Raw genomic sequence first — 72089 nt, forward strand, 5'->3', positions numbered from 1 at the left:
GTAAAGTGTTAATGATGGTTCACAAGAGGAGGCTTCCAGTAGCAGTTTGATCAAAAGAACCGAAATCATTTGCCATTTAAGACAAGGAATACATTATGGGGCTCTTCTTAGCTATTCCAGCTTGTGCTTCACCGTGCAAAGCAGTGTTGGCTCTAAGATATCTTTCTGCTTCACTCAGCAATTGAACTAGCCCAGGAACTAAAGAACAGCAGGATGCAAGGAACTATCAGCTATGAAAAATCTAATAATTCATAGGAATTTTTTAAAATAATAAAGAGGAGCACTAAGAAGACAAACATTTAACCTTTTTAAAATGTTTGGGTTTTTTTTTTTTTTGGTTTTTTTTTTTTTTGGTTTTTTTAAATAAGATTCTGGTTTTACTTAATTTCTACTCCAAATGAAATTTACCACAGAAAATGTAGCTGTTATTCAGTTCATTGTTAGTTGACAAAAATGTGCTGACTCACTCACAGCTTTGCCTAAGCGCTCATTTTATTTCATTGTGTATAGGGTTTAGATCTTTCATTCCCCCGCAGGAAGGATTCTGGATTTTAGCTGTGATGAGATGTTCTCATAGAAATATTCAAATATGCAATTATTGTGATGTGTCCTTACATGTTCTCAGAGCTTGCTAAGCCATAAGATACTTCATTTTCCTGTGGAAAAGACAAGCCTATAATCTTTCCCTCTCCCATTTTGTGGGAGACTCTAAGTAGTCGGTTGAGATATATGCAAAGAGTGTGGGCAATTTAGGTCAAACACAGGGACGAGGTAAGATATTTTGTAGTTTTTGCAGTGCTGGTTGAGTTTAAATTATGCTGGATGGTTATATCCTGTCAGTTTCTGGTAGTCATTTCTCAAACATAATCCTTCTATGTCATTGCAGTGTCAGAATAAAAGCAGCCACAGTTTCCCCGATCCCTTTCTTCTGTCAAGGGCTGTACATCTGCTGGTTAGGCCCTTGAAATAAAAAGGTTTTCAAACTCCTTGAAACCCTTTGGCTTTATGTCAGAATAGGAGGAAAAAGAAGGTCTTAGAGGGCAGCTTCATGTGTGAGTGTATCTCTTGTCTCTCCTATGAGGAGCAGCATCCGAGGGTTTCCCATTCCTGGAAAAAAATGGATTTAACAAATCTCTGGCACCTTCACCTGTAAAACCAGAAAATAACTGTATCTTGTGTGTTACTAACAGGAATCCCCTGCCTCGTTCTTCCCCAAATTTCAAACCTTGGAGATATTCTGCACCACAGAAGCCAAATGGAGAGGTAATTGTTGTTACCCATTGCAATATTAATGTGACTGCTTTCTGTATCTCTGTGTACTAGAAAGGTGAAAAGAGACTGCCTGAGTCATAAAGCTGTTGCTTGTCCTTCTGAATTCCTTAAGGGAAGCTAGCCTTGTAATCAGGCTGTACCAATTATATATTTTTATCTTTGTACCATTTCACTGCTTAAAAAAGTGGCAACTGTGTCTACGTTTTGGGGGGAAACAGATAATTTTAAGTCAAGAACAAGTATATTGAGGATATATAAACATTTAAGTGGCCTAACCTAAATATTCCATTCTTTGGCTATAATATGAGTTTTCTGGGTGATTTGTACAACAGATAATACACAATGGAGTTGATCACATTGATTAACACTAAACCCTTAAGTTCCAGATGATCTCTGCCACTGTACTGACAATCAGAAAATTTCTACAAGAAAACTCTTCCAGGAGAATATTATACAGAGATCTCATGAACAACTATAAAATCCAGCAGATTATTGCCGTATTGTCAATAAACTTCTGCCTAAGATTTATTAACCAGAGTGCACGGAGGAACCTTAACTAGGGAAACTCATTTCAATGTTTTTGCACCATTATCCTCTGGCAACGGCATCACAGCATGTCTCTTCATAAACGCTCTTATTTAACTGCTTCATGCAGTTTGTGAGAGTACTCCAGTATATGTTTACCTTATCTTATACCACCTGTCTTCCAAGGATTTTTAATTCTACCAAAAAACCCTTCATAAAAGTACTTTTTAAAAATGGTTTCTAATATTACTTCTTAAATGCAGTTCTAAGTTCCACAAAATACAGACTAGTATGATTAGAGGGTCAGAGGGTTTGGGTTTTTTTATTGTAAAATGTCCATGGAGAGATACATAGTGATTGTAACATGAAGGTAAAAGTACAATGGTGCTATTCTTACAAGAGAATCAACTGGAGGTGCTAAGTGGCTGTGAGGGGAAGATTCTGATTAAAAGTAATTGTAAACATCTCTTTTACACTGGGAATCTATTTTTTTTTTTTTTTAACTTTCTCCTGGAGAAGAAATAATTTATCTCTGGTAACACTTGCTGAAAAGCTGTTGCCATGAAACTATTCAGGCCAAGGAGAAAAAAATATCTGTGGCTTGGCTTGGCTTGCAGAGTGGTGTGAGGAGAAAAATGTCCAAGGCATGCTTTTACCTTCTGCGGTGCCTGTGCTCACATATGAAAGCAGCTTCTTAGAAATGTCACTGCTAGCTCTGTTCAAAAGGAGAAAGAAGCTGGTAGACCCTTGACTGCAATCAACCCCTTTTCCCTGGGCCAGGGTAAAGTAAAACAATACTATACATTGGAAGAAGACTATCTGGAGGAAAACTCTCCTTTCAGATTGCTCAGCAATACTGGGTAAGATCTTGTCTGTAAATGTGTCCATAAACTACCTTCTACTGCCAGAGATGAGAACCTCGTGAGGTTCAACAAGGCCAAGTGTAAGGTCCTACACCTGGGTTGGAGCAATCCTTTATTTCAATACAGGATGGGGGATGATGTGATTGAGAGCTGCACTGCAGAGAAGGACTTGGGGTGTTGGTCAATGAGAAGCTTGGCATGAGCTGGCAATGTGCACTCAAAGCCCAGAAGACCCATCATATCTTGGGCTGCATCAACAGAAGCGTGGCCAGCAGGGCGAGGGAGGTGATTCTACCCCTCTATTCCTCTCTTGTGAGACTTCATTTGGAATATTGTGTCCAACTCTGGAATCAACGTAAGAAGGATATGGAACTGTTGGAATGGGTCCAGAGAAGGGCTACAAAGATGATCAGAGGGCTGGAGCACCTTCCATAAAAGGACAGGCTGAGAGAGTTGGACTTGTTCAGCCTGGAGAAGACTCCGTGGAGACCTTATAGCGACCTTCCAGTACCTGAAGGGGCTAAAAGAAAGTTGGGGAGGGACATCAAAAGTTCACAGAGGCTTGTAGTGATGGGACTAGGGATAATGAGTATAAACTGGAGAGGGACAAATTCAGGCTAGACATAAGGAAGAACTTCACTATGACAATGGTGATACACTGGCACAAGTTGCCCAGGGAAGTTGCCCAGGGAAGTTGTGGATGCCCCATCTCTGGAGGTGTTCAAGGCCAGGTTGGATGGGGCCTTGGGCAGCCTGATCTAGTGGGACATGTCCCTGCCTATGGCAGGGGGGTTGGAACTAGATGATCTTTAAGGCCCCTTCCAACCCAAACCATTCTATGACTCTATGATTCTAGTGTATTCAGGAGTAACAGATCTGGAGAGAAAGGTCAGTGTTAACGTGGTATTATGGTGTGAAAGGGGCTGTGTGAGCTATAGAGAAGGGGCCTGGTATTAGAGGAGTGGCTCAACAGGAAAGGATGAAGATGGGTCTGTGAAGAGAGGCTGGAAAGTGAATGTATTCCAAGGTGGAGTTTCTTAGTCTACATTTGGTGCCCTTGCTTTATCGTGTTGGAAAACCTGCCAACTTCCTGTGGATTAGACATAGCCTACAGGTTGGTTTACTGCTCCAACCCAGGTGTAGGACCTTACACTTGGCCTTGTTGAACCTCACGAGGTTCTCATCTCTGGCAGTAGAAGGTAGTTTATGGACACATTTACAGACAAGATCTTACCCAGTAAGTAAACTTTCTATCCATTAAAAACAAGTTTTCAGTAGTGTGGGTCTGGCTGTGCCATCAGATAGAGTGGGAGAGTTCATCTGGTTTAGACGGTATGCCTTGAGGTTGTTCACACAGTGGGGAAGTGATGAGGGCAGATAGCCAACATGTGAACACACCTCCTCCATAACTTCTTGATGAACTGTGTCTGGATTCGAAGCATTCCTCAATGAAACTGATAATCTAAGTGCATTTTTTTGAAAACTGCATTTATTTGTTCTTTTTCTGAAAAAAATACTGACTTTTGGTTTTGTTTTGGAAAATTTATTGGTTGTCCTAAACATATGGACTTCACCCAGGGATAGTGGTCCCCTTCTCCCATATCACACTGTGAACTTTCTTTAACCCCAGCCTTTCTCTTCACAAAAATCACTAGTTGACCTGAGCTATAAATCAGTTGACCTTTCTACCCACATCACTCATTTGTATGCAGTTCTTCCAAGATATCTACAAAACGTAGGCCATCTTTATGGCTGAATTCAAAGAGCAGTTACACTTTACTGCCTAATAACAATGCCTATGTTTTAAAAGCCCTCAACGTCTGAAATGTGCTTTAGTGTGTATAAAATACGACATTGCTGGGCACCTCTGCCTCTCAAAATTACTAGACATACAGGGAACCAGGACTGCAGGCAGCCATCCTCACCTCTGGCTAAACTGGATTGAAGACAGGTTCAGGATTGTGACTAATATTCCTCTTAAAAATAGCAAGCTTAAAAAAATAAAGCTGGCAAAGTATCCCACTCCCTCTGTACTTGTATACTGTAAACTTTGTCCCTTGGTACAACTAAGAATCCCAAGAGACTGTAATTACGTTTAGTTTCTCTTCAGTCTCCCCAGGCAGAGAGCTATGGATACGAAGCAATCCTGTCTTCAGAGCAAGAGATACATCTTGCAGTTTTACGTAGTGTGAAGCTTAATAGATTTCTAGCGCTTTCTGCTGCTCTTGGAAAGGCTTTTGGAAAGGGCTTTTTTTCCTTCACTGCCATAGTGCTTAGATAAATATTTACTTCTAAAACAGGCATCTCAAAATGGCTGTGTTTTGTGAGTACAATACACTTGCTTTGCACAGACATAAATAATAGTAAAGAGACAGGAGAAAGGAAGAAGCTACTCAAATACATTTTATTTTGAGTAATATCAAATTTGCTGCTACCAGCTGCCATACAGTATGCAGGTTTACTATGATACATCCCAAAGGTAGCTTACACGGAAAAAAATATGACATGAAATAGGCCAGCAAATAACATGAGTTCATCTAATATCACCTTTTTTTCCCCAGTGATGTTTGTGTAGAAGATGAGAGTTTTTAGTGCAGTGGCCGCTTGCATTTTTTCTGCCAGGTTGTGTTTGCTGCAATGGCATCATTATACACCTCATTAAATGGCCAGGATCAAACCAACAACTAAGATCTCCTGTATGTGGTTCTCTGTGGGTGGCTAAATAAATGAAGATTTCAATAAATATTTGATGTCTTCTGAGAGACGAGATGTAGCTTTCTTTGTTCTTACAGAAGGTCTTATACTAGCACCGATTTTTAAGGAAACATCCAGCCCACAAATTATGTTGAAAGGCAGTTGTCTTAAATCCTAATGCTACAACACCAGCAGGATTTCATTTAATGGCATTGGTTTTGTTCGTATGATTTGTAGTTCCCAATTTATGAAGTAATCTTACCGTGATAGGAGCATTCCTCTTTTTCCCCCGTTTTCTGCATATGCTCTTGTATGGCTGAGCATCATCTCCTGTTAGTGCTCATATCATTAATAAGTAATACTTGCAAAGAGAGGCAGACCTTTCTTCAATAAAAAATATCTGCAAAGACGTGTCCGTGGTTATGGCATTCCCTTTCTGTTCTCAGGGGCCTCTAGAAGAGTAATCAATTACATAGGAAATCCCTTGCCTTGAGGAAATTCTTGCCTACCAGAATTCTACCTGTCTATTCTCCTCACCATCTAGTCACAAGTTTTTTCTCTGAGCAGGAACCACTGTGGCCATACCTGAGAAGTGAGTGTGGTTGGAGTCTTGCCATATATTAAGGTCTCTAGTCATTATGTTTCTGAGAGGTATTAATTGGATGAAACAAATCTGGAGCCATTTGGGACTGTCTGGATATAGGTGTTGAATCAAACATGTCAAGTGAGTGAAATGGCAATATACAGTCATCTGGGTTTCCCTCATCTTCCCAGAATGCTTTGTCCAGTCTCATAGATCAGATCTCATAGGTCAATCAGTTTTGACAATCTCAAAATTTAGACCTGGTCCAAGATTCAGACTAGATATTAGTTTAGTTTATATTGATGATCAGTTGTGAAATAGAGCTCTCCAAAACCTGCTTCTGTTCTGCCTGCTATTCAATGGCAAGGGATGGCCCATAATGTGTGTATAAGAAGCTCAGATAGAACCGGACTCCATAAAGCATACCTTTCAACCTTCTTTACCCACAAAGATAATGGTTAGGCTGTCCACTGGCGGATTACTTAAGAACAGATGAGATAAGCACTCGAAGTTTCAAAACAGGGTAAAAGATGTTAATTTGACTAAACATGAGGCTGACCTGTTGTAGAGAGACTGCCTAAAGTAAATAATAGGCTTTCAGAGGTCGCTAAGAAGAATAATTAAAATTCCAGGCTGGGATTATAGGGACTCCAAAAGTGTAACTGATGTAATACATATCATAGGATCATGGAATGATTAGAATGGTTTGGGTTAGAAGCGATATTAAAGTTTATCTAGTTTCAATCCCCCTGCCATGGACAGGGAAATCTTCCACTAGAAGGTGACATAAAACAAGATTACAAAATACCTGAAGCACATTTATATGAATGCCCTATCTATAGGAATGTAAAAACAAATGTAATGAGTGACAATAGGAAAACTTGCAGTTAGTTAATGCCTTTTCTGTTTGTTCAAGCTGAAATCTGTAGTGTTGTTCCTCCCATTCCATGATTATTCCATTTCTAGAATTAGATATTTTTTGTGCTGATTTATGTAAGACTTAGAATTATATCATGAGCTACTGTAGACAGGATAGGCACATATATCTCATGTGCTAAGTCATAGAAGAAAAGTTACATTGACAGCGTCACAAGACATAGATATCCAGTGATTATCAGTTTTGGTAAATGAATATAATGCTATGAGTGTTATTCTATGAAAATTGCAATAATAGTTCTGTTTCATTGTGAACATGAGTACAATCCCTGTCATTAAAACACTGCAGTTCTCCGTCACGTCTGCACGTGGCAGAAGTTTTCTGTTCTAATGAACCAAGGAGTTAGTATCTCAGCCCCCCTTCTGCCATATCCTATATTGGCTTTAGAAAGTATTGCACACCTGAAACTCCACCTGGAAAAACCAAAATGAAATATTAGCATAATCAAACTGATAAGCATTTCCAGAACACTGTCATGGATCCCACTAAGTTCACTGCAAGTCATTGAGTGATAATTTTGTTTGTAACAGAACCCAAATGGCTCCAAATGTTTTATATTCATTCCTTTCATCCATAATGAGAAAATTTACTCTGTTTGAAGCACCCAGTGAATATCCCTTTTATCCTTCTCTGAAAACAGGTGGAAGTATTACGATCATTATAGAGCTGTTCGCCTGGACTGATAAAAATCCCCATACATTTAGGCCTATGTAATGGTTCATGTTCTGGAGTTTTACCTGCAAAAAAAATGACAGAGAAAAAACTCTATAAAGTGAGTTTACTGTACTACTATATTTGCTATTGTGAGTAAAGTTGCTATACCTTGAGATACTGTTAGTCGGGGCTCAGCCTGACAACTGTGGTTTCTAGAGCTACTAGTTCTAACAATCATTCTCACTATTGCTGCATATGGAAGACAAACAGATAGAAATGCAGGCAAATACTGGCTGATTAACCCTGCATTACTTGAGAGTTTTATGGATTTTTTTTGGTTTTTTTTTTCTCCTGTAGCAAATTAGGCAAATCCTTGCCAACATTCCTGAGGGTTTTTTAATGATTTCTGCATTGATACACTTCTGAAAATTGCCTTTCAGCTTCAGGTCTTGGAAACAGTGAACTGAAGTTGTTTCACAGCCTCCCTGGTGTGTAGGTTGCAAAAAAAACTGTCTCTGCAAAAAGGAGAATGAATCACAAGCAACACCAGGCAGTCTGGAACAGACCTTTAGAAATGAGAGACATCTTGTACCACTTGCCAAGCAGTGGGGAAAGTGTGAAGATGACTAAGATGATTCAAAGCCCTTTTAAAAGCCCTTGCATGCCTCATCGTGTTCAATTTTACAAAGAGTAATTTACTCCCACCACAACATTTTGCTACATTGAAATTAAAATCTAGAAACTGATGTTAAGTTAGTGTAGTACTAGTGGAAGGTATGAGACCTAATCTCAGAAAGCTTCACTCATCACGAATTCTGAATGAGATTCCAGGGAGAATGGGTATTATAAGAAACTGATTTTACGTTCACCTCAAGAAAGCAGGAGCTAAACCTCTGTCCATTTGCAAAGCAGTAAGATGGGAAAAAATGTTTCAATTTCTTATTTGGGCGGCAAAACTTAATTTTTCCTCATCTTACTGTTTTTCTGTTTGGATTGGATTGAAGGTAGTAACTTTCAGCAGGGGCTACAAGACTGCATTGCTCATGACCAAACTCTAGTACAGCAGTTACTCCAGGCCAGCGTTTTCTAAAAGATAAGGACAAGAAGTATGTAAAAAAATTAGTTACTTTCAATGATAAATCACCTGTTTTTTTATCAGCTCAACACACTGGGCAATGTAGCACTATCTGGTTTTAGAACAGATTTCCTCCTGGAGTCATTGGCAACCTCTTAAAAAATGATAGTTTATTAAGGTCCTTTGTACTTTTATTCTCAATTTCTGGGATGAACACCATCAAGTACTGAGGAACTGTTGAAAGCTATTGTCCTGGGTTTTTCAGAACACTCCTAATTTTTCATTTTTATGGCCGAAAAGTATAATCTCAGGGTGGAAAATTTCCTGTCAGTTACCTCAACAAAGTTATGCAGTTACTGCTATCACTTTTTTCTTTGTTTGGTTCCTCTGTGCTTGTTTTGCTATATCCAAGAGCTTTTATTTTATAATTGACATATTAAAAAAAACTCTGATATTTGTTTCTTTCTAATGTAAGTTATTCTTTCACTGCTTTCAGTGTCACAACAAAACCACGGCTTAGCCAAGGTGTGGAACATTAAACTGGAAAAAAAGAGGTAAAATGCATAATAGCCCTTTAAAGTTTATTAACTCCGAGCTTTCTTCACTGAATACACCCAAAGTATTTCAGAATAAAGAAGTATTAGTATTGGTGCTGTCATAAAGTCCCAATCAGAACAATCCATTCACTTCGAGCAGCTGAAATATTAATGACTGAGTTTTCATTGGACTTTATGAATGAAAAAAGCATCAGTTTTAACAGAGAAAAAGGGATACCGAACATGACTTGTGGCACTTCATCTTCTCTGAAAGGAAACAAACAGCACATAAATGATGGCAGAAAACTCACTGATGCATAGTTACGCGTGCAGGTGTCCATAGTGTATAGCACTTATCAGAGACAGTGCTGCTTCAGTTCCAAGGTCTCTCTTTACATGCTATATAACCACGAAGACTATCATCTTCTTCCACTGTATCTGATTATGTGCCATACAACAAATCAAATGTTTCTTGTGCTTACACCATCCAGGTTACATTTGTCTCATAGTTATTTTACCATCAGTGAACTTAGCAGAGATTTTCTTTGTCCAGAACAACTAAAACCAAAACCACAGCTAAATCTACTTCTGCAACCCAATCCCAGTCTCTGTGAATCTGAGAATGGCTTTTTTTGTGATCCCCTTGGGAAACAGTTTTGGATTGGCTGCAGAGTATCTTTTTAAAAAAACACTGAAAAAGCTGTCGACACAAATCATTGACAGTGCATCTCCTACCAGCAGAAGTTGGAGCAGACAGAGCCACAATCATAAAACGGACCTTAAGGTGTTTGCATTTCCTTCACCAAGTTTTAAAGCTTTAATTCATGGAGTAACAGGAATTCTATAGCACTGGTATAGGATATGATCATGAGAAAAGCCCAGAATTTGTGTGAAAAAAAAAAAACCTCTAGAACTCGTAACTGGGAAGGACCTAAATAAAGAATTTTTGATTGAGACATGAAAACAGAGGTAGACAGGCTCTAATTTGGTCATAGTGGTTTTATTTAGTGAAATTCCATTGCTCAAATCCCTATTGTATGCCAGTTTTTGCTGCTGAATCTATTTTTATTAACATGGAAAGTGAAATAATCTCAAGGCCCTGGGGTAATCTTCCCGGTGTTTCACACACACATGCAATATTTTCAATATTGCTGTAAGAAAAATATATGCACTTGTCTGGAACACTGTCTCACCTAGCTCCATTGTCGTAGTGATTAATTACAGTTGAATTTCAGTCCCTAGGAACTAAGGATTTATAATAGAAATACTGCACAATGTACCACTTTTCTCAGTTCTGCATATCCAGACTTGGCTTGTTGCAGCAGGTTTTGCTTAAATCTTAAAATGCCTTGCAAGAGCTGAAGCTGTTGAGGATATTTTCAACCTTATAAGTCTGCAGAGAACTTGAGTCATAGTCCTCACAAGTCTGGTGGTATGTACAACAGCATCCAGGAGAAAAACTCTGCGGTGCAAAGCTGACTGTTTAAGCAGAGGCTGCATGGGTAGCTGTGCTCCTGTCTGGGTCTAGCCCAGATTCCCTGGACTGCTTCAAAGGGCCAAGAGCCTTCATTCTTTCAATCACGTCTCTATTGCTCTTGCGATCAGTAGCTCATTTCTGACTGCTGAGAAATAAGAATAGTCTCATAGTTAATGTATGAGCCTTGGGTTTTATTTCTGATTGTACAGAATATGGCTTTGGAGATCACTTTCAATTCTGTGTTTTCTTTTATTTCCTCCATTGTAAAATGAAGGTAATAGCTAGCTATTCCAAATGCTTTGATTTTATTCACAATGCTGTCCAGAACACTAAAGAAACTCCGTTAGGCTGCAAAACAGAAAAATACCCAACAAAATAGAGTGGAATAATAATCTGCTAACTGTGACAGGAAGTTGCTGTCCCTCAGCTTCTCTGCCATATGTTGCCTCTGTATTGCTTTGGCAGTAGCTCTTTCACAGAGTGCAACTGCTGTTTCGCAGTGCCCCAGTTATACCAGGATCTATATTTTAAAGATAGGAAACATGATATGGGGAATCTGTACTGACAGAATGTACTAGGTCTAGATCAATGGACTGGGGTCCAGCCTGAGAATGGAGAGAAAGTGAAGGTTGTTTTTTGAGACCTGAAGTAAGGTGCAGGGAGGAAAGAGTCAGTGGCACCTGCTGAATGAATTCTGCACCTGAATTTCAGTGACGGAGGGACAAAAGACTGAAAAGTGTGGGTGACAACTACTTGTCTCTTGAACATTTTTCTTCCCTGTAGGAATCTCGAAATATAATCAGCTTCAAATATGACTCAGCAATTTCTTCCTGCTAAACTGAAAGGACAGTGCTGGAGGGTTTTTCAGACTCCAAGGACTGATACTTTGATGGTGCCACTGCATGTTGGGCATGTCAATACAGTTTTCCCTTCATGACATATTGCAGTGCTGCAAAGATACACAAAGTCTTTCTAGCTGAAAAATAATGCATCTAAGACCAGCTTCTTAGAAGGAAATTGTTATATTTCTCTATCTTCAGAGAAAATACTGTTGAGATTTAAAAGAACGAAAATGTGCTAATCTTCTCTTTATATCTGATTCTGATTAATCTTCTTTCTTTGGATTTACTTGTATATCTTTAGCACTCTTTACTTGGCTTATTCAGGCCAATGTAGGTCAAAATACACTTATTGATTAGCAGACATGGCTTGTGAATACACAGGGGCTCCATGGAGGCATAAATAACTCTCTGCCTACACAGCACTGCAGAAATAACAGGTTTAGTCAGTTTTCCTTTTTCCTTGTTGTTTTCTAGCCTCTGCTTGCATGGTAGCATAAGTTTTAACAAAAATCTAGATTTCCTGTCTGGCAGAATAAGCAGAGAACAGATTAAGAAACTGGGTGGAAGTGTAATAACTTTTCCAGATATCCATAATTAGCTAGGTGACGAGATGTGCATAGAGCATGCACCTATCTTTGTCAACACCTTGCTACCTTAAAGCTAGACTCTTCAACTTATACCTGAATCATTCATCAAATGCAGATCAGACTTGCTGTCTTACCTAATCGAGTTTGCAGGCTGTGAATTTCCTAAGAGTCCAGTGTCATTAGCTCTTCGGTCACTGGGAGTGTAATGACTACGAGTGATGGCTGCCTCTGTCAGGCCTGCTTTTTACTTGGCTCCCTGTCTCTCTTGGGCAATTACCTTAATTTGAGTCCTTGAAACATCTTTTAATAAAGTTTTTTGTCAATGCTAGTGCAAATCTCCAGTTCATGTAAGCAACCATAAGCAAATGTATGATGTCTGAAACGCACAGTATTTTTTGCTGGAGCAGACGTATGACCCAATTTTTGCCTATTCTTAGTAATGAACACTTCAAAAGGCATGGTTTTGATCATAGAGCAAAGGCTTGAGGACAAAGCAACTGTCAACTAAATATAAAATCTTTTGTTTGGCTTGATGTGGATTATTTGTTTTGGGTGGTAATTAGTATACTGGTTTTCTATTTCATATTCTCTCTAAGACAAATAGTCTCTGAATGACAAAACCCACTTTTTCAAAGGTTTATATTACTAGAGGCATAATATGCTGAAGGAAGAAAGGGTTTTCCTTCTCTTGAGTCGGGGTTGACATTTATCATGCAGACAGATATATTGCAGTAGTTAGATATGAGGCCCAGGGTCTAATAAAATATCAATCATATATTTTATTCTTATCATATAACTTTATTAAACAAAGTGTGGTGGTTGCATAACAAATCACGTCATTATTGTACTGACATAATTATTCATTAGAATGAAAATTATCTCAATATTCCACAAGCTTGGACTTTTTTCCTTTTCACTCTTTTTCTGTCTGAAAGGCAAAGATATCATAGTCCTCTTCCTTCTGTTAACCTACATAGCTGCTCAGTGCTTGCAAAATCCTCTGAGAATGGATTTTCACATGGGAATTATCTGATATTTCCATTTACCTTGAGACTTTATGAGGATTAGATAACTAGATGGAACTGCTGAACAGGAACTAACAGGGAGATCCTGCAAATCACTTAAGGACATGGTCAGATTTCTTCCCATGAACAGTCCCATCAGCTCCACTCACTCTATTCAGACAGAAACCACCTTTGGAGTGACAAATGGAAAAAGAGATTTCACCAAGGCTACATAAACCCCATCACCTGCCAGACTGTGAACCTGTAAGAAAGCCAAAGTTCCTAATATGGAGGCTGAGGCCATGCAGGGAACATCTGTTACACAGAGCTGCGTTGGTGACCTCTCTATTGACTCTACAGGGATATCTGTCAGCCTGGAAAAGGAGGGGCTTGCATTTTTCCCAGTTTTCTTGTCCTTTAGGCACTACAGTGGTCGTAAACATAACGCTGCTACTGGAATATGAGGCCTGAAAATAGTACTCCGTGCATGTGCTGTGTAATGGGAGTGGTGCAGTTCAAGTCTTTGGGGAACCTCTGTGAAACTGGAGGAAAAATGAAGAGTATTTTTTCTAGCCACCTTTACTACAGGTGATTCCTCCATCTTATTGCCTTCCTGCTGCTCCTCAGGATAAATATCTAAACTGAAATCCAAAGGAACAGCATAGTTGACCTTCTAGGTATTCAGTCTCTTAAATCCACTCCTCACAGAAGAAGGGCCTTTCATGTGCAACCAGTGTGGCAAGACAATTGAACTTCAATTAATGGATGGGATTACTCATGTCAGTGATTAGTCATATCAGAATTTTCATGATCAGATCTTATTTTTTTTATATTACTTCTCCCACACCCTTGACGACGTGACAACTTCTGCTACAGAGAAACAAATGCAGTGTAGAACATGATATTTAAGAAGTCACAGCAGGGGCATTTTACTCATCCTGGCATTACTGCATTTTCTATCTGTTGGCTCTATCATTCATTAAGTGCTTGTTTATGTCGCTGAAATCATTTAAAATACTTAGATTTCTAGACACTGTCTGGATATCATTTTCACTTTGAACAAAAAAGCACGTAAGAAAAGTCTGATGCCCTTCTGGGGAGAGTAGGAGGAAACAATGTTTACCACCCTCTTATAAGCTGATCTGTAAAGTGCTGTCCTTTCAAAGTCTCCAAGGAACACATAATTGAGTAAGGATGGTATTTTTTTCAAGCCTTGTTTTTATTTGCTGCTCTCATTTTCTTTAATATTTCTATCTTTCTTCTGAGGGCATTGCTATTAATGACAAAAAAAATGAAAATATATGGTCCGTGCAAGCATCTAGTGGTCTTTCAGTTTTGATTTTGATTCAAAGAATGTATTATTTAAAACTGTCATTTGAGAATAATGTAATTAGACTATTTATAGTGACTTTTGGAAGAAATAAAACTGATAAAGTGGTAAAGGGGTGCATCATCCAAATTACAATATCCTGCATCACCTGATATGAATATCATTCTACTAAATCCAGTCTCATGTTCCTCTTCTTGTATCAGAGTTGAAGAGGAATTTAGGCAGAGGAAAGAGGAAGTTGTCTCTTGACTAAAAAAGTATTCTGTTGTTACACAGTTTTGCAAACCATGATCATTGGCTATCCTTTTTTTTTTTTTTTTTTTTTTTTTTAATTGGAAAAACCACTCAGCTTCCACTGTCCTTCACTGTTTAGGTGCACTGGAGGAGGCTCAGCTGTGGAGCAGCATGGGAGGGAAGGTCCCGTGAGTCCTTACACAAGCCTGCTTTTCCCTCTGTGTATGACGTGGTACAGGATGAGCAAAGAGGATCCTTCAGTGGTCACAGGTTCCACTTTTTACACTGTTGACTTCTGCAGGTGTAGTCCTGTGTACTTTACCGGAGTGAGCTGAACCCTTGGACCTAGGCTTTGGGCTAGTAGATCAGTGTTCAGAAGAGAGATCCTACCTCTGCTTTCTGTGAAACCTGTCAACCTTGGCATGTCTGTTGTTCCTCTCAGAGACACCCTTTGCGTAGCACTGCAGACGGAGAAAGATTTCTGCCTGTGTTATCCATGATTCAAGGCATACAAGTTTCACAAAAATTCTTTGTCTGTTTGATCTTGGGGTTTCCAAGACAGAGGCCACAAAGCTGGTGAAAGGGCTTGAAGGAATGTCCTGTGAAGATTGGCTAAGAACTTTGGGTTTGTCTGCTTTGGAGAAAAGGAGGTTAAGGTGCAACACCATTGCTGTCTACAGCTTCCTGGGATTATAAAACCAGGGCTTATATATTGCCTTTTTCAAAATGTCCAGAGGATATCTTTTTATTATTTAGTATGCCGTGTTGGCATCCTCAGTGTACAAAACTGACTCTATTCTGAGATTAGGAGCACAGCTACACCATGTTAGCACTAAGCCCTCATGAGAGTCTGGGTCCATCAGCTCAGATATCATAACTACATTGCTTTGAGCTGAGAACTAAAGAGAGCATCCTGAAGAGTTTGATGTTGGGTGAACATGAGACCTTAGGGCAACACTACACTGTAATCCACACTGCGATGGGGATGTGTCTTAAGTAGCTTTGGTTTGTAACTTGGACAAAAAAACCCCAGAGAGTTGTGGTCTAAAATTAGCCAGGGATTCCAGAAATGTTTTTCATGATTGTACCTCTCACTGTTTGATATAGAGCCATTATAACTTTGAACATGCACCGGCTGCACTCATGCCTTTATGAAGTTGGTGGATCAGGAATCTTATGGCCTGAGTGAACCATCGATAGCATTGAGGCAGCACAGCCTTTTACCTTCATACTGAAAGAGGAAAGGGGAGCATCCAGCTACCAAATAGACTTGAAATATATCAAACACACTGTAAGCAACTGTCACCAGGTGCTACGTGACTGTATGAGATGCTGTGGTTTGGAAGAGGAAGCGGCTAATGTTAGTGGGTCTATGGGAATTTTTCAATAAAGCCACTGCTTGCACTTTCATCACTGCTTATTTCTACTGTATTAGATTTAACACAGTTGTTGCCTGCAGGGCTTTTCTTTGAAGAGTTAGGGAATCCTAAAGCTGTCATTCAGTGAGTGATACTCTTCTATAAACTATCTGGACTTCTATAAATATTGCTGACTACCCAGTCTACCCGCCCATGTCAATCTAGGACACATCCAATCCTTAGAAATAGCAGTGGAGAAATCATAAAATGTTCTAACACATGGAGTTGGCAGACAAGTGTGAGACAAGATCATAAACTGTGCAAAATGAACAGTTTGCAAATGAACGCGCTTCTCTTTCCCCCATAAAAGTGCTGGCTGAATATCTTACGATGACTTCAAATCAACACACTAGCCTTTTTCTTTTTTTTTTTCTTCCTTCTAAATAAATTTCCATTTAATCAGAGCTGCCTACTTGAGAGTAACACAACTACTGGCAGTGGTTCATCTTCTGTTCCATGACCAAATTGGTCTCTTTTTTTTTTTTAATTATGAACTCATAAACAGTTTTCCAGTTGAAACATGTCTGACTGTGATGTTAGAGTGGGTGTTGTTTTAAATCTGCTGTGGAACAATTGAAAGACCTAATTATAACTTCTTCATATGAGCAAATAGTGAAGGAGAACAGAGGTCAAGTAGAAGAATTGGATGGTTCTATTTACCTTTATCTTAAATGAACTCTCCATTCAGAAAATGGATCACGAATACCAGGGAAATTGTTTTCTTCATTTCTGGGTCGGCCTTAATAAATAGGTCTTCCTTGAAAAGCCTATCCATTGCACAAAAGTCTAACTGCAAAGTGTGAATTTGTGATAAGGCCATGTACCATTTTATGCTAGAGAGCGGGTTTTGTGAGGATTTTGGGGAGTAGCTCTCTTTAAGTTTGTTTACTTAAAAAGAAAGGGAAAACAAGACAATTTAAGAATAGTCTTCCCTGGTAGACCACACAAGTGAGACATACAGCAGGCTCTTCCTGTACACCATGTATATGACTTATGAACACCAGCTTGCATTGTCTGGCTGAATACAAAAGTACTTCATATTCAGCAAAGGCAAACATATGTCGCTGGCAACATTCCAGGCAAACAGGCTTGTGCAAACAAGATGATAAATATATGGCTGATGTTGGTTGTCTTAGCTGTTACTTATTATTTGTGAAGCAGCCTGGAAGTGTAATGGAATATGAGAAACAATTTTTTTTTGTTGCAGCAATGGTTAGAACTTTGTAGGTGTTTCCAAGTTTTTACCCAAGCCATTAGGCTCAAGTTCACATCCTCTGTTACACACCAGCCTGAATAATATTTAAGCTGTACATGTACCAATGAAATTAACACTTCTCAGAAAGTCTTATTACCTGGTAGTCGTGCATGATAGGTGTCAAGACATGGTTTTAAAATTTGAAAATCTGGGTCTTTCATAATTAATTTTTTTTAATTTTAGGAGTACTATAATGCATAATCATTGTGCACAAAGTAGACTTGCTGCCTTTAAGAGAAAGTTCTGGCATACATAGACAATTCCAGGAAAAAGTTTAGTGTTTGTGACTGCTAGCAAGCACATTGGTTCAGCTTCAGCAAAAGGATGCTACCTGCTGAAATAAGTGGGTCATGAGCCCCGCAAGTCTCCATCCTTGGAAGTATTCAAATGCCATCTGAGCATGGTCCTGGGCAACCTGCTCTAGGTGGACCTGCTTGAGCAGAAGCGTTGGACCAGATGACCAGAGATCCCTTCCAACTTCAGCCATCCTGTGATTCTCTGAAGTCTTTCTTCTTAGTTTGCCTCAGAACCTAGCCTGCCCAACTGATACTTTATAAATTAGTCATCCCTGATGTACTAGGAAGCTCATAATAAACTGCCTTAAAACTAGGACCAGCATCCAATGAGATAAGAGATTTGAAGATGGCTTTTCTCAAAAGAGCCATGAGCCTGATAAGGATAGTAGTCCTTTATGGCACTGTTTGGTTCCTGTGCATTTAGAACAGATTCATATTTAGGTATCTATTGCATATGTATTCATGAAACTGCGAGAACACAAGGATTCAGCAGTTGAAGTTATTGGAAGCTGTTGTTTGCTCAGTAGTATTTCTGATAAAAAAAAATATTCTGTTGAAATAATTCATGTGATATGATACTGTAAGGCTAAAATCCAAATGCCGGCACTGGGGACAGTCTTGAGACATTTGGAGAAATAGATTGAAATGTCCTGCATGAGGATGAGGCACCTTGCTTTTAAGTTGTCCCCTCAGGGCAATGTTTAAGCAACTGCTTTGAAGAAGTCCATTCCTCAATAACATTTTCAGATGTATGCAGTTAACTTTGATGAAAATTCATAATGATTGTTCAAAACTAACACTTTCTTCTGCTATCAGAGAGCTACTTAGAGTAAGTTTCTGACCACATCTATATAGATTTGCATTCCTCTTCAGTGACACTGAAACCAGGTCCAAATATAGTATACATTTAGTAATTATTTTTACCATGCAACAATACAAAGACATTAGTAACACGTTTCCTGAATTAAAATAACACAGAAGCAAGAATATAAGTATAGATTTATTAGAGAAGTTATCTAAAATACAATATTATTTTTTTGTCTTTAAATTAGAGCATATATTATGTCAAGGAAAAGATATTTTGTATTATTTCTATGGTAATAACAGATTTTAAAGATAATACTTAATTTAGGACATTTTTAATTAAAAAAAATTCCAACACTACCATTAAGACATGATCAAGGTTGTTGATAGCATGGGTAAAAATGTAAAATGGTCTCAAAAATATTTACATGTCAGTTTCTTAAAATCTAAGAAGTCTAATTCACAATATTCATTTTGTTTTGCTTTCTCAAAATACTTTTTCCTAAATTATATTTAGATTCTGTATTCCTGTGCTTTTCAAAAAGCTTCAAGTTATCGTAAGTTATGTGTACTATCACATCTGTGGATGAGGTTTCTTAAAATGGCTTATTTTGCTATCACCATATCCTTTCCCAAGTAGCCAACATACTGTTCGCTATACCAAAGCATCAGTCACAGTAAGAGTCACCAAAATGCACACAGCCACCCCTCCCGATGCCTCCCCTAACCCCACAACCCTAAGAACCCTTTCCTAAGCCAAGAGCTTTTCACATTTCATTAGCTAGCATTTCAGATGCAGAGCAAAAGAAAGAATGGATCTGGGAGTCAAGATGTTGCCAGGGCACACATGGCAAAGGTTTGATTTGTGCTTAGCAAAAGGGGCTCCTCACAAACACAGCAATTTCTAACACACTCAGCGCTGAGGTTACTGGAAGGAAGCTCTGACTTCTCTGTTCTTCAAAGGCTGACATGGGCGCCAGTTGTCCACCATATGGCACACGGGCTCATTCTCAGCATTGAAGCAAAGGCCACGGAGTTTGCAGATCTGTGGGAAAAGGCACAAACATCCTCAAACACGTATTCTTGTTTCAGCGAAACTTTATATAACTTGAGCCTGAACTAGAAGTTCAGCTCAAAGTTTTTCCAGCATTAACAGTCTAGAGATGGCGTTACCACCCACGTGCCTCTGCATTTCATCCACACCTTTCCCTGCCCCTGTTCACAAAATATACCAGCAAAAACAACAAAGAAAGCACAGAAAATAAGGATGTAGGCATATATTTCCTGAACTTCATATACAAAAATTTGTTTGTTCTTCATCCAGATCTGAATGAAAAAAAGACCTTACTCGTAGGTCAAATTAAAGTAACCATATTCATCCAAGACATCTTGATTTTCAAATATTGTGAGAGGCAAAACTGTTCCACATCAAAAGGAGCTTACTGTAAAGTTTTATTGTTTGTTCCTAAAGTAAAATTGATATTTGCACAGTCTAATGCAATAAAAGCATTATTTCTTTCTATTTGCCCCTTTATGTCTAAGTAGGCATCTCTAAAACTAGTAAAAAGACTCTACCAATAAAATTACCCACCCCAAATGTGACCTTGCACAGACAGCTGGAACTCCTGACAGAAATATGTAGGTGGGATAAAGGATTTCACACAAGTCAGGCTGCAGGCCAGGTTTTCCATATTCATGGAGGAAGGCCCCCAGCAGTGATCAGCCCAGGAAAAGACTTTACTTTCAGGACCAACCAGAACAAAGTTCAGAGCTCCCCCTCTGCCAGGAACTACTGTGTCACTACAGCAAACGATAATGCGCTGGCTACAACCTGCTGTAATATCCAGCTTTTATCTACCTTTGGAAAACCAGTCCAACTTGAACCAAGTGTCAATACTCTGCTTTATAGTTTCTTGTTTTTATCAGTTTTGTAACAGAAAGGCAAGCTGCCACAGACAGTTTTGATCTCAAATCCATCTTTGAAATGTTGATGGTAATATGGAGGGGGGTGTAGGAGAAACAAGTGGTGTCTTTTACCACTTGTAGGTGGTTAAAGTAGGTGTAGTAGGAAAAACAACTCTATTCTGGTGAATGTGCTCCTGCCCTATAATAAAACCATATTTGCATGGATTATCAATAGCAATACCAGCAGTTTAGAACAAGTAAACAGTGCCAACTTTAATGCTCCCTTGCAGTTTATTAATGGTAATCATTGCTATAATTATTATTTCCAGAAGTTCTTCCATATCATTTATTCTACCTTTTATTACATGAAGTCCAACAACTGCACCATTACACTTTTCTCACATCAGCTGAATAAACACCCTAGAATTGTGTAAATTGTTACATCTCTGCCACTGATAAAAGGGATTTAAGAGTTTGAAGGATAAACTAAAGCCCTTCAAGGCTAGTTTATATTTATAGGCTCTAGGGTCTATTTATATCTTCCAAGCACACAGATGTGAACCCGAGGATGGAATCTTGTCTCTGCGTAATTTCATTAATGGATAGTGCAGAAAACTAGGGCCAAAAGGGGTTTAATCTGCATGAGCTCCTTCCTATTAGGAAGACTCTATCCTCCTCAAATTGCTCAACAGAATAAAGCATTTTTTTCAGCAAGCCGACTTCTGGAATCTGCAAGTTTTGCCTCTTCCAAACAATGCAGTTTTGTTAGGATTGTCACAATTCTGCATGGGATTCCCCAGTCTGTTCTGTGCTGAACAGAACTTGTAAAATGAGCTCTGTGCCCTGGAAATACTGGAAGACCAACAAATCAGCTGCATTGTGAGACTGCAGATGCAGAATGCATGCTCCTCAGATGCTTTGTAAGCCCAGTATTTTCAGGACAAGTATACCCAGATAGGTGGTGTGTGCATGCACAAGCACACCTGCTGGTGCTCACAATACATGCGAGACTAACTCTGCATGTGCAAATGATCCTTTCATGCATGCTACAGTTTTCCCAGATTTTTTACCACATGGCAGCTCTAACTATGTATCTGGAAAGCTTGATTAAATTTTATAAAACCCCACAAAATTTCCCTGGACTGTGTCCAAATGGAGGACAGCCTTACATTTTACAGTAAACTCTACTTCCACACACAGAAGCAGAGTCCTGCCAGGATAACAACTTCAGATATAAATTCCTTACATGTGATGCAAGCTAATTCCGCATAGCTCTACAGTAACATAAACTGCCACTTCAAAGATTACCAGAAAGACTGAACTGAAGCAATCAATACAACTCCAGTACACATCTACCGGCACCGTCCATTGGAGACCTACCTGCTCAGGGCTGACAGTGATGGGCTCCTTCAGAACATGCCAGATGACACACTCCAACAGCGGAGGAGTGGTCAGTGAGCCAGGGTACGTCCAATAGTCTCTGCATGCAGGAAGCAGCCCAGTAGGGTCAAAGTTTGTGAAGGAAGCTTGCTTTCCCTACAATAAAGAATGGGCTAACATCAGCGAAGAGATCACATACATACACTGGGCTTGCAGCAGTAAAGTCTCCTATGGGAAGCTTCATGTTTGGAGAAAGGCTGAAATGGAGTTTGACAGGATGTGTTGAGTACCTCACTTGGGATTAAAAACTTTCAGCAATTTATTTCTTATAAGACCTTCAAGACAATGTTTCTCATTTCAAATACTGAAGTTATGTTCCTCGCTCCAAGAGATATGATTTGACGTTGCTTGAAGGAACAATGAGATTTCAGATGTCGTATACACTAATAGCACTGGAAATACACAACATGGGAGACTTGCTGGAGAGTCCACTGCAGTAAATGGCAACATCCACTTACTTCAAAAGGAGCTTGATGACAAATGTGACAGCATAGTCTCATTCTTTACCTTTCCTGTGTATACACTGACACAGGCCTTTACCCACTATGAAGGTACCTAATTACTCAGTGAGTACTTTCAATTTCTCCTTACTCAGCTCATTAGGATCACACACATACTTCACACAATATTCAAAATATAGAAAGGATTTTTTTCCTAAGAGTTATATATCCCTATCACACTTCTCTGACTCTCTAGAAATACCCAAGAGAAGCATGCCCTCTTGGAGGAAGGAAATTTATCTCACAGATGCAGAGATGAGGGAAAGTGTCTTTTGCATTTGTCACTACTGACTAGAAAGGGCACCTAAAAGAGTAGTTAGATTTGGAAGATGAATCCTACCCTATGGGTTTAAATGCAGTTATATGACAGAGAAATGTGGTCACAGAGACAGAAAATGATTCCCATTTCCATTATTCCCTGCCCTCTACCACAACTTCATTCAAATCTCTTTTGCATTTAGGGGTGCAGGAGCATCAGTGCTGATGGCAGGAAGGTTTGTTTTACTTTTGTACATGCATTAGATTGGGAAGAAGTAAAAAATCCACTTTCTGAAGAACACAACACAGCACAGTTGTGATTGGTGTCAATCAACACAGGCAGCAAATATTACCTTGGTTTGAATGGAGTTCAGAGCATCCACAACTTTCTGTATTTCAGGCCTGGCATTTCCTACCTGTAAAACAAACCATATGAAAAGAAAATAACCATGCACTCTCACAATACCTTTAGTTTTCTGTTACAGTTCTCAAAGAAATATTTTTCCCAGCACCATTTCGTTACATAACAGGAATAGTACAGCAAAAGTGACTGGAACTGTCTCTGTAAAATCATGTCAGTTGACAGTCAGCACAAATGGGTCAGCCAAGGACACTGGACAGAATAAAGTTATTTTCGTTTAGTGTGTGGATTTATTTCTGGACTTTAGCTGTTCTTTATTCATAGAAGTCAACCTTCTAATAAAATACAGTGAGGCCAGGACAGAGTACCCACTGCTGAGGTAGAGCCACCTTCTCCAGCAAGTGGTGAAGACATTTCAACTCAGACAAGAAGTGCTGGACGTTTAACAATGACAGGAAAATAGGTGTTATTTAGACTGGTCCTACTGCAGATTCACATACGCATAACTTTGTCAGTCATTCATATCGCCTTTCACTGATAAGAGTAGTGTCGCTGAAGGCAAGTATCCTGCTATACGGCTGCCGCTGTGATGGATGGCAGTCATACTCCATGGGTAACATACAATTTTTATGTGTAGAGAAAGCCAAGAATTTGAAGCACCACCTAGTTTGCTATGGGTTTAGGTAACATAACATAATGCTGCTTTACCATGTATTTTAGGCTTTTAGGTCCCCCTGCATCACAGTGAATATATTGGACTCGCCCTGATAATAAAAAGTTTAACTAACCTTCAGGAAGACGCCTACCACAGCCAGACCATCAGGGTGCTTCACAGCTTCAGCAAATTTACCATATTTTACATTCCAGTGAACAAGATGGAGCTAGGAACAAGAAAACAACAAGCTCTATGAGGATGATATAGCATCCACAATATTTTACAAATGAAGATGCAGGGAAGTAATTTATTAAACATTAAGAGCAGATGGTGTTTTACAGCTGACATTTTAAAACTTTTGTGTACAGTTAAGAATTTGTTTAATCATTCATCTATTTTCAAGTTTCATTTCTGCAAAGAGATCTCTGTCATACATTTTATTTTGCTTCTCACTCTTATTCCCAGATGAATTTTAAATGCAAACTATGGCTGTATCATTCTGCTTCGAGTCTGGCGAAATACCTGTTGTCTTCAGCATGAGTTTTGCCTGCATGTAGCCTGCAGGACTTTGATTTGGTATTTCGATGCTATATATCCTGAATGATTTTCAGTGTCAGAAGAAGCAGAAAAGACACATTAACTATAGATCTGACTCACAATCTAGAGAGTTTTCAAAAAACAGTCCTATCAGTTTCTGGAAAGCCTTTGTAAAGAATATGAAACGAATCTCCAGGTGATGTTAGCCAGGATGCTGTTTTGTTTTCCATTTCAAAGTTATTTCTAATTTAAGTTCATCTGTCTGTTTCTCCATATCTGCAAATCAAGTTGAGCGAGTAATTATGGTATTGTGAACAGATGCAAGGCAATGGTAACTTTCTCAGATACGACAGAAGCTACTTCTGTCTCACGAAAAAGAGGCAGAACCAATGAATTTATGGAGCTATTTCTTTTATCAGTCAATGCAATTCACAGGTATGTTCAGTTAAGGGTATCTACAGAAGGGTTTAAAAAGTCTGTCACAGTATCCAGAGGTAGATTTCTAAATAGAGAACAAAGAAAGATGGGATGCAAGGCACTAAAGTCACTCCATTTCTGTAGTGAGACTGTAATACAGAGTCTTAAGTGGTCCAAGAGACGTCTGAAGTCTTAAGGATATTACAAAGTGCCTGCAAGGTATCACTTTGATACCTGCCCTCTTCACAGCTCCCCTTGCTTCTTTGCTACCAAAAGATGAAAGAGTCTGTCACAAAATTATTCTGGTGTTTATATAAATGTCTATGATGCTAAATTTAAGCCAGGAGAAGGAGCTGTATGTGTACAGAGGTACCGCAATTCTATTTCTTCATATTTTTCAAGTGTCACCAATAAAGCAGAGGAAAACCACTGATCATTAATGTGAGCTTTTCATTTTTTGCAGTCTCTTTGACATGAAGTTGCTCAAAAAGAATATACTACAAGAGTCATCCAATTCTAATCTTTGCTCTTGCACAGAGTAGGTTCTAGGTAGCATCTACGGTAACCTTCACCACCTCCTGCCCTGTAAAGAAGCTGCTACTGTGGTGGAATATTAAGAAAAAAAAAACCCACAACACACAACAAATCCCCCCAATCTCATTATACACAAAAGACTGCAAAAGTTAATGCATGTCCTACCTCTGCATCATACGTCACACCATCCACAGTGTGCTCAGACCCTTGGCCCTCACAGGATCCCCAGTGAATGTGAAACTGGACCAGTCTGTACACTCCATCCAACGCTCCTCCTTGCAGCACTGCAAAGCAAATAGTATCTATTAGCATCTCCCATAACCTTTGTTACCAAGGCTTATTTCAAACTGGAATGCCCATCTCAGGTCTTCCAAGGGATTACAGCTCATTGCTCTGCATGCTGCCATGCTACTCCAGATCATCTTCAATGGCACATTTCTGCAATACATCCAAATCAATAAGAAACACAAAATCATAAGTGACTTTACAGTGAGTGTCTCATCAGCATTTTAACAGGCATGCTAATATTACAGGTGATGAGGAGAGAGCTAAGGATGTAACTTTTCTGTCACCAAATAGATAAAAAAGACCAAGAAAAAGGATAGCTTTTGTAAGAGGCCCATATAGAGTTATTCTATGGAAGTACACTTGAAATCATCTTTCATTTACTAACATACTCTGTTCCTTCATTTTAGACACTTTATCCATTTAGGCCTTAATCCTGCAAATCCTGCGGTAGATTGGATTGAGTAAAATGGGTTTGGTTCCAAATTAAACCTAAATACCTGTTAGCCATGGGTTGTAGCAAGGTAAAGGGCTAGGCACAATGCAAGGCATTGCAGAGATATGAATTCAACTGTTGTCCCTTCCATCCTTTACTCCTCAAGAATGAGTTTAAAAACTGGTGGTGAAAACAGCAATGCCTGCAGAGGCAGATTTTTTTTTTTTCAACATATGAATTGGAAATGAGGCATTTACTTATACTCTCCACTATCTGACATTACTCCTGCTATGGGATTGCTGTAAGTGGAGTGCCCAGCCACATTTTCAATTATACAAGAGCAAGTTCCCCTGAGTTCCCTTATTCTGCTTCTTAGTTTTAACCTTGTACTTAAAGTATGACTAATCACCATTAAGATATGCAGGATCAAGCCCTATTACTGCAAAACGCTCAAGGCACAGACAATGTCTCCTCCAGTGTAGCATAAAGCACAGAACAATAACAAATAGTTCTATTAAATAGAACTATTTATCTAAGTTATTAGAGTGAAGTTTCACATTGGCTTGTGGTTTGTTGGTTTTGGTTTTTTCAAAATCTCAAATTGACAATTAAATCTTTAAGATGTTAATATCTAAAATATAAAAATATTTTCAAGTGTAATTTGAAACATTATATATATATCTTAGAGCTCAATTACTCTACATACACACAATAAAGTGACAGAAGAGTGTTGACATCAGATATTATGTGTGAGTGTTCTCTGTGTATGTGCCACAAACAAAATGGTTCTGTGGAGTGAAGATGCTTTCCTCTCAGCCTACAATTAGTTTAGACACTATCACGATGCGTGCATGTATGAAAATATACATCAAATGCAGATAGGAAAAGGTCACTGTCTGTTCAGGTTTGAATAATTCTGATTGTACACAAGCATGGACAACAACAGTTGTGGATACTTGGCAATGAGGTGATAAGGATTTGACTGAAAAACTGGAATACGTGAAAATTAAATATAAGAGAGAGAAAAAACACATTAGTTTGCACCGATGTGCCTTACACATGCAAAATTTGGGTTCAGTGGACAAATTTAGCATTTGCCTGGGGCTCCTTTGGTAAATATATTTAGAAGTCTCCCAACATGTATTTCTATTCGAAAAAATGTGAATATATGTTCCCCTTCAGTCTTTGCAATTTCTGATACTGTAGCCAACACTGAACAGTCAACAGACCAAGACTTGCCCTACCTACTGCCAGCTATGCGATGCAAAGAAGAATGGCTACTTAAAGTAATTAAATAGGAACATATCTTACTTTACTTTTATGTTTATGCATGTGCCAGCTGCCAAGAAGCCTAACTGTTTCAAGTACAGGACTACAGATCGGAATACCTTTTTTTTTCAGAATGGCCACTGTAAATGTGCATTAGTTCCTTTTGAAAATGAAGTAATTGGTTGTTATATCTTTACAGATACAATGATTATTTAATCTACACAAGGTCATGCTTCATTTAAAAATGATGCCATGGAGTTGCAATGTTTCAGTTTCAGTTCCTTCGGCTGATGGACCTGCTGCTCATTGCAGGTACAAATGGACTAAGATTCCACCATTCCTCAACCTCAGAAAGCACTAGTGCAGCACAGGTTAATCTGCCATTATTAGTCAATGGAAAGCATGCTGAAAAGCAGAACCATGCAATCTTCTTAAATCCATTTGCAGTGTTATTTCTCCACACAAAGTTTGCTATGGTCTCATAAAACTCAAAAGATGCACAAAAATCTCTTTGCAGTTTTTGCTTACTTTTCTCAGTCTGTGGTTCTCAAATCCAGCACTAGCTTATTTTGACTCACAGCAGAGCATTCAAAGAAAGTAATAATTAGATTAGTGTGAATGAATACAAATTCAGCAGGCTTAATTATAGAACAGCCCTTCTTGTTCTAGCCTACATAAAGCAATTATTTTTTAATGCTTCTCAGCCTTTCAAAGAAGTAAAATTTAAAATTAAACTTAAAAGGCAAAGTAGAAACGTTAGACCTTCATTTTTTTTTCCAGCACAAGCTTTTTAACCCATGAATAAATGTTACCAGCTTTTGCAAAGTAAAAGTTCATCAAGAATTGGAACAACATTCACACCGGGAACTTCCCTGCCCAGGAACATCAATTCAGGCCACATTTATGACAGAAGTCCAACATTTCCAATCTGTTTTTTTTTTTTTAAAGGAATGGGGAAATTCTGATCCATATCTGAGCATCTGATCATCATCTCCCTTCCTTTTGAAATTAGTGTTAGTGGAAACCACCCTAGAAATCAATGCATAGCTGTGCTCCCTTTTGTTATATAGCACAGCCTCAGATCCAGGGGAAAGACAGCACAGGACAACCTGGAAAACATATTCTTTTCTTACAGATTCAGCTTACACAACATCATCTGTCACTAACCCCATCTCCATAGATGTGTAACAGTTTTAAAGGTGATAGCTTGAAAATGCAACTTTTTTTTTTCCTATTTGACAGTTATTTGGAATGTTACAGCGAGAAAAACTTGGAAGTACTTTGTTAGTTTAAGAAATGGTAACTGTTTTCAACCTTCTACTCTTTACTGAGGAAGTTATACTAGTAACATCCACTAATTATATTGCACTGTATTTTAAATGATCTCATAACTTCTTAAATCAGGTGAAAATAAGAATTAGCAGAGCTAATTTGGAAAGTCAAATAACCACACGAACTGTTCCATTTATGTCTCAGGTTTCTTGGATAAAGAAGAGAACCTTGTTTTTTCTCCATTACCCTTTCTTAGGATATTTGGAAACGTGCAGAAATCAAAGGCCATTTTGCTGCATCTAGGACAGTTGGTTACTGAAGCCACACAGCTTCACTGTTCTTGTAAAGCCAAGTCACATTTCCTATGCAAAGCAGTATACCTCTGTGAAAAATACAATGGACCACTTCACACCTTTTTTCCCATGAAGTGACAGCATCCACATGTGAATTTTTACAGGAATACTGTGGAATTACTGTTATTCATTTATCTTCTACAGGATGGTCTCTCTATAGTGAGTACAAGACTAACAAATTTCATCCTGTCAACGATATACTCAATCTGCCTGAATTACAAGATCATTTCATGAGTTAGAAAGAACTTTCTGTCATACAATTAATGTAGTAAGAAAAATACTACTCTGTCACTCTACAAAAATGCAGAATGAGAAAGTGTTCTTCAAATGGAAATCACTGACAGCAAAGCTCCTTGCAGCAGCTGAAACAACAGGTCCACTAGGGTATGATGGACAGTTAGGAGCTCAAAACTTCAGAAATTTACTTCTAACTGAAATATCACCAAAAAACCCTAGCAGCAGGACATTTCAAGCATCTGCCTTTGAGGACAGCTGGCTTGCGCAGACATTGCTTTGGCAAAAGGAAAGCCATGACTTAGTATCAGCCTACAGTAGATGTACGCATGTATATGACATAGGTATGTGCATATATAAATATATGCACAGTAGATACATTAACATTAATGTTATGTAAGCATTTGTGTTCACACAGACATCTGTTAAGATAGAAAACAGGCCTTGAGGAAACAAAGTAAATGAAGCATTACTTGAAAACAAAAAAAGAATCTTGAACATCATGCACTATTAATGGCACAAAAAAGGCTCTTATGAGGATGCACAGGGATTAGCCTTGTGTCCTTATGCAAGGATGGGCTTCCCCATCTAACAGACTGAAGAGTTCAGTTAGGGTGAGCTGTCACTTCTGTGAAATGTGGAGTACAAAGAGTCCTACTTTGTAAGATGTTTCCTTCTTCGTGTTCTCTCTATGAGACATTCCTCCTAGGATGCTGTATCATGACAAGCAGGAGAGCAAGACAGCACACGAGTACCCAACTATAGGGATCATACCTGCAGACGACATCTGTAATGGGTTTCACCAAGAGAAAAACACTAAGTAGTCAGTATCTCATAAGAAAAAAAAAAAAAACATAAACAGCCCTACTCTGAACTTGCAAGAGGGTTAGTCTGATAAGTCAACAGGGATGTTCCACAGAGATAGGCCAAAATGAAACATCTGCCAAAATGTAGCAGGTCTGCAGACGTGTGTATCAGCAGGTCAGCGATTCTAATTCACCAAAGATGAACTACTTGATCCAGACTGGGTAATAGCTAGAGACTCTGACCTGCTTAAGGATACAATCCCACTATTTGCGATCAGTGGATTTTATCTCTCATGCATTCTCTTAATTAGAGATTCCCTGTGAGTTGTAAGGTGCTACCCCGAGTCCCTAATCAGCAGTCAATCCTCACCTTTCACCCCACGCAAGCTGGCAATTTTTGTTAAAACTGAGTTGGAAGCATTAAAATTAACTTAAAAGCAGTAATTGGCTTAATTTCTAATCGTAATAACTAAAATATTAATCTCAGTGATTGCTTACAGTACTGAAAATTGTGCATTGGACATGATGCACATACTATGTCGAGATCTAACGAAGGATGAACAAACTCAGAGTGAGTATTGCCTCTAAATACTCAGCAGTCACTCCTGCCGATAAGAAACGAATAAATATATCAACTGGGCACAGTCATGGTAGTCATGGTGACATGTGGCAAACAGCTTCATTATATCTTAAAAATAAGCTTTTCCAAGTGGCCCTAGATGATACCAGCTGGCTGATTTCTCCTGGTTCTGCACTAAAGTGTCTCTAAAGGAGGAATCTGGAAGGCAGAAAGGAAGTTGCCATGCTTGTTAAATAGATAATCCATATCAAATTTTGGCACAGAAGTTATGTGAAAAAAAAAAAATCAACAAAACCAACCAACCAACCAAACAAACAAAAAACACAAAAAAAGCATTGATGTAAGTAAATGGCATATTTGGGCTCTGTAAAGAAATGAAGATCTGAAACATGCAGGACTGATCTCAAGCCTTCTCATCTTCCTTTCCAGTTCCTGGAAGCACTAAGGCTATTCTCAAGTCACCTGCTCACACAGGCTTTGCAGCTTCTGGTGATCCCAGTTCACAGGAGAAATGACTTAATGATCACACACCCACTGGGACTTCTGACTTTCTAATTGTACCTGTGTATAAAGGTACTTGTCACACATCAAAAGGTGTTTGCATACAGTCTCCTAAAGCTATAAGCAAACAGTTCCTTGATTTATGATTCAGAAGTCAACACATTTCTTAGGCTGTACTGCATTATGGACTTTCAATCCCTGACTGTATACTGATAACATGCAATTTTATCCTGCCATAGGTAATATTACATCCTTACAGGCGGGAAGCCTAAAAATAGCCCAGTGGCAGTGACTTGAATTAAAAGTTGTACCTTAAGGACCGCAGACCTATATGTTTCTTCCTCAGTTTACCTGCTGATGCAGAAGTTTAGGAAGAGAACAACAGCGGCACAACTTTTAGGGTAACTCACTGCCGAGTATTGCACTGGCTATTGATTAACAAATATAATAAAATAAATTGGTTTGTTCACAACAAGTCATAATTCAAGACAGTTGAAGCTTCCTCATTAATATTTACAATTATAAGAAGAATTGCATAATATATTTGATTACAACTAGTGAAAGTCTCCCAAGGGGTGCTAGTTCTGAGGTCAATGTTATATTTTAATTTCCCTAGGTCTCCTCATAATTTTGAAGTTCCACTACAACTGAATATCTGCAGAAGTGTCAGATTTCCTTGGGACTCTGTCTTGGATTTCAGTATTATCTCTAGCTCACTGGCAGTGAAGGAAAAGGAAATAATTAAGAGACTCGTCTACCAGCAGAAATTAGGAGTACATTTAGTAATGTCTCTAGAGCCTTACACCATCATTGCAACTCACTTCTGTCAGATTCCACAGCTAAAATATGATATTTTAACATTCTTGTTATGGAATAAATTAACTGCTGATTGACTTCCTCCTTTTATAAACTCATCATACACGATCAGAAAACACATAATACAGTGTCTACTGCTGTGAGAATTTGCCATTTGAATTTCAGGGTTTAGGTGAATTCTGAAAAGTTTTCTGGGAAACTACACAGAGAACACATTATAAGTACGTTACAAACTCTTCTTTCAGGCTCTTCAGGCTTTCTTGAGCAAAGTCACTTCCTGTGGTTTTACAGCTCTGAGAAGCTGCTGTTTACTTCTGTTTTTTAAAGTGACTGAAGTGATATACACATCGTTGCAGCAGGCTATAATGTAAAGTGATCAATATGATAAAATAAGAACGCTTAATGAAATACTCCTTTGCTATAAAGTTCCTAAAATAAAGTGCATTATTATAATTCAACAGTTATCAGCACCATTTCTTTCACTCATGGGTGGAAGGTCAGATTCCAAGATACAAGACTGGATGAACCTTAATTTAGAGTTTTAATCCTAGTGACATTTTATCATAATGAATCTAAAGTAATTTAAACTTTTATTTTAAGCTACAGAATTTTAAATATTAATGCCTACAAATAATTTTATGCTTATTAAAAGACACTGGACATGAGAACTAAGAAAGTAGCTGCAAGAACTTTAGAAGAAGGGAAAATAAGTAACAACTGGAAGTTCCCTCTGTTCGCTTTCTGTACACAAGTCCAAGAAAACATTCAAATACCTGTGGGGAAACAAGACAGAAGACATCCTTTATCTAAGAGAAATAATGGCATTGTAGCAAACAAAAGCATTCATGAATATGGCAATGCCGACTTGTGGATTTCCTTTCCATACACCATTTCTATCAACTCGCATTCATGAAATATGAAGGGGATTCACTTTGTGAAGAGACTGAGCCTTTAGAATTGTATTCTGGAATATATCAGCTACCACATAATCCAAGATATTCAAAGGCTATACTACAAGAACTGAAATAGATTTGGGGATAATTGCTTGGGAAGAGGATTTTAACAGGCTAGTAACGTCTTAAGCATATGTATGAAAATTAACAAGAAAGTAAGAAAAACCCAGGTTCTAAAGCTACCATAAATATTTTAACATCATTTCTTTGTTAAAACATCATTGTAAAATAAAATCGTATGGGTCATAGGCATAACTACAACCTGAATGAAGAGTTATGTCTACAAAGCTCCACCTATTAGTAAAGAGGTCTAAAAGCAGAGAAGAAAACCATTTCCTTCTGTAAAGATACATTAGTCATATAAATTGCATATATTTTTGTTAAAATTTAAACTTTTATTGTATATCCTTACTATGCTAAAGACTATAGATAGGATATCGCTCTACAAAGTCCTAATCTTTTCTTTAGTTTTCACAGATATAGGCAGAAGCTTTACACTACAATCTGTATGCACACACACAACGTAATAAATATACATTCTGGGGGGAAAGTCTTTTATTTGGGTGAAAAATATTTTACATAAAATTTTCAATTATTCTGGTATCTACTTGTTGTTACATGTGATCAAAAGTATTCACATTACATATTTTATGAATCAAAGAAATAAGTAACAACTACTTTCAAACAGTTTTATCCAAACATGCATTTTAGCTTTCTTATGTATTTTTACGATACTATTGCAAGAACTCATTTTCCATACAATAAAGAGCAGGAGGCAAACAGACATTAATACCTAGAACTGCTGTTTAATTTACTTCATTGTTATTAGTCACAATTTACTTCAGTGTTATTAGAAGATTCTTAAAGAATGGATGTACTTCTTTGTGTGCAATTATGTCTTGAAGATTATTCACACACAATGATCTTATTACTTCATTTTGCACCACAGATAATTCATTATTGAACACAGGACAGCTCATAGGAGCAAGCACTATAGACTGTGGGAAGTATTTACAGGATTTTCTTCCGCTGTTTTCTGTAAAACATATCAGCACATCACAATCTCACATAGCTTCTCCTTGTGACTGTTGCGTGATGCGTAATCAAGAATTTGGTATGCACATTACAGTTAGTCTCAAATTCAGAAATAGGAGTGAATCAAGTAGAGTCAAGTCAAAGGCAGCTCTATTCTGTGTAAGGAAAGTAGGTTACCTAGTTAACTGCATACAAATGAAGTCATTAAGTGTGCTGCCAGGTAGATTCTATGCACTGTAATTTTCAATAGGAAGCATGATACTGAAGAATCCAGCCTTACTTGGTTTCAGAGATCTATTTTTTTTTTCCTAAAGGATAATCAGTTTCTGATTCACTAATAGAGCTACTGAGAATATTTCTACTTGCATCTCCTATCCTCCCACTCTGAAAGCTGTGTCACTGCATATCTGTCAGAGGATCCCTGTCACAGATGTTCTGGTTCTGCACCGACTTTTCTCAAAAAGCACTCTGCCTACAGACATTTCTTTAGATTATTATACGTTCCTGCCATTTTTTTTCCTCCCAAGTTATCAAATTCAACCCGATTTTCACAGTCTTCCCAAACTTATACACACACAAAGTCAACAGATAATAGTTTCATTATACTATGAAGACTTGAAACTGCTTCCTTTGGGCTCAGCGAGAGGAGGTTGACAGTGAGAATGGACTCAAATGTGTCTGATGAAAAATATAATCTTTCTTTGTACTCTGAATTGTTTAATCTTATTCCCCGTGACACTGTTAAAATGAACACGCATTCAGCTCCTTTAGCTCCTCAACACTTCATAAAAAAAAATACTAAGAAGTCAGAATATACTTTTAAAAAAAAAACCAAACATACAAATACTAATCTGGTTCCTCTATGTAAATTATACATGGATCTATGTGTACTTATACAAATGATTGCTGACCACTTAATAACGTCTGTTATGCCATTACATTACCTGCAAAACCCCACGTCTTTAGCAATATGGATCATTTGTTTTCAGCACCATTCCATAACTGGCATTGCTAATGAAACAGCTTAGGAAAAATAGGGCACTTAATCAAGCAAGTTAAATCAGGCAGAATCTAGACAAGGCAACAAGTTACAATAGGATTGGGTTTGCTATCTCAATAAAAAATAGAGGCAGATTCGTTGTAGCAGGATGATGATTTCTACAAATTCAACCAGCTGAAAAACTACAATAAAACACAACCTACAAACCCCCTGTTGCAACTGCGGCTTGGATTTTGTCTGTCCAACAATGCAGCCATTCCTTTCAGTAGTGATTACTGAAAAGTTCGCAGGATTTGGTACTGGTTTTCCTTACACATTAAAATGAACAGTAAGATGCTGCGGAATGACTGCCTGCTAGCAAACTTTGTGAGAATGTGTCAGATATACTGTCTTTATCTAGAAAGCCCAGAGTCAAGAAATGTCAGGGGTAATACTTCCTTAAATTACAACAGAACGAAGAAGTATTTTCTAATAATTCTTCTGTTTCTGTAATCACCTGGGAGCATATTGGCTTCAGAAATATGAAATAATATTTTGATAACCAACAAAACTATTTTCAAACTGTTTCTACTCAAAGCTGTTAACTGCAATCTTTTGTTATTCTAAGGCCAATTTCTTCCTCTGATATATTTTGCCTTTTCTTTTAACCATTCGGCCGGTAGCTTATGACGACCTATGCCTAAAATTGTTCTTGAGCCTTTATCCAAATCTTTCCAACTTAAACAAACATAGAGCAATTCACTTCTCTGGAGTTTAGTGCAGAGCATCTCAAAACTGCCTAGATGGGCTTAGTTTTCTTTTAACTGAACTCAGATTTGTTGTAGCCTGCAGGAGCCATATGGGATGCTGTATTTGGAAGGGCTGAATCTTGATTTGACTGAAGCCTAAACACTTTGGTATTTTTCTTTCTTTGAAAACACCTATGGTCTCAATAGACATTTTAGTATCCGTGGTAGCAGCTTCTACATCTCTAGTCTTGCATACGAATATGAGGTCTCACCTGACTTATCAGAAGAATCATCAAACTCCACGTTGAAGGAATGCCCATTGTTGACTATGTTTCTAGCCGTGCTGGCATCATAACTGAAGCTGAGAGGCTTCAGAGAGGAGTCGTACTTGGCAGACTTGGTGCAAATAGCAATAGGGGACTGGCGCTCTCCATTGGCGACGGGGAAGTGTTCGTGCCAGTGAGCGGGTCCTGCAAGACAGCGTAAAGCAAATCAGTGGGAAAAGACACGAAGTTCAGGGGATATAAAAGATAACCCTCATTCTAGAAACCGGAATGGTTTAACACTAGCATCAGCCTTTAACAACGCACCATCCCAACAGGCTGGCATCGTTGACAAGGGGAAGTCCCACCTGGGGAGCAAGGCAGGGACCCCCAGTTCCTCAGCCTTGGAGGCTGAAGTTTCACCGGGGAGTCCTTCTAGAGGCCACCCCATCCTGCTCGAGCAGCGCCCCGTTCTCCCTTTCGCGTCGCACCGCTACCGAAGTAAAGGAATGACAGTAGGAAACTAGAAGATGCTCCAGGCAAACCGCGCGGCGCGCCGTGCCCGGCTCGCTGCTCAGGCGCAGGCGGCATCTCAAGGTTAAAAGGAAAAAAGAGGAAAAAAAACCAAACAAAAAAAAAAAAAAAAAGAAAAAAAAAAAAAGAAAAGAAATTTAAAAGCTCCTCCGAGCTCGTTCCCGGTCCGGGCAAGGTCTCGGCGCTGCTCCCGGCAGATGCCCGCCCCGCAGCCCCACCGGCCGCTCGGGGCACTCACCGTCGTGGCTGCCGTAACCCCAGTGGTGGGACATGGTGCGCGGCTCGGCCGTGTGCGCGGAGGCAGTCGCAGCGCCGTGTCCCCGGCGCCCTCTCAGGAGCTTTTATAGGCTCCCGCAAACTCCATGCCCTTCTCCGCGGCCGGAGGAAGGGGTGGAGAGCGCGGGCGGGGGCGGAGGGAGACTCCGCCGGGGGCGGAGAGAGCGGTCCCTTATAGTCCGCGATGCGCCGCGGCCGCGGAGCCGGCAGCGCCCCCGGGAGCCGCGGGGCGGCGGCGGGCAGCGCGGAGGCGGCGCCCCTCGCCCTCCTTCCCTATCCCGCATTGCGCACCTGCGGGCGCCCGGCAGCCCCGCAGCGCCCCGCGCAGCGCCGCGACCTTGGGGGACAGCGCGCGTGTCTGTCTGTGTGTGCGCGTGTGTGTGCACGCGTACGTGCGCAGGGAAGGGCGCTGCGATCCCCTGCTGCTCCCTGCCGGGGCGGCAGGGAAAGGCGCGGCGCCCAGGGCAGCTATTTCGGGAGGGAGCGGCGGGGGTCGCGCCTGCATCCCGCCTGCATCCCGCCCCGCCGCGGGGGGCTCGGCAGGGGCTGGCGATGGGGAAGGGATTCACGGGGATTTGGAGGCGGAGATGAGCGCGCGGAGCCGAGGGGAGCTGCCGTCACGCTTCGGGGGAATGAGGACGTGATCGCTCGTTACTTGATAGCGTATTTTTTCTAATAGCGTTCGGAGAAGACGGCAGGTAGAGCTGTGCTTATGTTCACTCCTTAGCGTTTAGGAAATACGTACTTACCGTGAGAGCGGTTAAACCACCGCTCCCGACGGTGGACTTGAGGGAATAAAATGTCGCAATACATATTTTAGATGTTTTTATATTGCTCAACACTCCGGTGTTTTATCGCAGGGCAGGAGGGAGCAGACCTCGACACTACAAAGGGCTGAATTGAGTGGTGTGCCGGGGTTCCTCGTCCCTGCGCTGCAGCCGGGCTCTCCGTCCCCGTGGAGCCACTCGGACCCAAGTGGGTTTGCTGATGATCCTTTCTGACGGCTTTTCCGTGTCCTCTTGCTCAGAGCGTTTTTTGATATAGGAATGACATTGTAACCGTAATATTAGTTTATCCCATTTTCTTATTAAGACAGTTTATTAAAATATGGTTTTAATTTTATTCTGTTGTGATTCAACCACAGGGGACTAAATTCTGTTGTCAGAGAGGTCATTGTAAATCTAGAATAACAACACCAGAATGACTCCATTCACATTCAGATTGTAAAATGTGTGTCATTTGTTTTTATTTGTTAAGGCGGGGGGGGGGGGGGGGGGGGGGGGGGATGGGGGGGAGGGAGGGTATATTCATACAATGTGGTTATTGTTGCTAATAGCAAAAGCAATAAGCTGGGAAATTGCTTATAAAAATTAACAGCATTTCCCAGACCTCTTAAGAGTACAAGCGAAAAATAGTTAGAGCTTATTACTGATTAACACAGTGTGTCCTTTCACATTTGCATACCTCTACTCAAAATGCTTTAGCAACCACAAAAATAGAATTGTGAAGGTAAAACTGTATATACAGAAGTTATTTAGAAGTGGCTGTGGTGTATGTGATGTAGAACAGCAAATGGAAATGCATGTTAGAAATTCATTAGGAATTTCTATTTGCTCATTATAGGTACTTTCTAACAGCCACTTTTAAATCTGCCAGTTGTGCTGTCCAAGTGTGTTGCCCGTCTCTCAAAAACACACATATGCAAATCCATATAGGTAACATCCGTTTGTGTTGTAGGAAGGAATAAGATTTCTGTACATTTCAGAAGGCTTCCTTCCATTTAATCTTACTATAAAAAAACTAATTCAGCCTGACTCCTCTGCACTCTCATATGTTGAGTTTCCTCTGACGTCAAAGGGAGTAAAACATAAAGGACAAGTACAGGATTAAGGACAACACAATGTTTGGCATAGTAGGCTTCCTCGAAGATCTGCTTAGAGCTCTTGCGAGGGAAATTAAGTCAGTAAGTAGCACCACAAAGGGTCTGGGATTTTAATTATATGAATCTTCATTTTTATGACATTATTTCTGTCAGTTGGAATGTGGTACATGTGAAACACACAGAAGCATACATCTGCAAATATAAGGTCCACAGTTCATAAATTCAAATACCTATTTTATTTGATCGTGCAGCAGTTAGTACGTGCAGGCTTAAGTCCTTGCCAAGAAGCTGCTGTTGAAGGCCTGGCACTGATTTAGGATTGTCAGTTCCAGTTTCTTTCTCTTCTGTCTCCTGCATGCATCAGACTTCTCTGATCTGAGTGTGGTATTATGGCTGAATGCAATCCCTCAAAGAAAGCTATAAGCTAACCTTGAGCAGAAGTTGGCTACTGGAAACAGTACAGCCCATATGATACTGCACACTGGTGAAGCTGCTTAGTAGTGACAAAAAGTAAGGCATGTTAGCAACAGCAGAAGGACATAATACACATCAGCACAATACCTGCTCTAGCTCCAGCATCTCACTGAAATGCACACTATGTTCCATAAACCTGCCCCTCTTTGCCACAGATCTGCTGAAATTGGTGGAATGACGCATGCCAGTAAGGCCTGCTTACACATACAGAATGTGTAGGAGCGGTTCCTAAAGCAAATGTTCACAAATCATGTGGTGACAGAAGCATTATAAATACATTTCAAGCTATACAAATGCAGGGGATAGATTAGATAATTACTGTAGCCATTTGATTACTCATGACTCTGACATTAACTTTCTGGGTAGAAAAGATGCCAGTGTATTCTTGTTTCCCATTTCTGTCATTACTGGTACCACATACTGTGAGGGTTTTTAGAAACTAATAAAACCAGATACCTTTCTTGATCTCTTTTTGTAAGCATTAGATCACATCTGAATACAATAAACAAATAAGTGTTTCTAGATTTTCTAGTACTTTTGAATCATATTACTAAATACAAATGTAAGCAGTATCAATTATTTCAAGAAGTGCAGACTGTTCACTCACTCAGATACCTCCACACTGTTTGTGGTACTCATTCCCAGGCAAAGGACAGTGCAAAGCCTATACATCATTTAGGACTCATCTGAATCCTACTTTGAAAGCTTATGTGTCACAGCAGGTTTGTGGTTCCTGTATGCAGGAAGAAAAGCAGTGCAGAACCCTCATACTGACTGTGACTATGCAGAACACCATGATCAGTTAGCTTTTTAGGCAGAACAGATTCTGGGAATTCCATCTTCACGTTATTCCGTGTACCTACTCTGCAGAGGTGATAATGCTTTTGACACAGTGGTCAGCTGGTATTTTTGCACAGGGAAGAACCACTATATGTAAATGCTATGCCTTGGCTCAAGTAGAGATAAGGAGACCTCTGGCTGCAACGGATGCAGTCTGTTTACAACCCAGTTACAAACAAGGTGTGCAGAAAATTATCATGTTTTGGGAAAAACAATACGAGGTACGCACAAGGACTACAACTGCTGTATATAGAGCAGTGACCAAGGAGAGGTTACACAGGACCTCTGTGTAATCCACAGGACGGGAGTTAAGATGGGAACCATTGTGCTTGCACAAAGACGGATGGTGGCTGAACACCAATGACTACATTGTGCAAAACTGCCAAGTGCCATGCCACAAGGTAGCAAAATCAATCCTCTATTGATTTTGCTAGTTTCTCTTGTAAAGTTTCACAGCCAAATGAGCAGGAAATTGCAGCGCAAAACCTGTTAATATCAACAGATCTTCACCTAGCTTTGCCCAAAAGCAATTTACATGAATGTGTGATTTTTTGCTATTGATGGATGTAAACAAGCATAAAGGATACGAACCCTTGCCTTCAATCTAAAGCCTACAACTGAGACCTCTAATACGGATGAAAAATTGCAGCTTGGACTGGGCAACCCTAGCAGCTGTGTGAATCTGTCACTGAATTGGATGTAGTTTCAAAGTAGTAATGAAACCTGCCAAGGATTGCAAACACTTCATGAGTCAATGAAATACTCACATAATCCCTACCTCTTTTATATTTCCTGGGAAAACAATTAAACTTTGTTCTAACAAAACCTTTGTTGGTTTGTTTAAATTTCTGCCTAGGAATAACATAGTAAGATACTGAGAAAGCTATCTCACTGTATATTTCTATGTCAAGCTGCCACTAAATGACAGCTTCTGCATTCTCAAGAAATTCTCTGATAGGCTGAGTTAAGGGGTGAAGGACCTTCAGATTTTTTAGGATTAAGTATAAGTCTACATTGTAACAGGAACTAAACCTCAAGCCTGTATCTCAGAAATAATCTTTCTGTCCCCACACAATTACTTGCTCATTCATTCTCTTTTTCCTGGGTAAAAAATTGATATTACTATCCTGCCTACGTCAGCATGGTATTAGATGCCTAGCTCAGTGAGAAGGAAACACCTATTGACCTCAGAAAGAATGCTTTGGAACTTTTCCTGAACTTATATTTACATACTGATTTTGGGGTTTTGAAGGCTACACAAGCCAACAGGGGGTACATGTTAGGCTGGTTTTGTTTACCTTTCCTCACATCTACTTCATCTTCCTTTCTTTCATTCCAGAAATGTAGGAGAGACATACTCACACACAGGGATATAACTTTTCAGGTTGTTGGGCTTTTTTTAACTCTGTTTTAGGGAGGGGAAGGCTATACTGCTTTCAGCAGTGATGAACAGTGACTTCAGTCATGAAAAATGAAAACAAACTCTCCAGCTTCATTTTTTTCTTAAGGGTATGTAAGTATATGGCAATAGAAAATTTAGTATTGGAAAATTTAGCAGTGAAATATTCTTGATTTAAAAATAAATTCTGTCCACTGAAATTGAACAGGGAAAGCTCATTGTGGGTACTAGGTATGGTTAAGGCTTTGTATCTACTCAGCCAAGGTTTAAGCCTAAATTGGTGGTTTTAAATAGCTTAGTACAAAAGCTGCTATCCACCTCACAAAGTTCAAATCAGTTCAACCTTTTCACTGGCATGTGGAACCAAAGCAAACTGTAAGACAAGACTTGTAGATCTAGCTAAACTCTTTTCAGCAGAGACTGTGAAATAGTAAAGCAAAGGTGCTTTCACATCAGTTTTCTGAATCTTGACCCATGGAGCTGCTGATGGCTTCCTCACTCATTGACACAAAGTACCAGGCTGACTGTTTCAAGTATGGTATCTCTCAAGCAATTTAAATTGGGGATAATACTTCATCTCCTACTCAGGTCAGAGCATGACTCCAGAATGTCCTCTGCAGATTGAGGGCTGAGATGGTGTGAATAGGAAAACTAACTGGAGCTAGCTGAGCCAGTTTCAGTCAGCTCTCTAAAAGCTGTGAGGAAGTTATTGAAAAATCAGTTCCTGTGAATGGATAATATCACTGGTTAAACTAACTTTATTTAAGGCTTTGTGTTGAAATATTTATTGTCTGCACTCCACTCTATTCTTTTCTATTAAAAGGTTCTACATGCTCATCCATCCTGGAGACCAGTGATGTAGATTTCATAATGCTATCACTTCTACTTGCCTAGGATGAAAATAACTGTGCAGTTGCATTGCAAACAGCCAGGCTAACTGACAGAACTAAGAACATCACCTAGCAAATGATTAAAATACACTAGTGACAGAAGTTAGCATTGCCATAGGTTTTCTGTGGAAAAGACGGTTTTAGGTAAACTGAAGTGGGCCACCTGCTTCTGTCAGAGGAAAATGGTAATCATCTCCAGAAACAAGTAGTGGAGTGACATTTTCAAACAGCATAGGAAAATGTAGCAAAGGACAATCAGTCATAGTTTTTCATGTTTTCAGCATTTTAAGATGTTTACCCTGAGTATGTGAGTTAATACCCATTAAAAGTAGTGAAAAGATTAGTGTTTGAAAAATCATCAGTTTCAGGTGCTCTACGAAGTCAGGAAGTTTGAACTGTTTCTGCAAAGTTCCTTTTGTTCTTCATATCTCTACAAGCTATACATTTTTATTTATCAGAAGAAGCAGAAAATGGATGAAAATTAAGAATAATTACAAAATTTGTCTGTGGTTTACAGCCAGAGGAACACTGTACAACAATGAATACAAAGTAGAGAGTTTGAATTTGGATTGATCTAAACTAATCAAAATTGAAAATTATAATGTTATCTGAATGCTGATTTATGACATCTTACAAAATTGACTTTTTCAAGTCAGAAGTTAAAGTTTAGTAATGTAGCTATTATTTGCATGTTTCATCATTTTTAATGTTATTTCTCACATGCAGAATCATAGAATCATAGCATCATAGAATCATAGAGCGGTTAGGGTTGGAAGGGACCTTAAAGATCATTCAGTTCCAACCCCCATGCCATGGGCAGGGACACCTCCCACCATATCAGGCTGCTCAAGACTCCATCCAACCTGGCCTTGAACACTTCCAGGGAGGGGGCATCCACAACTTCCCTGGGCAACCTGTTCCAGTGTCTCACCACCCTCATCATGAAGAATTTCTTCCTATCACCTAGTCTAAATCTCCCCCTCTTCAATTTAAAGCCATTCCCTCTCATCCTATGGCTACATGCCCTTGCAAAAAGTCCATCCCCAGCTTTCTTATAGGCCCCCTTCAGGTACTGGAAGGTCGCTATAAGGTCTCCTCAGAGCCTTCTCTTCTCCAAGCTGGAAAAGCCCAACTCTCTCAGCTTGTCCTTGTATGGGAGGTGCTTCAGCCCTCTGATCATCCCTGTAGCCCTTATCTGGACCCATTCCAACAGTTCCATACTCGTCTTCTGATGAGGATTCCAGAACCAGACACAATACTCGAGGTGGGATCTCACAAGAGAAGAACAGAGGGGCAGAATCACCTCCCTCAACCTGCTGGCCATGCTTCTTTTGAAAGCCTAAGATACAGTTGGCTTTCTGGGCTGGGAAGATGCATTGCTGGCTCATGTTGAGCTTCTCATGAGCAGCCCCATGTCCTTCTACACAGGGCTGCTCCAAAAATATTTTTTCAGTAAGCACTAGAATTACTCAATCTTCTTAAGAATTCTGATCGGATTAGTGTTCTCCCAGAACTGATATCCTACACAAAACTAGTTAGATAATGAAGATCATTGACTAAAGCTTTTAAAAATGTACTACTGTATGCGGTATACAAAATAGTCTACTATTTCAGATATCAACTGCAAATAAATGATGAACAGTTACCCCTATTTTATATCAAAAATTACATAAATTATGTTTGCTTTTAAATTCTAAGCATCTTTCTATATTGGACTGATCACAGTACTTAAACTCTTTCCCACCATTTGTTTTGATCTGAATATTTTTCAAAGAATGGAACCCAAACTGAACTCCGACCATAGGAATTAATTACATCTCATTGCCAGACTTCAGAGGAGGATTACTCCTGATCTTCTGAAAGAAAACATACAGAATTCTCAGATATGGATTACTAGAATAGCACTGAGAACAACTGCACTTTCATCTTCTTGGTCTTGTTGCTTACAAAAGATGATTTTCAATTTCATTCCATTATCAACTCCATGACTTTTGGTAGTCATGATTTTGTCTGTCAGCAACTCTCTGAGAAACAGGCTTTACTGACCAGTTAAACAAAGTTTATGGCTTTGACAGAATGTGCAGCTGACATTTTTTTTAATAAGTTTAATTTTAACATGCAAATTTTTGGTTACAAAAATGGTGAAAAAACCTATATAGTAAGTTCACAGCAGTGGAGATACTTAGCACAACGAGGTATTGGCCCAGAAAAAGGTCCATGATAGTGCTGCACAACCCATTATAGCTCTTTTAGTGGCAGCGGTGAGTTGCAATTGCCAGTGCTGGGGAGAAATCCTGTAGAAAGGGATGAGAGCAGAAGGGTGATAATGCAAGGATAAAGCTGTGTACAGCCAGCCTCGAATACAGAGTACTGTAATGAAACCATTAGAAAGAAAGCAGCACTGTTTTGTGACTTCTGAGGTATTGTGAATTGGGACTGCTAAGCAACCTTCCACAATGGAAAAGAATTAAAAATGGCTTGTTTTCCTCGAAGACATTGCATGCTATGTCTGCTGAATCCTTCCCTGCTGTAGTAAAAAATAAGCATTATGGCAGTCAATTACAGCTACATTTCAAACTTCTGTACAGAGGGGAGAACATTATGAAACTGCCTTCCCAAATGAAAAGTAACAGAAAAGAGCAACTGACATTGCTGCTGCACTGAACAAAAATAGCTGTTGAGGTTGACTGTGCACAGTTGCACAGGATATGCTTCATTTGAAGGAGGTGCACAGATGAGGATTGTCATTTAGCACAGACATGGCTTTACAATATGAAGTGGAAGCATCCGAACTGGTTTGTTAGCAGTAATAAGGCCATTCAGCTTCTGCTTGACAAGGGAAGAAGCACTCCTCAGACTGCGTTATCTTGGTCAGACATACCTGCTGACAGCTGGATTAAGGTCAATTTGTCAATGAATCCAGATCAAGTAGTGTGAAATGAAAAATCTCTGTGGTAGAGCATCAGTGTTGATGCATTCATATGCTGCCAAAATTTATTTTAAGAAATCAAAAGCAATTTTCAGGCAAACAATAGAACAATTTTCATAGCATTTATCACTATACAAAGACAGGAAAAGGAAAAAGTAAAAACTAGACTTCTACATAGCTTCCATGAGCTTATTAAAACCTCTGATGCCATCAGAAACACAGACTTCGAAGATTCCTGGAAAATCTCTCATGTCCAAGAGCAGCTATTAATTTTGAAACATCTCCATGATGAGATGCAAGAAAGAGTAAAGGTCAATGAAGCCTTTTCAAGCACTTTGTTTTTGTAAGGAACATCAAAAAAGGATTCATCTTAGAGCATATCCTGCTTGTCCTGCTTAGGACATGGGGCATAATGATGTGGAACCTCCAAAATAGGTACTCGGACTCAATTCAAACTGCAAACTTCATGAGTTTTGTAGGAGGGATTAATAGAAGCTAGTCATGCTAATGATTGTTTCCCTTACTGAAGGCCTACTCGTAGCAACGTTTTATGCCAATATTCACTTTGGAACAGCTCTGAATAAATCACTTAGATTATTCGTCAGAAAGATTTGGAAAAGATTGTACATCTCCTTTTGTATCCATCAACAGAACTGAATTTTAAGTCATTTATGAGTTCACTTACATTGTAAGCACTGAGAATGAGAATGTCATTAAAGATATACAGGCAATTTCCTGCAATAGGAAAGAACCATAATTTCTAACGGTCTCTCAAAGTCTCACAGTGAAAATGTGATCAACACAATATCGAGCACTCTGCTAGACTAAATCTAGAGCAAGCTATTGTACCTACTTCTCTGCCAGACAAATATGAGACCAGCCCATTTAACAGAAGATAACTTTTTTCACAAGTAACATGGGATAATTTATAAGGTGATATAACAAGCTGATCTATGATGAACTCTGGTAGCATACCAATTGCATTATTATCAATGCTTTATTGATAATAGTTGCACCATGACAGGCAAAACACACAACACACTTTGGCACTTGAAGGACTAAGCAGCTCATTAGGGAAAGTTAAGAATATGCAAAGAATTTCTGTAGCTGATAAGAAAGAACTTCAAGAATCTGTGAGCCACAATGCAAAGCTTCATTCAACTGGTCATGAGACAGGTTATCAGATCCCTTGAAAAGCTAAGGGAAGAAAGATTTCTGGGTATAGTCTGCATATGAGAGCAGCTTTTCACTGTGAATGGGGTCAGACTGTGTGTGCTGTATGTGCATGAAGTGCTGCAGTGACTACCCTGTGACTTGTACTGGCCAGATCAATTTATACTATCTCACTTCTTCCCACAGCTAGAGGCTACTCATGAGACCTTATGCTAGCACAGGCTCGTCTAACACAGAAGCTGTGATTAAATTGGTTGCAGATTACAAGGAACTTACATGCCAAAGTATGGCCATCTCTACGCTAAGAGATATGTTTGACTAGGTGCAGCAAACATCAATTCACATCAATTATTTGCTGCACATGGAGTAATGGAGACCAAGATGAGGCAAAGGCTCCTCTAAGCAAGAACAGCTTTTTTTATTAGAAAGCACAAAAGACCAAGGACTGGTCAATAGCATCACCAGAAAAAACAGCTGCAAATGGAAGAGCTCTGAACACTGTTGCAAGTTGTGCAATACAGGGCATTTATTGCACATAGACCTGCACAATAATTTATACACTCACTGACCTTGTTAACTCACCTCTCTGCTTCATGATTATTCTTTACAAGTGATGTGCAACAATAGTCTGACATTGCCCCACAATAAGGATTCTGGGGAAAAGGTCACTCAGGATCCACTGCATAGCTAAAACAATTCCAGAACCAACAGTCAACTACTAAACTGAAAGAAACTCTAAACAGAAACTGTATGGTGCTTCACTAAAATATTACCGTTTCATCAAATTGTATAATTTGCCCAGCCACAAAATATTCCAGTAGCAGCATCAGACATACACAAACAGTGAACTGTCTTTACTTGTAGAAGAATCTGTAATTGTGCTTATGAAAGAATTGCAAGAGTACTAAATGCAGAATCCATGGATTTTTTAATATATTTATTCTATAATAAAATTTCACTCTATTCCGTATTGAGGGCAAAAACATACAATGGCATTTCAAAGCCTAAACAGTCTTGTATGCAACGTGGTTTAAGAGTATCTCTTAAAATAATCTTATCAGAGTAAACATGGATTTAAACAAGACTTAATTCAATTCCCTGAACTTTTTGCTTGAACATATTTTTATGCATCATCTGTATAGTTTTTGCAAATAAACTCCTTTACCTGATAACCAGACTGAATATTCTCTGAAAGAATCACCCATCTCCTTTCCAGGAGAACAGCAACCAACATCACTGTTAAATTCCATCCAGTTTTGTGTTCGACTCTAACTTATGAAAGAATAAGGTAGTGAGCGTGGATACCTCAGAATTAGGTATAGAGGATAATCGTATCTCAGTCATCATTAAAATTCTAGGAACTGAATGTTGTTAGGACTTGTAGATTTTATTCGCTGGCTTGAGTGCAGGCATTTCATATAAATTTGTGCACTATTGCTTGGCAGAGTTGGGAAAAGTGACTTTCCTTGCCCCTTAAGTCTTGTCAGAACTGTGAAAGAGAATTCAGGAAAGGAATTTGTATTATCAAAGTCTTATCTGCTCTACCTGTTCCGCAGCTGGCATACTAATATTTCAATACCAGCAAAAAACCTATATAAATGCTATGCTATATTTATCTATCATTACACACCAGGAAGAGTTTACATAATGGCAGCAGCACATGATTGCAATGACCTAATTAAAAAGGAATTATTTTTCCTTAAGAAGACAGATAAGAGAAGACAGGATATCCTTCAGTGTTATAAAATGCTAAATAAACTAGACTGCACGAGATTTGGCTCTGAAACAAACTAAATATTTTGTTTGATTATAAGGCATGTAATAACTTATGGATGCGGTACTGATCTCAAACATCTTATGTTAATATTTATCCAGTGGATGAGCAGGCTTTTTAGCTTAAGTGTCCTTAATATAAAAGTCAGGATGATTAAGGTAATAGCATAGACACACAATATAACATTTATTACCTGACCTCCCTGCTGGCTCCTACTTTAATTTCCAGGATTTATTAGCTACTAGCTTTCTTATAATACACACTGGTATTCAAATTTCACATTTTCTATGTGTAGTGTCCTTCAGCCCAAGTTTCTTCCACTTATAAATTATGGTTACTCCAGTAAGCGTTATTTTTACTTCAAAATATCCACATATCTTCAGAAGCATCTCAGTCTCTGTCCTGGTCCCCGGGACTCTTGATTCAGTCCTTATGAACTCCTGATGTGTTTTATCCTCATTCTATAACCTAGAAGGGCCAATTTTGGAGCAGATATTTTCCTTTCTCCAAATTCTCGCTACATCATTATCTCTCTCCCTTAAGAATGCCTCTCTTTCCTTTCGCACTTTGACTCTCCTGCTGTGGCTAATTCACCTGTCCCTTTTGTCTCTGTTTTTCCGCAAACATTCAGCAGTTCATCTTGCTCTGTTCTTCAATATGATTTGATGAATTTCTGATAACATCAGTTCGTTACTTATATTTCAAGCAGTTTTGTCATCCCTGTGAGGATGACATTAGCAGGAACCCCAGGCATCATTGTGCCATGATCTTGCAATACCAGGAGCAGTTGAATATTTATAGGTTGCTGTATCAATGTCATTAGCAGGTCGGCATGCAGCAGTGTGAGGCTAAGGATGTCAGTCAAATGCTTGACTCATACAGATCATGAGCCCTTCTACAACTTTTCAATAAGATCCTATCCAGTGCATGGAGCAAAATTGTCTCTCACTATCTCAGTATCCTTCTCTGGAAAGTCTGATTTACAAGAAGAGGATGTTTCTGAACAGCAGCAGACTGTAGTCATGTGAGACCAGAGTGCTTCTAACCAGGAACTAAATGCTTAATGAGTTTTTCCCAACATTCTGTTCCAAAATGGATATCTAAGAATTTGGAGGGCAGAGGACTGAAATTAGAGATGATCTGGGAGAGGAAGAACCACAAGACCATAAGCTGCAGCATTGATGGAGCCAAGTTTCCTGCTTTCACAAAAGTTGCTTGTTATTTGTGTACAGAAAGTTTTGACACAAAAGGGATGAGAGCTGTTTTCATGAAGGTTATTATTTCCCATATGGAAGACTTAGTTTTAGCTAAGAGGAAAAGTCAGCTAAGTACCTTCCCATACTTCTTTTCTTTTCCTGATGATCCCCTTGAAGCTAAATGTTTTCCTGCTAGAAAGTGAAAGTGAAAAATATTTCAGCGCCCAACCACTTCTTAAATTATAAAACCATTGCATCATAATACCGGAGTTGCAATTTTACATGAATAAGCACTTTGTAGATGAAGGCAAACATTTTCTAACACTGAGAGCCAGTAGGTGCAGAAAAATTTAGACCATGACAAGTAGGTCTGCTTAATGCATCACAGTTTTCAGTCCTACAGTTATCATGTGTCCCAGTCTTGGGTTGCATGGAAAATGTTTAGGAAGACTTGATGAGTAGAAGCAAGATAGTGTTGATAACGTAGTTCCAAACTCATAAATCACCATGACTGAAATGCTCCTGGTGACCTACTTACGAAATCCAGGTACCACAGTCTGCAGGTTTCACTGCTTGTTCATTTTTGCAGATCCCAACATTGTGGCTTTTCAGCCCGAAGACACTCCAGACCATACAGACATTATTGCATATTGTAAAGTGCAAGATTTAGACACCCCTGGGGTTGCTGGGTAACCAGAAATTCCAGGCATTTGAGGAAGGGAGGTACAAACAATGAAGCAATGACCTCATATGCTCAAGCCCCTGCTGTGCTATACGAGGTGTGCTAAACATTGTATTAGGGGACAAAAGAAAAAAAAAAGTGCTATGCAGACAGGCAACAAATTATTGCTATTGTACAACTGCTATTAGGCAGACTGCCTGCAAGCCTTTGTTGAACCTCAGTTTCATGAACTTAGGGTTAATTGTTTCACTTTTGAAATTATCACTAAAACCTGCTCTGCTTGTATTATCTCACTGGCTACTTTTGCTATATTTATTTGCTTAATACCTTTTGTTTTCTTGTACAGTTTTAAGCTTACAAGGAAATAAATATTGATACTTAAGCATAAGAATTTGGTAAACGTTTAAGGAAACCTGGAATATAAATCTAGAGGTGCCTCCATTACACAAAGTCTGTAAGAGAATTCAACACTAATTGAAGATAACAGAAAAAACTCAAACCTAAACCACAACAATATGCAGATACAAAAAGCAAGAAAATCTTTTTTTTTCCATAAAATGCATAAACAGTGCAAAGAATGCTAAGACATACCGGATCACAGTTACAACAGCCTCATTTTCTAGGCTTCCTGCATTGCTTGAGAACTTAGCAGCATACAGGTAAATAACATGTCAAGTGATCACTATCCACACAAACATCCATGTATTTGCACTCAGTCACTCACAGACTTCCCCTTATGGTGACAGCTCTTACATTCCATATCTTCGTTCCTTGACCTTCAACACGTACTGAATAGTATAGGTGCACTCTCAAAAACTATTGGTGTACAGACTCCATCAAATCAGATTATTCAAAAATAACAAAGCATAGTTTCTTTTTTTTTTCATAAACAAGGAATGGAAAAGCAGTGATAGTAAGCTTACTGAAGCACAAAGCTACAGGTTTAGGGGAGGTACAGGTTTAGAGGAGGTAAGGAAGACATCATATAGGGTAAAAGGACACACAGAAGTAATTATAAAATAGGCATTAAATGCAATAGTTCTAGAGGAGAGCTCTGAAGTTTTAGAGCCCATTAATGTTTGCTGCAGATGACAGAAAAAAACAGTGACTTGGCCAGCCTCGGGTGCAGTCTGGCTTGCTCTGGTTTTCCTCTTGCCTGCCCCGAGAGACTTCACAAATGAAAGCAGAGTTGAACATTTCTCCCTCTATCGTGCAAAGGCCCCACGAGGACAGCTTCTGTAATCACCTGCCACTGCTGCTGGAGTCTGCCAGGGAGCAGCTAGAGGGAAACTTGCTACAGCTTTACTAGAGGCACTCCTCAATTAAGTCCAAGGTTAAATTAATCACTATTATGTGAAGGATATGTTTACTCAGAATTATTCCTGAACTTATAGAAAATATGATCTGTCTAATAGAAATCGTTCACCCACTATTTGGGGATTCATTTGGATTACTTTTCCTTCATTACATAAAAGGATTTAGATAAATATGACAGATAAAACTCTCTTGTTTATTTCCTGATACACAGCAGAACATACCACACCACAGCACTGCCTCCAGATCTATGGCATGAGCTTCAGGACCACTGCAAATCTGTGACTTTTTGGTCCTTCAACGTGTATCAGAAGAGACTTAAAAGATCTTCTGCTGATTAAGACTTTACATTTTAAATCCCACCCATCGCAGAGGTGTTGGAACTAGATGATCTTTAAGGTCTCTTCCAACCCAAACTATTCTATGATTCTATATTTAACAACAGTGACTCTTTCTCCTGGCTCTAACGGGGTTTATAATTTTTTTTCCAGTTTTGTTATGGACGTTTAATTACTTGGATACATTGTGCATAGCACAGAGCGTACAGATTAGGACAGAGAGTCTGAAGGGCTACAGGGAAATGTACAACAGGGCTGACCCAAGAAGATTCCAAAACAATGGAGTTCAAAACCAGACCGTATCCAGAATGCACAAGTTCTGCTGTGTTTTCCCGTGTGCTGCCTGCATTATTGCTGTTGTTCGGACATGCATATGAATATGGTTTATGTTCTGTCCCTGTCGCAGTGGATCTTGTGACTGTATGGAGCTGCAGCAGCAATGACAGCTCTATAGTGATGAGAAGCATCCCTGGAGGTATTTAAAAGACGTGTAGATGTGGTATCTAGGGACTTGGCTGTGTTAGGTTTACAGTTAGACTTGATGATCTTAATGCTCTTTTCCACCCTAAAGGATTCTGTGGCTACGTTCGTGCAATGAAATCCAACTTGCACATAGAAGGGGGAGGAAATATTACACCAAACATGAACACACTGCAAAAGCCTGCACACATCCCCTGCAATTCCCTCCCTGGCGAGTTCAAATCCCCACTAATCCGCTCTTGCTTTGTGCTCACAGCCCAGTCCCGCCGTGCCCGGCTTGGCTCATCCCCGCTGCCGAGGCACGGGTGGGCATCGGGGAACCGGTACACGTGCGGGATACCGACCGAAGCCGCCGGACCCTGCCTCGGCTTCCCCGTACGAGTACAGAGCTCCGGTGCAACAGGCGCCTCTCACGGGCTGCCAGGAGCGCCGCCACGGCACCGAACGCGCAGCGCGGGCAACTCCCATTTCGAGCTGCCCGTGTGCGAGGGAGGAGGCGGCGGCGCCTCCGCGGGCTCAGCTCGGCGGGAGCACGGCGAGCGGCAGTGCTCAGCGGCAGTGCTCAGCGCAGCCGAGCCCAGTCCAGCCGAGCCTGGCCGACTGCAGCCGAGCTGAACCGAGCCCAGCCGAGGCGAGCCGGCGCTCAGGGCCGCTGCTGCCCCCTGTCGGGCGCGGCGGGCGCTGCCCCGGGTGCAGCCTGCGCCCCCGTCGCTCGCGGCCTCGGCCCTGGCCGGGATGGTTTCCAGGCGCTGGCGCGGCGCCAACGTGGGAACGGGACGTGACAGGAAACGTCTTTCGATGTCATCGCTGTTCGTGGGAAGCGTGGGCTGCCCAGCTCCCCGTCTCGAGTGAATTCATCCGCCTCTTTCTGATGCCTGCATTAGAAATAGCTTAGCCTGTATTTCTGAATCTCGAAACATCAGCGTATAAACAAGTAGAAAACAGTCACTGTCAAGGACTTCAAGAGTCAGAGGATTGTCTTGAAGCTCTCTTGCAACCCTGTGTAGGACAGGCTGTCATTTCCAGCCAGAGAGAGGTGATGCTTGTCTGAAAAAATGCTTGGGCTCTTTCCGCCAGTTGAGGTACCTGCACTTATCAGCGACGCCTCTTCAAAACCACTCCATCGGTTCGATCCAAGAGATTCTCCACTGCTCTCATGCAGAAAGAGATTGCAGATGGAGGTGGAAAGAGGACATTCATGCATAGCGTGTCCAGAGAAGAGCAATAAAGCTTGTGAAGTGTCTGGAGAACAAGTCTTATGAGGAGCAGCTGAGAGAACTGGCCTTGAGAAGAGGAGGCTGAGGGGAGACTTTATTGGTCTCTACAACTACCTAGAAGGAGGTTGTAGAGAGGTGGGTGCTGTCCTCTTCTCTAGTGATGGGTGATGGGACAAGGGGGAATGGCCTCAGGCTGCGTCAGGGGAGGTTCAGATCGGATATTCGGAAAAAAATTTTCACAGGGTCATCAGGCACTGGTAGAGGCTGCCCGGGGAGGTGGTTGGGTCACCATCCCTGGAGGTATTTAAAAGAAGGGTAGACAATATATTCAAGGATATGGTTTAGTGGCAGATAGGAATGGTTGGACTCGATGATCTAAGAGGTCTTTTCCAACCTGGTGATTCTATGATTCTATAAATCCTGCTCCTCCCCACTGTGCTGTGGTATACGCTCCTGTCAGTGCTGGAAGTTCACGGGTAGTCCTGAGAAACGCGCTCTTGACCACCAACATGGTGCACAAGTCTCAGGCCAAGACACACAATTTCATCATGAGAAACAGAGCCCTAAAGTTCAGTATCTAATGTTGGAGGAATCCCTTCCAAAGCTGTATACGAAAATACATGCAGGATGGTGTGTTTCAAGGTCTTCCATTATGTATATTTACAAACAAATGCCAGTTTATACAGCTAAATTACTGTGCATCATTCATCAAAAGTAAACCGACAACATATCACTAAAAATGAGAAACCATTACTTTCCAGTTCTTTGAGATCCTTTATTAATCACTGACCAAGATGAATGTCATTTACAAAACAGATGAAAACTTCTTGTTAAAAGTGGCCCATAGACTCTGTAGACACTGGTTTTCTGTAGGATACAGGAGCTGCCGTGAATCATGCAGCACTCATCCCCATGACAGTTCATAGGGAAGATTTCTTCCTTTACTGGCCTGTGTAAGGCAAAGACTGTGCTCTTTATCTGGACATTAAACTTGTAAAAGTGTGTGATCTTTGATATGCTTAATAAAATGTTTTCTTCTGAAAAAAGAGAATAAAGTTTCTTTGAAATGTGACATTTTACATTAAGAGTGTGATATCAGTAGATGGAAATTCCCTGACCATGATAAAAAATATTTCTTTGCACATGTTTCTATGCCGAATGCTTCTGCAAAGATAGGGTTTTTTTGTTTTTTCAACTACCTCTAGTACATCCCTAATTTTATCTAGCCTGTTAAGTTTCATAAGCTGTTAGCAAATATTCTACACATTCAAGACCCATTACAAGTGTCTTCTGGGCTACTTCTCATCTATCAGTCACCATTCAACACTAGCTACATATCTGACCCCGTGGACCAACTCTAATCTCATCTATCTAAAAATTCACAGCATGTAGCAGAATAACTATTGGTCCCAGAAATAAGGAAAAATATACAATGTGGAATAAATGTTTCTGCGATCCTAGAGAGCGCGAATCTGTTAGAAAACATCCTTAGGTCACAGATGTTTTCATGACTCGATTTGAGCTTACACCTCAGAAACCAAAAACAGAGTTGGCAGAATTTCCTTAGCTATATGGTCTCTCTTTCTACCTAAACCTGATATATAAGCTAAGGAAAGAAGAGAAGAAAAAAACATTGTTCCCATATAAGAAGACTTTAGACAGAGATACCCAGCAAGTTCTTCACTTCAGTGGTGAGCAAAGACAAAAGATTTATTCTACTCCAGTGAAGCATGTATATCCAGTGCTATTGACTACAGCGTTACAGTAAAATGGTGATTTGATCAGGCCTTTGAGCACCTATAAACAGAGCCACCAGTTTATTTCATTTTTATGAGAAAGCTTAAAATTCCAGAGCTAATGTGATGGAAGCCACAAGTAGCATTCTGCATCTCTTTCGTAGGACTCTTGCTGTATTTTTCTCCAGACTCATTTCCATGCAATCCTTGCATCTTTTATCCACTTGCAGCCATAGAATCACGGAATCCCTAGATTGGAAAAGACCTTTGACATCATCAAGTCCAACTGTACCTGTCCACTACTAAATCATATCCCTAAGCTCTTCATCTACCCGTCTTTTAAATACCTCCAAGGATGGTGACTCAACCACCTCCCTGGGCAGCCTGTTCCAGTGCTTGGTAACCCTTTCTGTGAAAAAGTTTCTCGCAATGTCCAGTCTGAACTTCCCCTGACACAGCTTGAAGCCATTCCCTCTCATTCTATCACCTGTCACTTGGGCAAAGAGACCAACACCCACCTCACTACAACCTCCTTTCAGGCAGACAGTGATAAGGTCTCCCCTCAGCCTCCCACGAGGCCTTCTCTGTTTACAAATAGCAGGTCCAGCAGGGCACCTTCCCTAGTCAGCTCACTCATCAGTTGTGTCAGTCTTCCACACACTCCGGGAACCTCCTAGACTGTTTCCTCTCTGCTGTATTATGCTTCCAGTACACATCTGGAAGTTGTCAAGTTGAAGTCTCCCACAAGCACAAGGGCTAGCAATTATGAGACATCTCCCAGTTCCTTGCAGAATAACTTGTCAGCCTCTTCTTTCTGGCTGGGTGGTCTATAGCAGACTCCCATCACAGTATCTGCCTTGTTAGGTGCTTTGCTACGCATAGGCACTCAACCTTATCATTACCATCATTAAGCTCTAGGTTATCAAAACACTCTCTAACATAGAGGACTAGCCCACAGCCTCTCCGTCCTTGCCTATCCCACCTGAAGAATTTATAGCCAGACATAGCAGCGCTCCAGTTATTCAAGTCATCCCACCACGTTTCCGTGATCGCAACTATATTGTAATCTTCTTGCTTTACAATTACTTCTAGTTCCTCCTGTTTATTGCCCATGCTGTGTGCATTGGTGTAGATGCACTTCAGCTGGGCTGTTGACCCTGCTACACTCCGTTCCAATCTACTCACAGAATTTTATAACCTATCAGTAATCTTTACATCTGTGCTGTCATTTGAAGTGCTAGCCCCCACTTTCTCTGAGATGGCAGACCAAGGGTCCTTGCCAGCACACCGTTCCCCAGACAATGGATTAGGCCTCATGATTGAAGGTGTTGCCACCATACATTTAGATAAAAAAAAAAAAAAATGACAACTCTCTGTGAAACATTGAAACCCAATATAAGTGGGAGGAAATGCCAGCTCATCGTTATTAAACGGTAAAATCTTAGAATAACAAGAAACCTCCAAAATGCAATGTACAATTGCTCATTTGTAATTTTCATGAGAATTAACAGTCTTGAATTGCCTTTGATTAATACCATTCTTGTGGTTGTGTTTACCTACGTGCTCTATTTTGATTCAGATAACTGACCTTTCCAGATCAGACTTGGAAGATTATTCATCACATGGGTTTTACAATTAACCAAATAGAAGATATATTGTTCTTGAGCAAAGCAATTTGAGCTCAACTCTTCCCTAGGCAATTCTGGAGAAAAAAATTGTTCTTCTACCTTCTGTTTCAAATATACTGATTTTTTTTTCCAAAAATTTCAGTTCCTGAGTTGTCATTAATCACTGACTAATGAGAAAGGCTTTAGTTAATAAAAACCTACCACGGCACAATATCTGAAACTTACCTGTTAATATAGTATGTCCTAAAGTTACAGTGCTCCTCTTCCAGTCCAGTTATGTTCATCCATTCAAATCCTCTCTGTGTGGCTCAGAACTGGAATCTGAACTTGCCTTATCCACCTCTCAAGAAAGAGGCCTCATCAGCAGTTTAGACAGTCAGGAAACAGGTTTCTCCCCACATCTTCTTTTGGAACTCTTCCCCACTGAATACACTCAATTGAACATTAATTGTCCCCAGAGATAAAATGGGGAGAGGGTGACTTCTACTGTGTGAAAGTGGGAAAGTCTCTGCTCTGATGAGTATATAATTATATATGCAAACAGACTGGTTTTTTACAGGTAACAGAAACCATTTTGGGGCACCGGATATGCAACAACACAGCTTCCCACCAGTTTCTCACTGGAAATGTTTTCCCTGTCAAAAGAACTTGACAATACAGATACATTAACAGTGTGTTCTCTTTGCTTTTTTGTGCAAGACTAAGTATATTCTGAGCTTGGCACACAAGCCACAGTAGGAGGACGCTACTCCACTTTTGTAGACACTGTCTAACCACATATAGTGGGCTCTGCTTCATAGATAACAATGGAAACAGGCGATGACTGATGGCTAAGAGAAAGCACATCAAGGAACTCCAGCTGATTCAAATTTTCCATGGAGCACTTTTTCACACCGAAAAATGATGGAAAGGCTTATTTGGAACACTTTTTTTAATTTATCAGATTGGCTTGGCCTCCCAATTACTGAAATAGAACTTCAAAACAAGTTAAAATGTTTCAGTTTGACCTTTTTATTTTTTTCCACTTTTTTCATTCTGAAATATTTTGTTCATTTATTTATTTTTTTTTCTAAGATAACTTCAGGAAACATAAGCCTTTATTATCCCTGCCCTGCTGAAACAAACTGCAAGGACTATTTTAGACAGAAACTGAAATTTGTTTTGGCTTTAGTGAGAAAACTTTAAAAACTTCGGTTTCACTTAACATTTTTATTATTATTTAAGTTTTGTAGACATCCTGGGAGAAATTAGCTTTCAGGAGAGCTCAGAGAGAGAAAAATAAAGTGACTACTCAGAATTTGTCAAAGGAAAGCATGAAAGACCTGAATGGAGTATTGATGGGTGACAGGTTCATCAGAAAAGCAGAGAAAAGGTCATCATTTTTGCCGCCGTATAAAAATCTTGGCTCACATTAGTGAAAAAAATGATGAAAATGATATTACTCGAGTACAAACTTCAGGGTAAAGTTAACACATGCTACCGCACAGCTGTGTTTAAATGTCAGTATTCACACAGCTCATTTGAATGTAGAACTGCCTGGAAGGTAGATCTTCATTTCTTATTCATGGTGCTGAAGTTATTTGATATTTGAAAACTTGTCTTTGCATGCAGGTCTGATCTCACCAGTTTTTGGCTGCAAACCACGGATCTGGTTAGAGCCATGTTTCTGACTCAGCTATCTACGTTGCATAGCATCAGCTACAAATTTATCTGTGGCTCCGACGGAAGCAGAGACATTACTGAGTCACTGCTGCCTTGGGGACAAAAATGTCAACATCTGTCATCTTGCCCACCTTAGTATTTTCATTTTAGTATGAAATTAATTTAGAACACGATACATAAGTGCTGACTCATTGGTTGAATTTTCTGCAACACATTTTTAATTTCAGCTGGAGTTCGCATACTGATCTTTTGTTTGGTATTATTGTTAGTAGGTTTGAAAGGGGAATGGATCATTCATATGGTGGCTGGTCAAAGCGGTGCATAGTGTTCAGAAGAAGACGTGGCTTCATACAGAGAGGAAAATGACCACTTTGCTGGATAGTTAATAAACATAGCTGCCACTGTGGCATTTATTTGAAGTTTCATTACTCCTGAGACAGTTATGCATCATTCATATACTCATCTACATGTATGGTGGTAACAACTTCAATCATGAGGCATAATCCAACTATGGAAGGTACTTGGGTACTACATACATATGAAATAAATATATGGCCCTTGCCCTTGAAGGACTTGGTATCTAATGCCAGGCTCTGGATGAGTTTTAACAGTAGACTTTCTGGTACTCATCTCTGGGACCAATAGTTATTCTGCCACACACTGTGAGTTTTTAGGTAGGTGAGATTGGAATTGGTCCACTAGGTCAGACATGTAGCTAGTGTTTAATGGTGAGTGATAGATGAGAAGCAACCCAGGAAACAGTTTTAATGAGCCTTGATAGTGTAGAATATTTGATTATAGTTGATGAAACTGAAGAGGATAGATAAAAGTACGGGTACTAGATGTACTATTAGATGATCTGGAGAAATCCATTACGTGTAGTACTACTACATGTACTAGAGATAGTCCATGTATTTGTATAACTTGGTCAATGCATTCCAGAAGTCACAAATATTCATAGAATTTTATGTAGACCAAGAAGAAATACAAACTAATAATTGCACAGTGAGATTAGTAGTGTTTCTAATGGCAAAATAATGATGAATTTCACTTTGGAACATCTGTTACTTTGCAAAATCAAGACCTGCTTCTGTTGCATAGTTCATTCCAGCCACAATGTGTTCAGTAGGATGATCAGCAAAGAAACCTAACAAATATGAAGCTAATGTAGCTTATAGGTTTGGGGCGGGGGGGAGGGGGCACCATAATGAAGTTGTTTTCTGAGCATCTGCAGGAAGCACTTGAGGTAGAAGAAAATAATGTTTCCAGAAGCATGATTAATTAAGGTGAAATAACAAAGACAAGATTTTGTTGTGATATATTGAGTGTTTCTATACTGAGTGTTTGGCAGTGGTAGAAGGATGTTAGGCATAGACATGAAAATCTGTGACTGTCCTTACAATAAAAGGTTAGAACTTCACCAGACACTAGTTCTGCAGGCTGAGGTCATAGCCTACGGTTAAGTACAAACAGCACGATTCTTCAACATATAAAATATTGTCTTTGCACTGGTCCTTTACGATAAGGAAAAGATGCTGCAGAGTAAAACCCATGTGAATTAGGTACAATTAAAATCTGGAAATGAGTAAGCATTTGTCTCACCGAAATCTTGTAGTAATAATGAATACCTAGGGGGTACTTTGTCTCCCAAAGTTATTATAAAGATTAGATAGTAGAGATAAAGTAACTAGAAGTGTCAAAGGAGCTACCAAATAAAATTCTACATGTTTCCCATGTTCAATATGGCCCTAGCTGCACTGGGATCATAATTAACTTTGTCACTGAAATGAACACATGACCTTGTGTCCTGTGGTAATAGAGTAAATTTTTGCTACTGATCACCTGAAAGCAAATGATAGAAGGTACTAGCTTTTTTTTTTTTTAACAATTTTACTGTTGATAACAAGTGCAAACAATGATACAAATTATTTATGTGGGTAATAATTTTGCATATGTGTTTAGTCACTAGTCATGAGCTGCTATTTAATATTTTTTTCCAGACAGAAGCCATAAAGGTTTACTTGTGATTTTGTGACCTATTTTTTAAGAGTAATGTTTGCTTGACTATAAAACACCAAAATCCCTTGTTACAAACTTGACTTTGGCGTTACATCGTGCCACCACTTAGTTTTATAGCTTTATAACGATTGTTTCACAGGTTATTAACTTTGGACACACATTCCAAGTAGTTCAAACTGATGTGCTCAAGAGGCAAAACTGCAAATTGCACGTCTCATTGTGTTCCTAGATGTGCCTAATTTCTGGCAAATCAGGGGAAAAAAAGCAAAAATATCACATCTATTTGTGTGAGATGCAAATAATATTATCTACAGTATTATCCATCTATTCTCATTTTATTTCTGAAGAAAGAAGAATGATTGCTCATACCTACCTGGGAAGTGTTGTTTCTGCCTCAATATAGGGATAGAAAAAAGAGGCTGAAGATAACAAAGCTTTCAGCTGTAGCCCATGAGAAAGATACTGGAATCATAGTTTTTTTTCCAAGATCCGCCAGTGATGAACCACATTTTTATTTGTGCCCAGATATTAAGAAAAATATATATTTTTCTTCTAGCCTCCAAACCAAAAAATTTGTGTTCCTGGGGTGAAGTTCTGTATCTTAGTTATGTTCTTAGTACAAAGCTCAAAAGAAAACCAAATAAGGTGAAAACCATGAAAGGTTTCCTCAGACACACAAAGTCAAAAGCTAGAAAGAGTCTTTCAAAAACATGCATGCAAGCATACCAAGGCAAAGGCAGCTACACAAATAAAAGTGCCGCTGATAGAATTTTTCTAGCAAATGGAATTATACAAATAATTTAAAATAGATATTGATAAATTTAGCCATGCTTAACAACAATAATCACAGGATCATTTAGGATGGAATGAATTTCTTCAGATCATCTAGTCTACTTCCTTCAACAGGCAGGATCAGCTAGAGCAGCTTGTCCAGGACCGTGTCCAGTCAGGTTTTGAATGTCTCCAAGTATGAAGATTCCTCAGCTTTTCTGAGCGATTTGTTCCAGAGTTACATTACCCTCACCAGAGAAATTGTTTTCTTGTGTTCAAATAGAATTTCTTGTGTTTTAATTTGTGTCTATTGCCTCTTGCCCCATCAGTGAATACTACTGAGAAGAGCCTGGCTCCCTCTTCTTCACTTCCTTCTATCAGGTATTTGTACACATGGATGATATTACCCCCAAGCTTTTTTTCCTCTAGGCTGAAGAGTCCCAGCTATCTCAGCTTCTCCACACATAGAAGGTGCGCCAGCAATGCACAGAGCTCAGCTTCTTCCACAAGAGCTATAGGCTTTGTCTCTCTCTCCCAGGCCTATGATTAACCATAATGCAAATCTGAACATTAAAACTAGATCATGGGCTGGCTGATCCTTACTAGGTAACCCAACATTAGTCCAGGTGAAAAAATAACACACAGAAATCTCTTATTGTAACCTTCTTTTTCCATTGGAAGCATTTTTGCAGCCCCTGTGCAATGGCATTTCTACACTTTGTCTCTCTTCCAGCCATAGCCGTAGAAGCTGTAAGATCTCTAGCCAACGCCAAGGTGCAAAAGTTCATGAAGGAGAACTTGTTTTACAGCTAAGAACAGTGGCTTAGCACAAAGATGCAAAAAGACTTCGCCCTATGAACTTTTTCAACAGTGCTAGGAAAGGGTAAAGGTAAAGAATGGGAGAGAGACAAAACCACAAAATATTACTCCGTGGAGAACTTTTCTTCCTAGACTGTGGCTCAGTGTCTTGGTCTAAAGGCTCAGATGAGACCCAAGTCTAGGTTTAGGATTAGAGGGAAGGGTAGAGGTAGAGTTAGAGCTGAGGCAGAGAGCGAGAAAGGTTGGAGCTAACCTTGGAGTGAGGCTGTAAAGAGGCTACCAATGGAAGGGGATAATAGGTTACAGAAAGATTACTTGGATTATTGGATTACTTTTTCAGGAGGGCCATGTTTAGCAGTCTGAGTCAAAACTCAGTTGCAGCAGGGGTCTAGGGTTAGGAAACACATGAAGTCTGAAGTTGCGGCCTCTCCCTTTCATTAGAAACACCTTTGAAGTCTTCCTGCAACAGCAGTTCTACCCTCTGCACCTCTTTCAACCCTAAACCTCACCCTAAACCATGCACCTCCTCACAGCCTTCTTCAAATATACATTTTCTGTGTCTTTGCTCTGCCTTCAGGCACTCGCTATCCCAAGCACTCAGGTGATGTTTCATAGCTCTGTACCCTGGGGTCTGCTTCGTAGTCTCCTCAAATTTGCAGCATCTTGTCTCTGCTCAGAGGCACAGTCAGTATCACTCTAGTGGGAGCGAGGGAGATGCAGTCAGACAACACGTCTGTCACTAGAGGGCAGGACAGCCCACGGGAATTCAGGGGCAAAGGGCGGGCACAGAAGGGTAGAAAGCCACTGATACTCCATATCGCAAAAACATTAACGGCTCTGAGCTGGCTTTTTTTCACATACTACACGAGAGAAAATTGTAGACTGGGAAGCAGAGTGTCGTGTTACCAACACAAGGAAGAAAGGACTTCTTTCTTGGTGTGAACTAAAAACCTGTGATGAAAGGGCAAGCAAGGTCATTGCTCTGCATCTCTGCAAAAGTTAATACTGATGGAGGTTTGTCTTTGCTCTTTGTGCTCTGATCCCGTTAGAGATGTCCTGTTAGTAGCTGTCTACCTCAGAAAAGTTCAGCTGAGATCATACTTCATCAAAGCTTCACAAAGTCTACTTTGGGGCAGGGTGCTGTGCAAAATGGGGATTATGCAAACCAATCTAAGTGATCTCCTTTTAAGCACCAAGGTAGAAATTGGGCAGGCCATAGCTTACTACTACAGGGAGTTTCTTGCCGCCTGTTAAATTCCACATTTTAGGTGCCTGTAGCATTGCCTCTGGTCACTCCAGAAGGTGTGGCAGACTCCCTCACGTGTTTTGTACAAATGAAGAGCTTGTCAGTGGGAAGAAGGTAAAATGAGATAGCTTTGATTAAAATAAGAATTGATTCAAGTTTACCTATCTAATAATACTGTTGAAGGGAAAGGTCTGCAGGCTCTTTGCAGGAAGATGCAAACTACGGAAACAGAAAAAGAAAACAGAACCATGAAGAGAGGAGTGACAAAAAAACAGAAATGAGGAGGAGAAATAGAGAAAAGGAGATTTCAGACATCAGCAGTTGAAAAAATCCAAGAAAGCTGAGAAGAACAAGAATCCCCCATGGGTAACAGACTCTGCTGTCCATCCCTTAACACTTTGATCACTGCTGTAAGTGTATGAAATATTTCTGTGGTGCAAAAGATGGCCCCAGGTGGGAAGCTTGCTCCTGCATTTAGGAGAAAAATACGACTCCGAATTTTGCAGTTTTGATTTTGTACTTGTTGCAGGCCTGTTTGCACAAGGGCAAGCAGACACCCTGGCAAGGATGCAAGAATCACAGCGCTGTGCAGAGGGGAGTGAAAGCAATCTAGGAAAGAAAAGGAGAAAGATTAAAAAAAGCTTTAAGGGATCAACAAATAAAATTGAAAGGGTAACAAAATCATGCTTATTCCCACCTTTTTGGTTTTATCAGTGCTCTCTGGCTCTAATCACTGTAGGTGCCAATTTCTTTTTATTGGCTGGATTTCCCAGCTGAGCCATGACTCCTGTACTAGGGGCATGATGTGGCTCTGGCACTTTTTTGTCAGAGGCAAGGCAAGATGAGGTGTCCATGCCCTGCTGCTCCTGCCAATGGATTCCATTATTACAAGACTGAACCATAATGAAAAGGGGCCCAATGTCTCCCTACTGGCTGCTGGGACCAAGCACTCCCCACACCAACCTCAGAGCCACCCACGCACAAAAGCAAAAAGGTCTTCCATTCAGCCCTCCAGATGTGAAGCACTGAGGCATGCGATGGCTGTCCTCTGCCTTGTACTGGGTGTGCAGAGGGTGCAATGGGCATCCCGCCACTATCAGGAGGCTTTGCTGGCTGGTTCATCGGCTCTGTGAGCAGATTAGAGATGGCTCCATGACCCAACTGCAGCTTCCCAAAGTCTAGATTAATATCGTCCTATGAAAGATAATATGATTCCTTTACCTACCGGCATTTTCAACATAAAAAAGAAAATACTATCAAATAATATTGATAATATGAATACAAATGAAGAAAGGTTTTCCACCAGATAAAAGGCATCTCTCCAGTCTATTTACCAGTGCTTGTCAACTACTTTTTGATGGAAGAAGAATTTTTCATGTGGTAAACTGTTTTCTCACTGATCTCATTTTAAGAAGAGGAGCATAATGAGGATTTATTTGGGGCTTTTGGTATATTTTTCTTAAAACCAGACAAAAAAGGAGATCTAGTATTTGGTTTATTTCTACTGTGCCACTTTGTCTGACAGCTTGACGTGAGAGCAGGTATGAAAGCACAGCTTATTTGTCTGTGTAAAACTATTTGTCTTAAAGGATCACAAAACAGTTTCATTCTCTAAATTGTCAAACACAGTGTGATTGGCTGGCATGGGTCCCGTGTCTAGAAATGTTTTGGCATTGCTATTCTTGTAGCTGGGCAGTAATTTTTTTCTGGGATCTACTTCTAAATGTTTTTATAAACTAGCTGTTAAGTTTTTTTCCCCAGGTTTTTCCGTAAATCTTTGAAGACTCTCAATCCTAAATTCTGTCTCCTGATCAAGGAAAAGCAATATAGCTTGAGCGGTATTTGAGCAAGCTACTGCCCCAGAAAAATAAAAACTGCTTCATAAGTGTATCTCACAATCTTGTAGCTGGATATTTAGGTAGACTTTCAAAAGCAGTGAGTGGACAGTGACCCACAGGTTGATGGGTTGGCTCTGAAGAGTGTCATATTGTGACCCCTATCATGGTTTGGATCAGATTAGGGTCTGCAAAAGAGTGCATGCTCTGACATTTGATCAGAGCATTCAAACATATGCTAGATATGTGAAGTAGTTTTTTGGATTCTGTGAAATAACTCATGACAATTAATGCTTTTTTACTTGTGACCACAACATGCAAAACCTTGTGAGCCCTGAGACAAAAGTACGGATTTTCCTTATCTATTCCCTGATATACACCAGAAGAAAAACACCAGGTGTAGATATTAGGCCACTGGCAGAACCATTAAAATGCTGCAGTGTTGAGGAATTCATTAAAAAGAAACTTCGACATTTTGACAAATGGATAATGTTCACTGATTTCCTTTTGCGGTTTTATGTGAAATCTCTTAAGCATATTCCAAATGTAAGGCACATTACGTAGGTTTCCTGAAATCCCGAAGTGAAATAATGAGCTGTGAGATTCCTTCTTCATCATGTGTTTGTGTAAGGTCCTTTTCCCTGTTGATCTCCGCTAGAGTTACTGATTTCTTTAATTGGAGCTGGAGTTAATCCTGTGGAGTCTTTCTGTAGTTCTGTAGCATACTAATGAACTTTTTAGGTTTCTTCCAACAGATTTTTTTAAAGACTACCTCTGTAACATTAGGGTTTTTTTTCACTGATGCCCCAGCATGCTGCTGACATCCCAGTAATCCCAGTGTGTCTCCTCCTATGTGCCTGAGGCAGGGGAGAAGTTGTCCTGCTCTACCACATGGTCACAGTCACCTTCTCCTCACTGCCAGCCTCCCCAGTTCATGGCAGCCTCATGCCTGCCTCTGCGGGAGTGGGTCTGGGTAGATGTATGCAAGTGAGAGGACTCGGAGAGGCTGCAAGTGCAGAAAGTGGAAAATATTTAGACAAATTAATGAACAGTTGCTACAAGTGAGTCACCAAAGTATGTGTGCTGTCACAGAGTGGGATCTGTATTCTGCTGGGGAGCTGGCTGTTCAAAGTGCAAATCTCTAAGCTTTTGCAATGACATCCCTTAAATAGCCTTACATTGTCCTGCAGCAGACCACTTGTCTCCTGCAGCCAGTGGTTGGGAGTCCCGTGCCTTCCTGCAGGAAAGATCCTAGCCTCCACTTGGATCTTTACAGGACCTTGCTGCACACTATGAACTCAGCAGCAGTTCTGTGGGAGCACTGGAGCTGCACTGAGCACTATGGAAAACTGGAATCATTGGGGATGTTGTGTACCTTTCTCAGACCTGCTCCAGATTTTCCTTAAGTCAATGGAGTACCTGCCTGGCCATGTACCCCTTGGCCAATATGTGTCCCAATATGCTACTTGCAGGGTAACAACTTCACCTTCATGGGGCTCATGGCAGGACCAACTTCTTTTCTTTCAGGAGTCCGTACTGGGACCGGTGCTGTCCAATATCTTTATCAATGATATTGACAGCAAGATTGAGTGCACCCTCAGCAAGTTTGAAGATGACACCAAGCTGAGTGGTGTAGTTGCCACACAGGAAGGACCAAATGTCATCCAAGAGGGCCCTAGACAGACTGGAGAAGTGGGCCTCTGAGTACCTCATGAAGTTCAACAAGACCAAGTGCAAGGTCCTGCAGCTGGGTTGGAGCAATCCTTGTTTTCAGTACACGATGGGGGATGGTACGATTGGCAGCCCTGCAGAGGACTTAGGGGTGCTGGTCGATGAGAAGCTCAACATGAGCCAGCAATGTGCGCTCGCAGCCCAGAAGGCCAACTGTATCCTGGGCTGCATCAAAAGAAGCGTGGCCAGCAGGGCGAGGGAGGTGATTCTGCCTCTCTATTCCTCTCTTCTGAGACCTCATCTGGAATACCATATCCAGTTCTGGAATCCTCAACGTAAGAAGGATATGGAACTGTTGGAATGGGTCCAGAGAAGGGCTACCATGGCAGGGGGGTTGGAACTAGATGATCTTTAAGGTCCCTTCCAACCCTAACTATTCTATGATTCTATGATTCGATGATTCTATGATTCTATGATTCGATGATACTTCTGTTGCTGCTACCTTTCAGTGGCAAGGATTCAAAGAGAAACAAGCAGTCTGTCTGGATCTTTATAGGTCTGTGACAGTACTTTCTGAATGGTAGCCCCCTCCCTGAGCAAGGACAGGAGAAATAATGTTGACATTAGCTATAAATCAGTTTCCTATACAGCAGATGGACTTTTCTGTCTCGTCACCACTACTGACCAACAGTCCTGTTTGGCATTTGATTACATATGTATCCTGTGCCAAGATCCCAATAAATTAGGGTGGTTTTTTTTCATTTTTAGCAAACTCTCTAGTTGCCTGTGCAATGCACCACTTACTAACATGCCATTGGGAGAGCTAAATGCAACAGTTTTTAGGCTAGCAGAGTCAGCATTGGGATAAGCCCAGTGGTTCCCTCTGTCTCCATGTGGAAGGAAGAGATACTGGATCCCATCTACACAATTGCACTTAAAGTCAGCTCAGAGAGCTGTGCCCACTCTACTTCTCTACACGCTTTTGCATTTTGAGTGTAGCTGGCAAATCAGAACCATTGACCTTTTCTTCCCCTACTCCATTTTTCTGATCTGACTACACCAGAACCCTGATGAACATCCAAGGGAATTGGGTCCTGCACCTTGCATACTTTTATAATTATTCGAGTTTGAATCTCCCTTATCTCTTCTTCCATCTCAGGATACAAGACCTAGACATTAGAAAGGAAGGAAGATGTAGCTGTTGCTTGATATTTTTCTCTATATCTGTGACTTTAAATAAATAAAGACAGTGATTCTATAAGTACTAGAGCTTAAAAAAAGATCAGGAACTTCAGTGTGCTTTAATATGCATGTTTGTGTTTATATATGTATTAACTTTTTCAGTTGTGATCCATGTGACACACATGAAGTGAGATGATAAATGTGACCATACCGATGTGGTAATTCTGCTGGCAATAACATGATCTCTCATTGCTATGCTGATAAGTGTCTGAGAAGAAAATTTATGTCTGGGGTTTGTTATGTCATGCACTACATAAATCACTGCACATGTCAGTACCAGGGAAAAGAAGACTAAATTATAGTTAAGTATTTATTTGATCTCATTCTCTTACATATGGTGACCACATAAATGTTTTTCTGCATTGATTTATTTTTTAATGACTGCAAGCAATATGTAATCATCTCCAGGTATTTATTACCCCTACTGTTATCTGTAGCACTGACCTCTGGAGCACTTAACTTTGTATTCTGTCTCCTGGTGAAGCTTCACACTCTATGTTTCTGGGCCATCGATAGTAACACTAACATATGCAAGTCCCTGCTCATTTTTAGGAACAGATATCTAGCTTCTCTACATTATTTTCAGAAAGCTTATAAACTACTTATAGCAAGGAGATATGTAAGTGTTCTACAAAAGAAGAATTAACCATTTTTTAGGTACCTAGTATTACAGAACTGTGTCTTCAGTTTGTGCCTAGGAGTCGCGTATCTGAAAATTCACCTTCTCCCAACAGTGCAGTTTCTATTTCTCGTGTTTTGCAGATTGCGCCCGTCAGCATTTTCTAAATGAGAAAAGAGGTGAAATGGCCCATATGGAGTAGAAACACGTAAGAACGATATGAAGTGGAGTCAGCTAGAGCTAAACACAGTCCAGTTAGGAGGTGATTGTGTGCAACTCACAAGAGTGGAAGCCTAAGTACTGAGAAGCCCTTAGGCACTTATGGATGTTCCTCCACTGTTCTACTTCATCTATAGCCTCTGCCCATGGATGAGTCTCTGGGATGCTTTACGAGGAAAGCAAAGAATGTAAACTGAGCAAAATATTTCCTCAAAGATGCACTTTATAAAATATTTAACATATAATTAATAAAACCTAAGAAATGTTTATAGATGTTGCAGAGAAAAAAAATTAGATAGTATGTCAGTGATCCCCAACCTTTCTATAAAAAGTGTTGCACTTCATTTGTAATTGCTTCCTTTAAAAACAAAAGCTTGCAGAGCTCATGCACAGTGCATAGGCGCTCTTTCCTTAGGTAATTATTACCATGCTCTCATATGTACTTATTTGAATGGTGCACTTGCTGAAACTCAAAACGTCAGTCAAGAATGAAAATCTGATCTGCACTGTCTGCAAAAATGTGTTCTGGCGCAGCCTACTTAGAGTAATCCAGGAATGAAAATTTGACATAAGTTTGTTTGTTTATATCAACTCCAGACTGTGAGATTACAGCAGGTTGGTAACTCTCCTCTCCCAAGCCAAATCTTAAGATGGACAGATACTGACCTTCAGCTGTAGTTTGAAGAGAATAGAGTTACTGTACAGTAACTGGAACAGGTCAAAGGAAGAAAATAGAAAATGTGAGATGCAAAGAACTGGGATGAAACTTAAAGGCTAGGAGTGCAAGCAAGGCTATCACTCCTTCCCTGCCCTTAGCAGGAACTGATTTGTCAAAACAGGCTTAAAGCCATGATGCTTTCTGAGACTAATAGAAAAATAACCTTTTCTAAACCTGAGAAATTATCATAAATTCTATCTATTTCTATAAGTTTCCAGTATTCATGCTTTCTGTCAGAAGGAGTGTATCTGGTATCCCTCAGTGTGATGCCTGTTAGGAAGCAAATAGAATTTATATGCAAACGTAAAAGTAATCTTTTTCAGAATAGGACAGCAATTCCAGTATCCTTCCTACCTTTTAATGCAGAAGGCTGAAATATATCAAAACTGAAACAGTTCTAGCATAGCTGGTAATGAGAAAGTGAATCCACATTCCCTACTTGCTGTGGAAAACCACTCAAGGTAGTGCCTAAAAAACAAAAGAGTAAATCCCCAGTATTTCTACAGGTGAAACTGTCCACTGTTTGTAGTGTTGTTACAGAGAAGCTGTTTTAGGCAAGTGATCACAGGATGGATATACTTGAAATTCATTGCACAGTCAGAGTTCACCACTGGAGCGTGGAGAACACATTTAGAAAAACCTGAAATGGCTATTCTGCTTAAAGGCCTTCACCTGGACTGTGCTCAGAAGACAGGATTATAGTCCATTAAGCAATTGGGTCCCAATACCTAGTTTTTATTCATCTTCATGATGCAAACAATAATAAATGCATATTTCATCTAGACAGACAGGCCATAAATGAAGAGCTTGTAGGAACTTGATACACAATTGTAATTCCAGTGTGTAAGGAAACATAATTTCCAATTATATCAAAGATAACTTTTCATCTTATATGTATTTTTTCTTTATACTCAAAACTCAAACAAAACTGAGTCAAAACAGGTACCTAAGTACAAAATTTAAATAAAAATAATGCTGCAGAGGAAATAGAGAGGACTTCATATCTGGACTGACAACAACCCTGATACCTAAAATTTCAACAGTGTGCAAATGAATATACATAATCTAGGTTTGCAATTTTTCCATATTTCTTGCTAGACCAAAGAAGAAGCCATATAGTAAGCCTTACTTTCAGCAAATGCAGATTTGGTCATTGGTCTTTAAAAGGATTGCTGGGACACTGTATATGTACGAGACCTTGCAGTTGTCCAGGCAGAGGATGTTCAGACTTAAAATTTTTGTCAGCCAAAGTTAATATGCTAATAAGCAGGTCCTGGGAGATTCTTTGAACTCCAAGAACTGAAGCTGCTGGGTTCCTGAAGAAAAGATTGAAGTATTCAGAGGGCTAAAGAGAGGGGAAAAAAGAGAAGCTGAGCTCCTTACCAGAACAGGTAGCTTACCAGTTGGGAATTTCATGAATATATGAGAAGACCCATGTCACAGTTGCCAGAGAAGCTGCATTCATTATGCTCAGTGACTGCTTAACGTAAGTCATTCCTTGGGCCAAGCATTGGCATGAATCTACGTGCATACTCCTGGGAGAAGTTTCTGTGCTCTAGCATCCAGATGAAAAGGAGCTACCAAAGGCCATGAAGTACCTGGGTGACTTAAGTCATTGGACTACATCATTAGGCTGAATAATTTCACAATGCAAGACTAATAGCAATGTTGGTCTGAGGGCTACATTACACTCTGTACAGACAGTGGGAAACACATCCTGGCCTGGCTGGGCAGAGCAAGACACTGAAGATACCCAACTGTATCTTCATAGGTCTGCCAGAATAAATAAAGGAATATATGTCAGTTACGTGGCATGTATGTAGAGCAAATACACACTTAATCTTCTAGTGAATCACCTTTTTCATACAAAGATCATAAGTGATCCCTAGTAGAACAGCTGCTCAGATACATTCGGCTCTGGCCTCAGAAACCTCCCACAACAATGTCATGAGTAAAAAGCTATAAAAGAGCTGGTCTGCCAGACTGGGGGGGTCAAATAGCATCCTGTAAGCGCTTGTAATAGGGGAGAATGTGACTACTGATATTCATTCCTCTTTTTTGATGGCCTTATGCAGAAGCAAATAGGGAAAAAAAAATTCATGAGAAAGTAAAAAATAAGTGACCATCACAAGAAATTAATAATTCCCATATTACTTTCTATTTCATATTGCTGGAATATGTGTCTCAGCTAAGAATTTGCCTTGATTTTATTATTTTTTTATTGTGAAAGAAATATATATTGGAAAGTGTCTGCTCCTGAAACACTGATCTAGAAAGATCTGCCTATTATCAGATTCTCCAAAGAATCTCATTTTGTTTCCTTATGAAAGACCTTAGCAGGGGGAAAATGAGAGCAATTTAAAAATCTCAGTAATAAAGAACAGGATCTTACCCATTTCAAACAAGAATCACTAACTAAAGCAAGCTCAGTCTTTAATATATGCCATTGATTAAATGTGTTTTCTTATGTTTTGTCTCCTGCTCATATCTGCAGAATTTAGATTATTCCAACTTGAATTCATAAATTTTAGCAAAACAGTAAGCCTACAGAATAGTGTTTTTACCATCTTCTAAGAGACAGAGACATTTTTGTGATCACGAAACTATGTGTGGACTGTCTCATGTTTCTTTTTTCCTTTATAATGGCCATTTTGATCTTGAAGGCCTGGCAAGTCATTTTGTTTTAACAAACAAAATGTTCTTGTGCGTGTGCACATATCTGGCAGCTGGCTGCTCCTAGATATGTTTGAATCTCTTGGCCAACTTTGATTGAATGCAATGAGGAGACTCATGCATTCTCCCTCTGGGAAAGGGCTACAACCTTTCTTGGAGCTCATGGAATACACCTGGGGACTCCCCATCCAGGTGCAGCTGTGGAGGACACAAAGCTTCAGTAGTTTTGCTGCTCTGTCATTTTTTTCAAAGACAGGCCAAGGCAATCATTTCCACTGACAATTCTTGCAGGTTACGGAGGCTTCTGAA

The 72089-nt window shown here is 39.8% G+C and overlaps 2 protein-coding genes across 3 annotated transcripts; one reads left to right on the top strand and one right to left on the bottom strand.

Moving 5' to 3' along the window:
- Positions 1-18569: 18569 nt before the first annotated feature.
- On the bottom strand, positions 18570-36466 carry LOC104056800 (carbonic anhydrase 2). Its single transcript, XM_054059024.1, has 7 exons — positions 36297-36466; positions 35534-35731; positions 25159-25277; positions 23639-23731; positions 22843-22905; positions 21672-21827; positions 18570-19431 (listed from the first exon to the last, which is right to left on the bottom strand). The coding sequence occupies exons 1-7, from the start codon at positions 36328-36330 to the stop codon at positions 19312-19314; spliced, it is 783 nt and encodes a 260-aa protein (XP_053914999.1). The 5' UTR covers positions 36331-36466; the 3' UTR covers positions 18570-19311.
- LOC128851270 (translation initiation factor IF-2-like) lies at positions 36421-37456 on the top strand. 2 transcript variants are annotated; one of them, XM_054059025.1, is made up of 2 exons: positions 36421-37032; positions 37195-37456. In XM_054059025.1, exon 1 carries the CDS (start codon positions 36421-36423, stop codon positions 36976-36978), a length of 558 nt encoding a protein of 185 aa, XP_053915000.1. In that variant the 3' UTR covers positions 36979-37032; positions 37195-37456. The 2 variants fall into 2 exon arrangements, with proteins under 2 accessions (XP_053915000.1, XP_053915001.1); XM_054059026.1 differs by having other exon boundaries at positions 37200-37456.
- The last annotated feature ends 34633 nt before the right edge of the window (positions 37457-72089 follow it).

This window comes from Cuculus canorus, chromosome 2 (genome assembly GCF_017976375.1).
Source record: "Cuculus canorus isolate bCucCan1 chromosome 2, bCucCan1.pri, whole genome shotgun sequence".
NCBI lineage: Eukaryota > Metazoa > Chordata > Aves > Cuculiformes > Cuculidae > Cuculus > Cuculus canorus.

Coding starts and splice junctions, on each gene's coding strand:
- LOC104056800 (XM_054059024.1), bottom strand. CDS start 36,330: ATGTCCCACCACTGGGGTTACGGCAGCCACGACG. Junction 23,732..25,158: donor GTGTGACGTATGATGCAGAG/GTAGGACATGCA, acceptor TCTTGTTCCTAG/CTCCATCTTGTTCACTGGAA. Junction 21,828..22,842: donor TGAACTCCATTCAAACCAAG/GTAATATTTGCT, acceptor TCTTTATTGTAG/GGAAAGCAAGCTTCCTTCAC.
- LOC128851270 (XM_054059025.1), top strand. CDS start 36,421: ATGCCCTTCTCCGCGGCCGGAGGAAGGGGTGGAGAGCGCGGGCGGGGG.